Consider the following 72,089-nt stretch of genomic DNA (forward strand, 5'->3'; position numbering starts at 1 on the left):
AAACCAGGTGTTCAAATATATCGGCCAAGGACAACATTTCTCACTTAAATCACCACATGGCAGTGAATATGATCAAAATACATTCTATAACATTCTCAAAGAATTCATAAAATATTTTTAAAAGATGCAGTTGCCCCTAAACATAAACAAACCAATCAAAATTCAATGACTATATAAAAACAAAACAAAAAGATTTCAAAGAATATAAAGAAAGAAAAATGATAAGCTGTGTGTTGTTTTATTGAATTAAGAAACAAATAACCAAAGAATTTGAATTTCTTCTAGAAATTCAACTAGAAAGTAGAAATAGCAAGGATAAAAGCTACAATAAATTCATTAGAAAAAGGTGAGGCTAGCTTCTGCTTGTAGATCACTTCCTTTCTGGCTATAATGTACATACAAAAATAAGTCTATTTTTACCAAACTCTGGTAGAGATGTGGGGAGGGTGTGGCTTAAAATTCAGGCTGTGCTACATAGTGAAAATTCATAGTTGGTGCAGGAGCAGGGTCGGAGACAGCCCGGACTCTTTGCAAACAGTCCTAGCAACCGCAGAGGTGATCCCATAGCAAGGCTGTGTGCTACTATTCAAGTTAAGATATAATGGACACTAAAAAAAAAATCAATATTCCAAAATTATAAACCCAAGAAGATGAGGACAGGCTCTCCATACAAGAGACAGCAATTTGCAATTAAGTAGCTTCTCATGACAGTAATTCTATGTAGCAGACTCCGGATACTGGGTTTTATTTGCCTATACCCCACACATTAAAACTAAAAGTATGACACAGAAAAAAAACTTTGCTTCAAATGTAGAGATTTTACAGGTCTGGATTAATTACTATAATTATAGAAAATTATTGTAACATTCATTGTTTTTTAATTAAACTTTATTTAATGCTGGCATTAATGTTCCTCATGTGTAACACAAGGTAATAAAGCCAGCTGATAAATAAGCCCAAGAGCTGACTATTTGAAAAGCCAGTGAAATAAGTAGTTCAAACTTAATAATCTAACCATCAGAGATTCCAACATTAGAATTAGAGAGGATACAGCTAAGTATGTGACTAAGGTTTTACATTCTTTTAATTATTTTTATTTTTTGAAATGAAAATATAATTCCAACATCTCCCCCTTTCCCTTTCCTCTTTCTATCCCCTTCCATGTACCCCTCATCCCACTCGCTCACAAATTCATGGCCTCAGTTTTTTGTACACATAAATTTCTACATATTTTTGTATATTTGTATACTTTATATATGCATATAAACTTCACATATCTCTAAATTTATATATAACATATTCCTAAATATACAGTCATCATCTTTAAAATATAATGTGAGCTATAAACTTAGTAAATTAGAAGGTCTAGAACTTTAACCAGTGCCACAGTCACCTACAGCGTCTATTGAAAGAAGAGTTTCTGACACAATATGTCTAGGCACTTGTGCAGTCAAAGGCTCTGACTTCCAGAAAGACTCCAGGTGCAGCTGGTGCTGCTGGTCTGGAAACTGTGCTTCCACAACCACCAATTTAAGTAAAGTGGAGCTATTTCCAGGAAAATATGAAAACGTAAGTGATTCAAAAAGCAAAAACTCTAAAAATATATCCAAAAGATATTTTAAAATGTTTCCCAAGCTAGAGAATTTGCTGGTTGAATTATTTAAAATTACTAAGAAACATAGGGCCCCCTATGCCAAGGCAACAATTTCCAAGCATGAAAAAATAGAAACTACATACAATGCCAGCAAGATGACTCAGTGAGGGAAAGGGCCTACTGCCAAGCCTGAACAACTGAGTCTGATCCCCAGAACCCACAGAGCAGGAGAGAACCAACGCCTTCCACCTGTCCTCTGACCTCTGCACATGTGCTGTGTGACGTGCACGCGCGCACACACACACACATAAATAAATAAAGTAATTTTTAAGGGACTCTTACTTGGTTAGTTTGGAAGCTGGTAAACCCAAATGCACAACTTCTGGGGGTGGGGGCATGAGCCTGAAGTAATCTGGGAGGCCAACTTATAAATTAGCTAAAACCCAATGCCCTCTCAGCAAGGTGACTTCTCAGCCTGAACAGAGTGGCAATGTCATGGTCAGTCAGTACTACAGGCCTAACTCAGGTAGGAATATGGGCATGAAAGTCCCACAGAAAATGCTGATAAACTGGTGAATAAAAATAATCAGCCACTTAAATGTCACCCAGTGATGTGGTATACTTTAATAATTTAATATCTATAATATAAATCAAATTAATCAATTCAATTTGAAAAAATCTGGCAAAACAACTGTTTCCATCCAAAACATCATAAACAAGAAATACAAGAGAATCTATTGAACCTGATCATGAATACCAATCTTAAGCCAACACAATTTCCACAGAGAGAAGTGTGGGAGTTTTAAAGTAATCCTTCAAGGCCCTAAAGCTTTCATAAAACTTCCAAAATGGTTAGCAAGTCCTAGGGGCCTGTTCTGCTAAGAGTGGAACACTCAAGATGAGAACTCTAGCTGGGGGCAGCCTCTTGACTCTTCAGACCGAAAAGTCTCTGGCTCTATGCATGGGAACTCCTAACTGGGGTTGGAAAAGTCTGGAAGACTCAGCCTGTCTGCACTCAAATGCACTTCACTGCCTTCTCAGTGCAGAGCAATGCTGCGCAGCACATCTCACTTTTGAACAGCCACCTGCAGTATTCCTTCTGAAAAATGACTTATGAAAAAGTTTTGGTGGAGAATTTCTCTCTTAAAAGGTTTCCAAGTAACTCACTTGGACTTATAATTTTTGTGGCTGGTGACATCATGTTTTTGAGAAATGTAATGTACACATTATCTTGTCTTAGGCAGAGGGGCTACACCCCAAGATGTTTTAGGTGTAGTATGGAAGTGTTAAAGAACTATATTTACTAAGAATTGTTTCTAAGTAATGATGAAGATTATTAGTGTGTGGTGGTCCATGTTCACTTTGAAACTATTAGAAAAATCATGTTTCTAATTCCTCCCTAAAGCATAGAAGCACACAATTAAAATTTCTTCCCATATGCTCTGTCCATCCTCATGACACTTAGCAAGAAGTGCTGACAATTCAGTGTGTCTACCCAGGGTATTCTGCAGAATCTGTGAACTCGTTTTCTAATTTACACATATTGCCTCCTTCAATCACCCCTCCTGATGGTCTATTCCCTCTTCTAATTACTCTGAGAGAAAAAAAAATGCTTTAATATTAATTTTAAGTTTCTTCTCTAGCAAAATCAGAATGCAGCAAATAATTGGTAATCCCCTTTTGGCATCTAGCCAAAGGTTTCACAGTGTACTGCTGACCCTTTATATGTATTCCTGTTGTAGTCTATTCCCCTCCTATCAAGGTTATGTGGGAACAAATTAACCAGCCAGCAAACTCCTTGAAAGGAAAAAGAATACTAAAGGAAGACATACATTCTTATTGCCTAATACAACATGTAACTTTTCAATAAGTAGTACATTATTCCTCTACAATGTTTAGTTCACTCTTAAGCATTTTCTCTCAAGAAGTACATAAACCTCTAGAGAAGTTTATTTTCTTCATGTGTTAAATTTTTCTCTGCAATGACTGATATAGGAAAGTTTTGTGAGGGCTTTTGTCTGTTTTTGTTTCAGAATACTTATTCCAAAAAATCAATGATATTAATCATCTCCAAAATACAACAATGAAGAAATCAATCATTCTTGATATCTTAGAATAAAAACTATGACACACAAAAGGAAATTGCTAACAAGGTGTGTGGTGCCAGGCTCAAGGACAAGGAAGATGCACGTGTGCAGGAGTTTCATGCCTGTGCCGAGATTTCTGGCACTGCTGCACTAGAGAAGAGCAAGCGGACCTCAGAGACAGCCACCAACACTCAGACTGAGCCAGGAATGACCTACTTCCTCATGTGTAAGAAAAGGGGAAAAGATCTTTTATTGTCATTTACTACTTGATTAACAGGTCAGCCCCTGGGGTTGGAAAGATGGCTCAGTGGGTAAGGATCCATCCTGCTCAGATACAAGAATCGGAGCTCAAATCCTCAGCACCCATATAAAAAAGATGGGCATGGTCACACAAGCCCTCTACCAGGGCTACTTAATGGTAGAGATTTCTGGAGCATGCTGGCCACCAGCCTGCCTGTGGGTTTAGCAAGAGGCCCTGACTCAAAAGAGTTATGTGGAGAGTGATGGAGCAAGACACCCAATGTAATCTGAACATAGGCATTCATAACCTTACACATATGTGAATAACACACACACACACACACACACACACACACACACACACACACACACGGGGCACTTCCTTGAAGTCTGAAGCACTTCTGATATGGCTCCTCTGTGAAATTAAATTGAACATTTTTGTTGAAGAATTTCAGTTTTCAGTAAGCATGAGGCAGAGATTTTGGAACTTTGGGCATTTGCTCCAGGTTCCTGATGTCCATATTACATAAGTTGTCTTTTTTTATGACTTGGCTATGTTACTATGTTACTAATGTATCTGCCTGTTCTCATTATGTATTCACTGAGTCTGGGATTCAAACAGACCAGGATAAGTGAAGCCCCTCAAACACTGGCAGTTCTTTGCAAACAAAAATACCAAAAGAACAAATAACCACTGAGGCAAACAGAGCGGCCACATGAGGAAGACCACCAGAGCTGAACACCCAGAGTGGGAAGCCACTGTGTGCAGCCTTCCTCAACTGAAACAATTGGTCACCACCAATACACTCTTCCCAAGGATAAAGAGCTCAGCTAGCTCTCATTCCAAAATGTGCTCTAAAACAAACAGAGTGCATTTTGAAAACTTACTAAAAGTTAGGTTTTAACCAAATGATCACACAGCTTTTACCAGAGTTGAATTCCAGCTTGCTAGCACTTTGAATAAAATTTTAAGCGTGGACAGAATATGTCACAGAAAAAGCTATAAAGCTGCAATAAATCATTCTGAAGGCCCAATTCATAAAAATCTGCTTACACGAGCATTATGTCAGTAATTTAGCTGTGGTTCCTCTCCTTGACAGGAACATACTATTGAGTACATGAGTCTAAGAAGCAAAATAAAGACTTACTCTGGTACTAATCAAGTCTGCTCAGCATTAAATAGGACAGCAAGAAACCAACTACAGTGATGCTGATTAATATAAATTGTTTAAATCATGAGCCATGAGAACATTGCTTCCCAATGAATAGACTCTTATGTCTTAGAAAAGTCAGGCAAAAAAAATTGCTAGGTATCATGTATATTTTATGTATGCAAAAGTCTTAGATCACAAGATGTCTTTTAAGATGAACTCAAGGCTTTAGAGTGAAATGGTAGATGGGAATGGAGCAAAATTTCACCTGAGGAAAGGGATGAAAATAATCCTGAGGGGTACTAGTACTGGGCCACTGGGCCATGCTGCTCCTGCTGGCCGCTGGACCAAGCAACAGCCATTTGCTGTGCACTGCAGTGAAATTCTCAAGTTAACAGACGACAGGCTGCCAGCATTGCTTTGGTCAGTGACCTGCTCACAGGAAGATCACCAGTGTAGCAGAAAGGACATCCAGGGACAGTGAAAAATAAAGATGAGGAGCCTACCAGAGCAGGGTATGCACAGACCAGCAAGTTCTTAGCAGAAATATGGCTAGAGCTTGAATACAAGACATCCAGCCAGAGGGAAACAGTCCTCCTACCTGATCAGTGTGGACACAAGCAAAGCAGAATCTCCAGAAGTGGACTGTGAAGCCCAGCACGGTGCTCTGCTGTCAAACCAAGGACTTTAGGTGAGCAGGCCATCAGAGCCTGAAACATACAAGGCCTGACTGGGATAAGTCTGCTCCCACTTGCTAGGGATTGTAATCCTATAAGAGAGGAGGGGATAGGGAAGAATCTGGCTAGGAAATTCAGGCGGAAAGTTGTCCAAACTCTCAGAAGTCCTTCTCATTTGGAAGGCACACATACTTAACTTGTCTAACCACTTAGACCAGCAATCCTCTCTCCCCAACCCCAGCATGTGAAGACTGACCCAATGGCAGCCCAAGCGAAGAAGGAAAAACCCAAACACTGCAATGAGGAAAAACATTCTGACTGGTAAAGTACCTTCTTTTTCATGTTATTGCTCATTTTTATTCCTTCAACTTTTAGTTGTTTAGAGTTTTTATTTTTTAGTTTTTATTATTATTTAAATTTTGATACTTTAATTGTTAAACTACTATGTTTTAACTTCTGTCTCAATGGAAAAGACCTTTATGATTATCCCTTACTTAACTATACCCATAACAAGAAATGAGTAAAGTGGTAAAAACAGTAAATAAAAATTTCCTCGCAAAAGGAGACCAGATGGATTTGTTGCTCAATTCCATAAAACCTTTAAATAAAATCTAACACAAATACTTCTCAAACTGCTCCATAAAATAAAAATGAAATGAACATTGGGAAACTCATCTATAAGCCAGTATTACCTTGATATCAGAACTAGATAAAGACATAACAAAGAAAACTACAGACCAATTTCCCTGGTTAGTATACATGCAAAATTTCTCAACAAGATACTTACAAACCAAATTCAAGACCACATTAAGAAATTATATAACCAAATTATATAACCAAGGGGTGCAAAGCTAGCTTAAAATGGGCAGATCAATAAATGTAATGCAAGTAATATAAGTAAACATAAAGACAGAAATCACACATTATTGTCTCAATATATGCAGAAAAGGCATTTTACAAAGTTCTATATGCCTTCATGATAAAATTGCTGATGAAATTAGGAATAGATGGAATGAGTATACCTCAAAGTTGTAAAGCCTATATAGTAAACTTATAGCTAACATGCTAAATGGGAGGGAACTGAAAATATTTGCTCTAAAATCTGGAAGAAGACAAGAGTAGCAACTATTTTCATTCTTGTTCAATATAGTGCACAGAGTCTTAACTGGAGCAGAATTAATATTGTGGAAATGGATATATTCCAGAAGTAACTATAGAGATAGCGCAATCCACATAAAAATTCTAATGACATTCTTCAAAAAACTATAAAAATCCCAAAATGCATATAGAAACCCAAAAGACAATGAGTAGCCAAAGCAATCCTAAACATATACAGCATTCTTGAAGATGTTACAGTACCTGACCTCAAATTATACTACAGTCAATAACAAGGACAGAGTGGTATTGACACAAAACCAAACATGTAGACCAATAGGACAGAAATAAATGCACATACCTTTTAACACATAGTAGGCTTTAGGCATACTTTAAATAACAAGACAACTTACTCAACAAAGGCTCCTATCAAAACTGAATATCAACCTGAAGAACAAACTAGACCCATAGCTCTCACCCTGTAAAAACTACATTCAAAATGGCCATTAACTTTAATGTTAAAACTGAAATTGCTAGAGCAAAACTTAGAGGACAGTTCAAGATACAGATTTGATCAATAATTATCTTAAACAGCACTCCAACCGCACAAGAAAGTGGCCTGAGAATTGGCAGATAGCTGTCAAGGGAAATGCAAATTTAAACTACTTTGAGATTCCATCTCACCCTAGTCAGAAAGGCTATTCTCAAAAAAATCAAATGATAACAAATGTTAGCTGTGGTGTGCTTAAGGAGGAACCCTTATTCACATTTGTGACAGTACAAACTGGTACAACCACTATGGAAGTCAGTGTGGATGTTTCTCACAGAATTGAAAATAGAACTACCACATAACATGTTCTACTATTCCTGGGAAAATACCCAAAATACTCTCCATACTACCACTGAGGTAAAATCCCATCCATTATTCCAGCAAAGAAAGGGCTCAACCTAGACATCCATGAACAGATGAATGGATAAGAAAAATGTGGTATGTATAGATGGTAGAAGTTTACTCAGCCCTAAAGGAAAATGAATTTTTCAGGCAAACTGATGGATTTTGAAATTGTTATACTAAGTAAAGTAACATAGATTTGGAAAGACCTTGTGCTCTCCCATATGTGGATCCTAGCTTTTAATGTGTGTGTGTGTGTGTGTGTGTGTGTGTGTGTGTGTGTGTTGCATATATGTATATGTGTGTGTTTATAAAATGCATAGGTGGGTATAGGCCATGAAACTAGATAGAAAAGGGACTACAAGATGGGAGAAACAGGTGTAGATAAAGGGAGGGAGCTTCCATTTATTGCTCCCTTCTGTTACCTTGCAACATTCCATCACAGGTTGAAATCAGTTAATGTTCTGTGATTTGAGCATCTCCTTAAAACATAATATAAGTAGCCCAGCAGGAAGGATTATGCCTGTGTCAATCTACTGTGCATATACACCCATCACCTACACAGCACCCATTCTATTGTAAGGACTCAATAAAAAACATTTAAAATGATTTCAAATTTGTGGATAAAACCTAACTCATAAGAATCAAATAAGGTAGTTTTGTTATTAGCTGTTTTGTAAGCTGCAAAGTATTATAAACAGTAATGTCATTGTTAACCAATCAAATGTTACATACAAGTGAATAAATCACAAAACATAAAATATAGTATGACTACCTCTATACTATGCCAGTGAACATTCTATACAAGTAACACACTCAAGGAGTCATTTAGACTCTTCACGCCACAAAAAAAGAAACAACCTCCCTCATCCTAGTACAAGGACAAAATAAAATAATGTATGTGTGGTATAATGACCTCCTCCTTCTCCTTCTCCTTCTCCTCCTCCTCCTCCTCCTCTGAGGTCCTAATTCCTTCACCACCTGCATTTATCTTACATGAGAAAAAGGACATAGCATATGTGATCAAGCTAACATTCACGAACCATGACAATTACATTGGATTGTTCAGGTGGGCTCTGTATCATCCCAAAAGGGACAATGGGATTATAGAAGCAGAAATTGAAGTGTGCACTCTGAGGTTGTAGGAAAGGGCCACAAGCCAAAGAATGTATGTAGCCACTAAAGCAAGAAGAAAGCTAAGAATAGATTCTCCCTCTACAATGAGAAAGTTCTACCAGAAGGAATCACCTGACTTCTGACACCTTGACTTTAGCCCACTGAAACTAACATCAGGCTTATGATATAAAAAAAATTTTTTTTTGCTTCTAAGTCACTGTCTATGGTAATAGAAGCAATGGAGAAACTAATATAAGGTATCAACATGGCTTATCTGTGAAGCAGTGTACAAGAATAATATATTAAAGCTTTTTATCTATAATAATAATTCTATTTAAAGTAACAGTGTGCCAACTATTGAACTGTACATTTTTAAATAAAATACAATTTCACTTCCCCTCTTCCTTTCCTCCCTCCAGCCTCTCCCAGTTACCCTCCTTTGAACCTCCACTCTCAAGTTAATACTCTCTTTTCCTTTGATTATTGCTATTATATGTGTGTATGCACAAAGATATATAAATATAACAATCTGCATCCATTTTGTTGTATACAAAGGCTGACAACTCTCCATTGGAAAACCAATTAGGGGGCTCATCCCTGGGAGAGGCTAATTCTTTTTCTGCAAGCAGTCATTAGTTGACTGTAGTTCTTTGTCTAGGGGTGGAAGCTTATGAAATTTTCTCCCTTCCACATTAATATGTCCATTGATATTGCCATTTTTCAGGTCTTGTTTGTGCAGCCATTTCTAGGACAGATTGTTTCCCAATGTTCTGACTTTTATCATCTTTCTTCCCCTCAAACTCCAAAAACAATACCAATTATAGATGAAGCCCTTGGTTGCCCTCAGCAGTTGAGGGTGGTTTCCTGTTGCTGAAGACACTGCACATTTATGAAATAGAACTCGAATTCAAGTTGGAGCTAACTGAAAGCCTCTTTTGCTATGGTCTAGCTTCCATGGTTCCAGAAAATACTGTGCAAGCTTCCAAGGAAGAAGCAACTAAACAGTCCTACTCAGCTATAATACCTATGAACCAAACAAGTACAGCATGGCAAGACACATATAAAGGTGCACTAAGTGGCACTCACATGTTGGTGACAACCAACAGCTATCTAATTGAATCAATGGCCACTTGACAGGAGGGAAATCCTGTGTGGTACTGAAAACCTAGCCAACTTCCCAGGACTGATGAGATCATGAATCTTAGAAAAGAATCTATTACCACCACTTTGATGGACCAGCATAATTCTTTACTAGCTTCTAAATATTATCTTTCTACCCACAGATAAGCTGCCATCCCTCACCAAAGAAGCCTGTCTTACAGCAAATGATACCATCACAGAAAACTACAACTGGACACAATGCTGAGATCAACAGATTATGGGGAGCCCACAACCAATGGATATATCTACATCACAGTGCCTGCATCTATGACTCAGTGAACTACAATTTTTAAAACCCCCTTTCATAGGACGTTGACATTGTTAGATTATTCCAAGGACAAAGATATTTTGGAATGAAAATAAAGGCTACTATATGCTGTAGCTTTTTTTTTACATTGTCTCATAATAAAGTTTATGACATCCCTATGTGTTTAGTGTCATTGTCCCTATATTTTTGTATAAGAAAACTGTTGTTTGGAGGAATCAGTTCCTTGCCCAAGGTGAAACACATGTCTAAGTGGCAGCACCATGGCTGGAGACCAGGCTGTGGGGTAGCAGTTTGGCTATGAAAATGAAAGCTCCTGTAGATCAAGCTAAAAGCAATAAGGAAAAATGGCTTGTCCTACCTCTCTACAATTGGCTGCCTAGGGACTGACTTTGCATGTGTTCTATCTCTCCAGTACCTCCACAGAACAAAATGAAATTGGACTTCTGCCTAGAACTGCAGTTTCACTCCAAAGTGTCAAAGATTACAGATTTCTCCACCCGCATCAACTTGCCAGGCATTTAATTAGATGAAGAGTTCCATACTCTATTCCAAATCTAAACTTTAAAGGAGGAACAAAATCTTACCAGAAAATGAATTCATTCTGCTTGAACTTTGCTGAGAACTGACTGGGTTTAGCAAATATTGATATGTTTTACCCATTTTTTAAAAAAAAATCTTTTTCCTTTCTTGTATATGTTCAAAGGTAGAATGAACTTTTAACTGGTTGTGACAGCTCTATACTCATTTCCAAAGACTTTTGGGAAAAAAATATATATACACATATATATATATATATATATATATATATATATATATATATATATATAACATTGGGGTGAAAAACACTAGTTGATGACATATTATTTGATGTTTAAAATTCAAAGCTCCAAATCTGAATTGAGTAACATAAGTAGATGTAACCCCTGGACCCTAAACCAGGAGATGGGGGGCTAAGACCTGAGAATGGAGGAAATAGTTTGAGTCAGCTGGCCTGGCTTATGCAGAAACAAAGAGATGCCATCTCCAGAGCCCAGATGCCCCTGTGCAGAATCTGACTTGAAAGTCCTCCCTGAGGACTAGCTTTCATAGCACCAGAGAAAAGGAGCAACCAACCACCCTACCCAGCTATGGTGCCTGTGAACCACAACAATGACCAAAATGGAACAGTAACACTAAGGGTGCAGTAGGGGACACAAATCTTCACGGTAACCAAGATCTCCCAAGTCAGACATAAGGCCTGCTCAACAAGAGGGAAACCATGCCTGGTATGGAACCATAACCTGGGGCTAGCACAGGGATGGATCTTGAAAGAGAAACAACCACCACTTTACTAAACTGGCCTTATCCCTAACTACATTCTAGATATCTGCCCTTATACCCACAGATAAGTATAGTCCTCACCCTTCATCAAGGAAACCTCTCAGCAATAGAGAGAGGCTGAAAACTACAACCACGAAAATTTAGAGTTGTGGAGCCCAGTCTCATCGGGTGTATCTATCTACAAAACAACTCCCAAACCTAAGGCTCAGAGGACATTACAGAAGAGGTTGTGGGAAGATTGTAAGAGCCAGAGGATCATGGAGTTGCTGCCATACTATGTCTGCTAGTAATGTCAGGATCTACAAATAAAAAGTTTCACCAATATGACTGCCTATATATGAGCTGAACAAAGACAAGAACAATATACCTGCCAAAGTTAATGGGGAAAAGACTAAAATCCTATTCAAAAAAAAACTTACAGGCAACTAAGAAATGTTGAGAGCTAGAGAAATAGTTTTACCCAAGGAAGCATGTACCAACTGGTTATCCAATACCAAATGGTCCGTCCTGAAAACATACACACAAGTAACATTACAGACTGAGTAGGTTATATTTAGGAATAAATGTGTATATACATATATGTATGTAACAACAATTAATGAAAAAGAATCTATATATTTAAGGTACACAGGAGAGTTTGGGGGAAGGGGAAGGAAATAAGATGTAATTATACTATAATCTCAAAAAAATAAACAGAGAGAACATGTCTCAAACACTGTGGAAAGGTAATGATCAATACCCAAGGCTGTCCTCTGACCTGCACATGAGCACACTGGAATGCAATACCCACAGTACCTACATTCACACACAGTAACATGTGCACACACACACACACACACACATCTGTAGACATATCACACACACACAATAACACACACACACACACACACACACACACACACACACACACACACACATACACATACATCCTTTTAAAAAGAAAAAGACTAAAGTGCAAGAGTCCCCTGGAAGCATTTTATATCACTTAGTCTGCAGTGATTCTCAGTAATAAGCTGGAACTCCATGACTTCCACCTGACCAAAGGAGTTTCATCAGTTCTGCAACAAAATGTTTCTGTCTGCTGATCAAATATCTTAATAAAATATGCACTTGCAATGTTTTATCTTTGGGGTTTGGTTGAGCATTTTTATATAAAAATACATTTCAAACAGAACATTATCTACATGAGTTGTGCAGCTTCTTATAAGTGCATTTGCCAGTGTAAACATGCAGAGAAAGAAAAACTGCACTCAATTCCTTGTTTATTGTTTTCATATTTCCACAGATCATTTTTACGTGAATGTTTATACTGTAGCAGTGTTTAGTGGTCTATGGCTACTTGAAAGTTTTTTGTGAGTAAGTTAATCAAGCCAAGATTTTACCATCTTTTCAACTAATTTTGTGAATAGTAGTTTAACCTACGAGTCACACCAAGTATTTTGAACTGTGGAATAGAATTCAGGTTTGTGTTACAAATGGTGCAATACCAGCCACAAGAAGAATGCCTGAAGCCTAACTGCCCATACACAGTTCATATCTGCAGATCAATCTGCTTGCTTTACACTCTGCCACAAATGTCCTCAGTGATATATCCACGTGGAGACCTGCAAAATGAGTTCCGTGCAGTGATGAGGCCCAGTGGAACTCTTCAAAAGATCAAAGCATATACCACATAAGAGAATCTGAATTCAGATGCCTGCCATGGCCATCAGGTGTAGCCAGAGAAATAAGGCGTCACTGGAGGCAAACAAGCAGAGAAGGACCAAATTTCAGGTAATTAAGAAGAGGACATTGTCCTTCTCCAGATGAGTTGGCCTGTTGTATGAATGGAGAGTGAAAATGTGATACATATACACAATGGAATTTCATTCATTGACAAAGAAAAAGGAAGTCTGTAGGAAAATGGGGAGAACTTGAAAATACTACCTTAAATGAGGTAACCCAGGCTCAGAAAGACAAATACCGTTTTCTTTCATATGCAGATCCTCATTACTCACTATTAAATATGTGTGTCCAGGCAGGAGAAAATAGGGAAAGGTCAGAAAACCAGGAATGGCCCCTGTGACTGGAAAGGGGGCTCTAAGAGAGGGTTGGGAGAGACAGAACAGAGTGAAAGGCGGCAGCATGGGGAACAGAGGGGACAGGGAGATGAGAGGAAGATGCGGGTGAAAATCACAGAAACCTATGACTGTGTGGGCTAATTCTTAAAAGCATTACCCGATGCCGCTGTTGTCCCTTGTTTGTTTTTGTGGTTGTGTATCACTCTATTCACCCAGACTGGCCCGAAACTTTCAGCACTCCACCAGCCTCCACCTCCCAAGTGCTGGGAGTCTAGGTGTGAGCTGCCCCACCTGACTCAGAAGAGTACTCTCTCTCTCTCTCTCTCTCTCTCTCTCTCTCTCTCTCTCTCTCTCTCCCCACCTGACTCAGAAGAGTACTCTCTCTCTCTCTCTCTCTCTCTCTCTCTCTCTCTCTCTCTCTCTCTCTCTCTCACACACACACACACACACACACTTTTTACTGAAAATAACCTTAGTTATCCTTTAGGACTCAGTTCATCATTCTCCCCCCTCTCTCTCTCTCTCTCTCCCTCTCCCTCTGTGTGTGTGTGTGTGTGTGTGTGTGTGTGTGTGTGTGTGTGTGTGTGTGTCTTTCTCTGCCTCTCGGTCTCTCCCCCTCTCCCTCTGTCTCTCGCGCTCTTTCCCTCCCCCTGTCTTTCTCTCTCTCTCTCTCTCTCTCTCTCTCTCTCTCTCTCTCTCTCTCTCTCTCCCTCTGTCTCTCTCTCTCTCTCACTGAAACCATATGTCCTTAACTAAGCCATTCCAAAAACTATGCTGCATGTCCCTTCCAGATCTCCCCTGGTCCACCTCTATGACAACACTCAGCAGCATCTATCATAGTAAATGTTGTCCATTTCTCTCACCTGACTGTCTCTCCTAGACTGCAATCTCTTTGAGAGAGAACCCATGTCTTTTTTCATCTTTGTATATCTAGTGTGTTGTATGTGGAATTTAAAAGGTGCCTAAATATTTATTAAATTGTGTGACTTATCACACACTTTCATCCTGAAAACTACATAAGTATCATGGTAACTCAAACCATCCCATCACAGAAAGGAACCTGGTCCTTCACACCCACAGTTTCAACAATTCATATTTATGACACCGACTGTGAATGATGTTCACAGCTGTATTATGGTCTTTCATCTGAACTCTGTATGGACATTGTCCACTACTGCTGAACACCATTGCTGAGATTCTTCTACCACTACCACACACCTCTCCTTCTCGTCCTTCTACCATAGTTGGCAACACAGCCATTTGCTGCTAGAGATCTAAGACTCCTCCCTGGAACCTTCCCACCCAGCACCACCCTTGCTCAATCAAATGTCCAATCCTATCTACTTAACCTGCTGAGCCTTTCTAATTTCCTTTATCTCAACTGCTATGGTCTATTTGTCTCCCCAAAATTCATGTGTTGAAATCTTGTTTTTAAAGTGTTTTTATTTATTCTTTAATAAATCTGTACATGTGTATAATATATTTTGAACTTCTTCACTGGCATCAGTTTCTGTCACACCATCCCACTCTCACCGGACCCCTCCTCTCACTAACAAGTCCCTGCCTTACTGCCATGTCTGTCTTTACACGAATTTATTTATTATTTGTGGGGAACATGTACCACGGTTCAGCTGAGGAAGAGGGAGGACACTTTGTGGCCATCAGTTCTCTCCTTCGGCCATGGAGATCAAATGCCGGTCATTAGGCCTGATGGCAGTGCCCGTACCCACAGAGACATGTTGCCAACCTAAAGGCTGTGTGTGCATTCCCTGGGGTTTTTTATTGCCCTTTTGTGATTCTTGCTTTCCTCCAGGCTGGTGACTGAACCCAGGGCCTTGCACTTGTTAGTCAAGAGCTCTACCACTGACCTAAATTCTCAACCCCTATGTCTTTTTTTTATATTTTAATGACCCAAGTTTAATTAGTTGTTTAGATGACTGTGGATGTGGGGTTAATTACTGAAATGTGAGCAACTTACCAGTAGCTACAACACTGAAGAAAAGTGACTTCCCATCCCCAACTACCAATGGCTGCCAATAGTTCCTTAGGCTAGGGCTGAGCCCTCATGGGCTGCTCTGACATGGGTTCAGAGGAAATTAATTAACTAAAAGCAACGCTCTTGCAATAGAGGCCTAAGGGCGATTATCTTCTCTTCCTACCATGTAAGTATACATCTGGGAGCTGCCATCTGGGAGGAATGGTCCCTTACCGGAGTCAAAATCTGTCAGCACCTTGATCATGGGTTTCCCATCCAAAAGAGCTATGAGATATACACTTTTCATAAATAGGCCATTCGGTCTACTTTGTTATAGCATCTCAGACTAAGAAATCAACCATGAATATTCAAATCAGGTCCTCAACCCCTTGCACAGGTTAATCTGAAAATGTCTTAGCTGTTTTTCTGAACTCTAATCAAACAGTCCTGTAGGCCTGTCTAAGCATAGCGATATACTCCTATTTAAGTATCATCCTGGTACAGTGGTTGGATAGTAAATTAAACAGTCTTTGCTTCTGTATAGCTGAACTAAGCGCTAAGTTCTTTAGAGTTATGTGAAGGCCCTTAGTGATCTAACACCAGTCTTCCCTCGGGCGTGTCTCTCCATTCCTCACTTTCTCCCTCTTTTCTATTTCACATCTGCTCATTCATCTTTCACATCTTCTGTTCACACTCCTCTGCTCTCACATGCAAGTATTTTATTCTTTCTAGAAAATGATGCCTTTATGGGTGAATTTCCTCTGCCTAGGAGTCTGACTTATTCCTATCCTGTTTCACCATCTGGTCTACACATTCTTCAGACACAACTTCAATGTCATCTCCTCTGAAGATTTCCTAGAAGATAATCTTTCTTATTTCACAGTTTTGGAGAACTCTGGCCCTGTTTCTACTACAGAATTAATCATGCTGCAGTATACTGTAATTTTGAATATGTGCATGTCTGTCTTAACTGATTTGACAGTAAATTTTTCCAGAAGAGACTTAATTTTCCTGGTGTATGCACAAGATGGAGAACACTGCTTCATTGTAGAGTTAAAACTTGAAAGTCATGATGAAAAAACAAAGTATTTGCTCCATCTTTCTTATACCAAACTCAGACACAAATAGAAGAAAGCATAAACGTTGGGCCTCTTGATTCTTCTTTTTTAATTTTTGGTTAGCATACAAGAATTGGGTTTCATCATGACATTTTCACACATGTTTATCATTATACTTTCTTATCCACCGTTCCACTCCCTATTCCCATCATCCCCTTCCCCTATTGTCCATCACCTCCATCCCTCAAAAAGGCCCACTCTCTTTCATAACATACACGTTCCAGTGCCTCCATTGTTCCTCCCTCTCTCTGTAGTCCCCTTCTCGCTCCTCACAGTACTTTTTCTAGTTGCATGCTACACACACACACACACACACACACACACACACACACACACACACACTTCAATCTAGGTTGTACACAGGAAAGAAAACGGGACATGGGGACATTTGTCTGAGTCTGACTTATTTTAGTAACATAATAGTCTCTGGTTGCATCCATTTTCCTATATATGTCTTAATTTCACTCTTGACAGATGAGTAAAATCCAATTATGTTTATGTATCATTACTTTCTTATTTTACTTTTCTGTCTAGGGACATCTAGGTTCCTTATCTTGGCTATTATGAATAAGGAAACAATAAACAGATGTGCACGTATCTCTGTGGTATGCTCCGAATCCTTTGGGTATATGCCCAGGAGTAGTATAACTGGATCACATGGCAGTTCCTCACCTGAAAATTTCTGTCTGTCCATGGCATATCCAAATGTCTAAAACCTATGCAGTACTATTTCCAAGTCTATTTTCATCAATTGTAATAGTAACGGTGCATTTCTTTGCATTATGCAATATAAGGCAATAAATGAAAGACATGTCTTGCAAGATGATAAAGGCCAGTAGAACAGAGTCCTGTCTAATTTTGTCAACTTGACACAGAGCATGATCATCTGAGAAAAAAGGCTTGAGTGAAGAATTTCCTAGATAATCCTGGCCTGTGGATACATCTTGAAAGATCATCTTGACTGTTAATTAATGCATAAGGATCCAGCCCACTGTGAGCAGCACTATCCCTAGTCATGTGGTCATGGGCTATATAAGAAATCTATCCAGGCGGTGGTGGCACACACCTTTAATGCCAGCACTTGGGAGGCAGAGACAGGCGAATCTCTGTGAGTTCAAGGCCAGCCTGGGCTACAGAGTGAGTTCCAGGAAAGGTGCAAAGCTACACAGAGAAACACTGTCTCCAAAAAAAAAAAAAAATCTAGCTAAGCATGAGTCTGCAAACAAGCAGCTTTCCTCCATTTTTTCTCCCATACTCCTTCAGCCAAGAGTGAGTTCCTGTCAAGAGAACACTGCCTTGAGAACACTCAATAGCAAGCAGTCCTTCATTCAGGTTCCTGCCTTGAGTTCCTGCCCTGACTTCCCTCAATGATGAAGGGTGACCTAGAAGTATAAGATGGCACAATCTCTTTGTTGTATGGTATTTTATTTGTGTTCTGACAAATAAAGCTTGCCTGGAGATCAGAGGGCAGAGCAAGTCACTAGTTAACCATAGAGGCCAGGCAGTGGTGGTGCACACCTTTAATCCCAGCACTTGGGAGGAGGAAGCTGGAAGATCAGGAGTTCAAAGCCACCCTGGGCTACACAAGATTGAACAAGTCTAAAATGAAATAGAGCCAGTTGGTTGTGACTCACATCTTTAATCCCAGCACTTGGAAGTATCACGCCTTTGGTCCCAACACATGGGATGCTCACTCCTTTAATCCCAGCACTAGGGAGGTGGAGACAGGATCTTCGTCCATTCATTCTGAGGATTCATAGAGACAGGAGCCCTCCATCCAATCTGAGAATTTGTAGAGGTAAGAACTGTCTATGGCTGGCTGTTCTGCTTCTCTGATCTCTAGGCAACCTTTATTTTTCAGAACACAAACAAAATATCATATCTTTACTCCCCTAAGTTACTTTGGATCATTGTGTTTATCATAGCAACAGAAAGGAAACTAGAACTTGTGATGAAATATGTGTTGGCCTTCCTTAGCCCTTCCCTGACCAAGAAAGTAGAAGTACTAAAATAAAGATGCTATTTTTCCCAAGTTTCAGGTGCATCATCTTCAAAATGAGCAGAATGAACTCAGGCCCTTTCCATTCTGATACGCAATAACTCTGCCACGTTGCCTGGAATTGACAGAAATGCCACTAACACATAAGAATGAATACAGAAATTATAGTTGGGAGAAACTTGCCCAGGGACACCTTTGACTAAAGTGAACATAACTACACAGAGGCAAATGATAAAGCAAAAGCAATTTGAATGATGCTAAGGGATTCTAGCTGAAGCATAGGACTGCTCCAAGTGTACACAGGAGAAACACAGTAGAGTGGCTGAAGGTTTAAAGTGTCACAAAAAAAAATGTGACTTTTTTGAGTCTCTTTCAAATGGCATAGAAGTCAAAGCACTTAAAAGGCTTGTTTAACCAACCCAAATAACAACTAAGTGTGCCTTTCTTTGCACAATGCATCATAAAACAATGCATTACAAGCAGAAGAATAAGATGTTTTTCAAGATAAAGGTACTTAGAGTGAGGGGTTCCAAAGGAGCTCCATAATCCTTCTCTATTCCTTTGTAATTGGCTTAATAGATAAGTACAGAATATTTAGATCAAAACTCATCTCCATATTTGCCTAAATACCTTTTGTTCATATATATACACATACATATACATAAATATACTTGCATAAATGTGTACCTTGTGTGTGTGTGTGTGTGTGCGCGCGCGCGCGCGCGCGCGCGCGCGCGTGCATGCATGCGTGCATGCATGTGCGTGTGTGTGCGTGCGTGCGTGCATGTACACATGCATGCTGTGCCTGGGTTCTTTTTCCTCACTAATGCATAAGAAGGTAAATGAAAGAAAGAACATTAGAACTAGATCTGTCCGATGGAGCCAAATCGACTTGTCAATCTCACAAATTTGTTGCTCACCTGACCATTTCTGGGTTGAATGTTCCAGCCTTCAGCAGCACCTCGTCTGGTTGGTTTGAGTCTTTCATCTCCTCAACATCATGCTCTGTTCTCCTGACAGCTGCTCTGGTTTGCCACTCTGTTGGTTTCTAAGCTGCTCCGCCTGTGACTGCCTGATCTAAGCGAAGGGAGGATGGATAGATGAAGCCAGTGAAGCAGAGCAGAACAGCTGCCAGAGGAAGGCGTGTGGCTGCAGGGAGTGAGAAGTAGACCCTGGAGATGGAGAGGCTTCTGCTAGGGTCGAAACAGAGAATGTACGCAAAGGGAAAACAGAGGAATAAGGTCCACATGTTAGTTCACTCTCACAATCCTGCTCTGGCCAGCCTTTTGTAGGGTATTTCCATTCCAACTTAGAAGAAAATGAGGAACAAAATGCTTTTCAAGGTGACATGTTTAATGTCTTCATTAATATTAATCAATTTAAATTGGGAACAAAAAAAATCTTTTGTAAGTAGGTATTTTGTAATGGTTAAAAAGATTTTTTTGAAGTATTTGGCCTGTTTCCATGGGGTCCACATGCAAACAACCTTCTTGCCTTTAAAAATCATAATAATTTAGAGAAACATGAAAATAGCTTATTGGGGTGAAGTTATTCATATTGAATATGTTCAAAGCTGATAAAATAATAATCTTTTAATAGTGTGATCAAAACTGAAAGAAGCAATGGTGAATAATTTTGAAAAAAAAAACAGACCTCAATCTAAACATTTATCCATGTTTTTGTTTTTTTGTTTTGATGTATACAACACTAATTTTTACAAAGATCTTTGGAGATTTACCTTCCTCTAAACAAAGGGCATCTTTTTATAACAAATTTTGAAGCAACAGGAGATCATAAATGCATGTCTTTAATCAGTTCCCTCCTGTTCTGAATAACAATGCTTTGTTAGAATGCTATTTTTGATTGGTGCCTAGCTCAATCATAATCAGAGACTTTCTCTAGCTGCTGGGTGAGAGCAGATGCAGAGACCCACAGCCAAACATTAGGTGGAGCTTGGGAACTCTGCAGAAGACTGGGAGGAAGGATTGTAGGAGCCAGAGGAGTGGAGAACACCATGATAACACAGCCCATAGAATCTAAGCAGGGCTCATAGGGGCTCACTCACAGACACAGAAGCCTGATTGAACCTGCACTAGGTCCTCAGCATATATGTTGTAGTTGTGTAGCTTAGTGTTCTTGTGGGACCCCTAACAGTGGGAGTGGGGGGAGTCTCTGACTCTTTTGCCTGTCCTTGGGACCCTTTTCCTCTAACTGGCTTACCTCATCCAGCCTTGATATGCGGGTTTGTATCCAGTCTTACCGCATCTTGTTATGCCATGTTCATTTGATATCCCTGGGAGGCCTGCTCTTTTCTGAAGGGCAATGGAGGAGCAGTGGATCTGGGGGAGAGTGGAAGAGGGGGAGAAGACTGGGATGAATGGAGGGCAGGGAGGCTATGGTAGGGATATATTGTATGACAGAAGAATAAATAAATGTGCTATTTTCTAAATATATGACATGCAACGTTCCCAAATGATCCAAAATGTCTAGGATGCCCTGAGAGATAATTTTGCCTCCTTTCTTCCCTTAGGCATTACCTTTATACTGTGTTTCAGTTCTTAGGAACCCTAATTTTTTTTATTTGCCTGTTAGCATGTCCTACTACTCAATTAAAAATTAGAATCTTACCTAAAGTTCTCTCCCACTTGCTCATAAACTCGTATATCCTGCTAGGTGCATGGTGTATGCAGTAAAGAACTGTAAATGTTCCTGCCGGAATTCATAGCTCACCAGCAGTGTCACCATCACCCAGAAGGTCAGCCTGCCAAACTGCATTGTGCACAGCCTCCCAGATGCACTGCCAGTTTGAGCTATGATGGTTTCTACTTTATTGTTTTATACTTTTTTAGTGTATGTGGGAGGGGTTATGCATACACATGTGCAGATGCCCTCAGAGGACAGAAGGCATCAGATCTCCTGGAACTGCAGTTACACGTGATTATGAGCTACCCAACATAGGTTGTTGGTACTGTTTCACCAGGACAGTTGAAGAATGAGAGACACTCAAGGATGAAATGAGACTTTGCAGAAGCGTATTTATTGATTGGTACACAAAAGTTATTTTTAGAGTAAGTTAAGTTCCTCATACCAGAGCCTCTGATCTGATCTATGTGCTCCCTGAAGGAACACATGACCCATGCTCCTCTCAGTCCTTATTGTGCACTGTTTGCAGTACTCAATAACTCAAGAATTCCAGGTTCACCAGGAACATCTTGTAACTGAAGTCATGCAAAGACCATAAAGCTCCTTCAGAAAAACAGCTCCATAAATCTCAGAAAAGAATCATTGATCAGATACAAAAGATTTCCTCAAGGCTTAAGTGTGCCTAAAATCAAACCCAACACTCTGGTGTTCATGCCTGGTAGACTGGCCTTACTAATTTTCCCTAGGTGCTGAGAACCAAACTCCAGCCCCCTGTAAGAGCAGCAAGTGTTCTTAACCACTAAGTCATCTCTCTTGACCCTGGGTTATGTTTTTATAGTCAAGCCACTTTATATGTGCCCACATGTGTGTGCCAGAGAGAGAAGAAAGTAGGGAGGGGGATATATGCTGCATATTTGTATGGTATATATACAAGTGTGTGTCCAAGTTTGCATACCCGTACACCACGGACAAGAGAGCATCAAATGTGTTCTCTTATTATTAAACTGTTCTCTGGTATATAGAGCAATCTAGGGTTACCATGGACCATTGCCCCTGCCCAGTCTGCTTTCTCTTCTTTTGCTCTGTCTTTCCCTCCTTTTATTTCCCTTCCCCTATTCCTCTCTTATGAACCTAAGAAAAGGTCAGCCAAATAAAAAGTGAGTAGAGAAATTTTTCTTCCTATTTAGTCAGTGAATGCTAATTATTACAAAAGACCTCAGTAGATAATAAAATGCAATCAAAATATTTTCACAGATAGGTAATAAGGAATTTAAATTCCAGGTACTCTAGAAGGAACCAGAGAAGTGACTCCATGGTAGTCTGCCTGCCTGAAATGAACAAAGGTCCTGGGTTCATCCACAGCATTGTAAAATCAGTACAGGAAGGTCAGCCTTTAAAATCAGTATTATTACAGACAATGATCTAGCTCAAGAGAATAGCTCTTCCTTCCTGAGTTCAACCTCCAAAACCAATAAATAAATAAATTCCAGGTGATTTTTTAATGAAAATGATTAATATGCATCTTAGTTTCAAAAATACAAAAGGCACAATGTAGAGAAAACTTTCCAAATTCTTCTATTCACACATGACATCTATCCTAAATTTAACTATTAATTTTAACCTACAATATGCTCCAGTGAAGAAAATAAAGATAAATAAAGCATGACCTTGATAAATGACCTATGTATTTTCTTAACACCGCACTAGTTACCTTTAAAAAGAGTCAAACTCACTTTCATCTCCTAATTCATCACAAAAAATTCCATTGATTAATACCAAGAGCGAACTGGACTTTCCTGTCATGAGTTGACTGTGTGGCAAATGTATCTGCTTAGGTTTAAAATAACCACCAAGCAGAAAATTGTAGCAGCACTATCAAAGCAACAGAAGTAGGCTGATAAATTAGAAATGGAAGATGAGAAGAATTAATTGGTATTGAACATGAAAGGGAAATTTTCGTTCTTAAACTATGCTGTAATCTCTTCAATGCTTTAATTAAACTCTCTCAAGGTTTAAAATCTTAAAATTTATTTTAAATGTTACCACTTGCCAACACAGTTTACCCAAGCTGTCAGTTTCCTACTCTCAAGAATTTAATTTAGAAGTGATAGATTCAAGTCATCATCCCCCTGATGAGATTTTTAAAGCTGACTCTCAGGAAACTTCACTTTATAAAACAAATGGTCTTTCCCACTGCAGGTGTTAGTGAACTAGTGAAGCTACCTCCATAAACAGCTTTGGATTCCCAGAGAAAAGTCAACAGAAACATGGCCTGTGATCCAGGCTTTCCTCTCCCAAGATCAAAAGAGAAACTCCTGATCATAAACAACTAGAAACACTGAAGTTCAGGACACCATTCTCATGGCAACAAGGGAATATTAAAACCCAAAGTCGGTGCTGGCATAACTGGATATCAACGTGTAAAAGGCTGCAAATAAATCCATATCTGTCACCGTGCACAAAACTTAAGTCCAAGTGAATCAAGGACCTCAACATAAATCCAGCTACTCTGAACCTGCTAGAAGAGAAAGTAGGACGTAGTCTTGAATGCATTGGCATAGGAAATCACTTCCTAAATATAACACCAGTAGCACAGACACTGAGACAAACAATCAATCAATGGGACCTCTTGAAACTGAGAAGCTTTTGTAGAGCAAAGGATACGGTCAACAAGGCAAAGCGACAGTCTACAGAATGGGAAAAGATCTTCACTAACCCCACATCTGACAGAGGACTGATATCCAGAATATATAAGGAACTCAAGAAATTAGACATCAAAATGACCAACAGTCTAATTGAGAAATGGGCTTTAGAACTAAACAGAGAATTCTCAACAGAGGAAACTCAAATGGCTGAAAGACATTTAAGGAATTGCTCAACATCCCTAATCATCAGGGAAATGCAAATCAAAACAACTCTGAGATACCACCTTACGCCTGTCAGAATGGCTAAGATCAAAAACACTGAAAACACTTTATGCTGGAGAGTATGTGGAACTAGGGGAACTCTCCTCTACTGCTGGTGGGAATGCAAGCTTGTACAACCACTTTGGAAATCAATATGGCGCTTTCTTAGAAAATTGGGAATCAATCTCCCCCAAGATCCAGCTATACCACTCCTGGGCATATACCCAAGAAATGCTCAATCATACCACAAGAGCACTTGCTCAGCTATGTTCATATCAACACTGTTTGTAATAGCCAAAACCTGGAAACAACCTAGATGCCCTTCAACTGAAGAATGGATAAATAAATTGTGGCACATATACACAATGGAATACTACTCAGCAGAGAAAAACAATGACATCATGAGGTTTGCAGGCAAATGGATGGATCTAGAAAAAATCATCCTGAGTGAGGTAACCCAGACTCAGAAAGACAAAAATGGTATGTACTCACTCACAGGAAGATGCTAGATGTGGAACAAGGATGACTGGACTGCTACTCACATCACCAGTGAGGCTACCTGGAAAACGGGACCCCAAGAAAGACACGGAGAAATGGATGAGATCTACATGAACAGCCTGGACATGAGTGGGAGCAATGAAGGGCGAGGGTCGAGGGAAAGAGAACGGGAGATCCTAGCTGGATCAAGAAAAGAGAGGGAGAACAAGGAATAGGAGGCCATGGTAAATGAAGACCACATGAGAAAAGGAAGAAACAAAGAGCTAAAGAGGCCCACAGAAATCCACAAAGATACCCCCACAAAAGACTGCTGGCAATGGTCGAGAGACAGCCGGGACTGACCTACTCTGGTGATGGGATGGCCAAACACCCTAATAGTTGTGCCATAAACTCCACCCAAGGACTGAGGAATCTGGATGCAGACATCCACAACTAGGCCCCTGGTGGAGCGCTGGGAGTCTAATTAGTGAGAAAGAGGAGGGTGTATATGAGCGAGAATTGTTGAAACCAAGGTTGGATAAAGCACAAAGACAAATAACCACATGAATGGAAACACATGAACTATGAACCAAAGGCTGAGGGGCCCCCAACTGGATCAGGCCCTCTGAATGGGTGAGACAGTTGATTGGCTTGATCTGTTTGGGAGGCATCTAGGCAGTGGTACCAGGTCCTAGGCTCATTGCATGAGTTAGCTGTTTGAAACCTGGGACTTATGCAGGGACGCTTGGCTCAATCTGGGAGGAGGGGACTGGACCTGCCTGGACTGAGTCTACAAGGTTGATCTCAGTCCTTGGGGGAGGCTTTGCCCTGGAGGAGGTGAGAATGGGGGGTGGGCTGGGGGGAAGGGGAGGGGGGAGAACAACGGAATCCGTGGCTATTATGTAGAACTGAATAGTATTGTAAAATAAATAAAAAAAGTATGATAAGCAAAAAAAAAAAAAAAAAAACCCAAAGTCTAGCACAATGATACTATTACCATGAGCAAATATGTGGTGGAGAAATGGGAGAAAAGGAGAAGTGGAGTGGCTTATGTGCTGTGGAAAGAGGAGTAACTAGAGATGTGAAGGTGGTGAGGAACAGCCTTATGTGAGTTGGCCTGAACTATCACCTAGGCCATGTGATGTCCAGGCCTGTGCTGCCACTGAGGGCCATGTCATTCTATATTAATGAGAATAAAAATTACTAAGGCATATTAATATAGCAGATCTACAATAGATCATAAGGTAGCCTCCATGATCCCAGTATTCACATCCTATGTAATATCTTCCTCTTAAATGTGGACAGAACCTGTGACCTCCTGGCCAATAAAGAAGGAAAAGGTGATGGAGTGAAGGTGATTATATTATATACAGGGACATCTGTTTAGCAAGGCAACACTTTTAAGCAACAAAACAACTTGTTGTATAATGAGTTCCTATAGAAATAGCCATGTAGCAAGGAGCTCATAGTAGCCTCAATTTGATAGATATCAAGAAACTGAGATCCTCAGTACAACACTGCAAACAAAGCTTAGTACTGTCAACAACCATATGAGTGAGGTCTTACTAGGCAGAATATTCTGTCCTGCCAGCCATCTCCCAAATAACCACACAGAGACTTACTATTAATTATAAATAATTGGATGATAGCTTAGGCTTGTTTCTAACTAGCACTTATAACTTAAATTAACCCATTTCTATTAATAATTTACTTGCTGCCATATGGCTTATGCCTTATTACCTCATCTTGTACACATCCTGCTTTCTCTGTGCCTGGCTGGCAACTCTGCCTTTCTTCATCCCAGAGAGCTCTCTCCCTGTCTACAAGTCCTTCCTAACATCTTCCTGCCCAGCTATTGGCCATTTAGGTCTTTGTTAAACCGAGGACAACAACACATCTTTACAGTGTACAAAAAGATTGTTCCATAACATTTCCCCCTTTTGTCTAATTAAAAAGGAAGTTTTTAACATTAACATAATAAAAATATACACAACAAAAACAGTTATCAAGGAAGAATTACAGTTACAATATCCAATCCATTTGTATTTGGCAAATTTAGAGAAAATACTCTATTATCTATCTTATCTTTGTGAGTCTAAAGTTTTATACCTAATTTACTTTTTATCATAACTAGGGAAAACTATAAGTTTAATTATTTAGTGTTTAACTCCATCAAAGACCCCAGAAGGGTGTAATATTACCTAAGGACAGGGACATCTGGCTGCCTGGACAGTCACCCAGAATTCCTCTGCAATGTTGGGGCATCTACTTTGACCTATAGGTCTGATATATCTGCCAGACATTTCTAAGAAGCAGGAAATTTTGAGAGACTGCCCTACCTTGTCTTGGCAAAGTTTGGTAGTCACTTTCTTTTGTGTTCTGTTTGTCCAATTTGGACAGTATACTATCAGAAGTTGAGGTAAAGGCAGTTTTTTACTCAAATAGCTAGCTTTTGCCATAAAGGAAGTAAATGCCATACAGTGGTTCTTTGATGCCCATCTTCTTCTCTGGAGTAGATTGGTGCTGTCAGGAGCAGACATGTCTCAATGTCATGAAAAGCCTCAGGTTATTAAACATCTTAAACACCATATTCTGTAGGTCCTTCAAATGTTTGAAGACCATCCATCTATCTAAACGTATCTGTTTAACCTTGAAAACATACTTAATATGACTACAAGTTTGATTATTATAGATAACTAACTACTAACCTGCCTTTCTTAATTATACATTACATTTTTAAGTGTGCTGCATAAGCACAATACCCCAAACAAGAGTAGAAACATACATATAATGTGGGGGACCATCCCCCACTTTTACAACCAGGGTACTCTTGAGCAGGAAGAAGTGGGGAATATTTAGATTGAAAGAGATACCTAGATGGCGAGAGGAAAGACAGAAACACAGGATAGCCTCCAGAGACCCTGGGTCAAAATCCACCATCCCAGAACTTTATTTCAAAAGATTTTTATAACAATGCCAGGGGGTGAGGCAAAAGATCTCCCCCCTGCTAGATACAACCAAGTGTAGGCCCTACAAAACACCCGGTACTCAGTGTGGTCCAATCATCCACTTATACAGCCCTACTAGTAAAGCAAGCTCAGATCTCACTAGGAAACCTCTGTGGGATCCAACAATATAGTATAACAAAAACAATCTTAAATTTGTATCAATAAACCAAATTCCATACAATGTAAAATATTTTGAGATTAATAGTTGCTTTTTGGATTAATGTATGTTCAATATTCTACTCTTTTACCTCATCATTTCTATACTATATCCCCCTTTTTCCCTTTAGAAAGATATCCTTGAATATAATTCTTTTGTTTAGCTTTTTCCCCAACCATGACTAATAACAACTTGTAATCAACCCCCCTCAAAATGATGACAAACTTCCATAATGATCTCATATGATTCTCATCAATAATGATTCTCATCAAATGATCAGAAGCCATGCCCCCATCTCTTGGGTATGTGGGTGTTGTTTTTTTTTTTTTTTTTTCAAGACTGCTTCCAGTTGTCTGAGGGTGCTGGAATCTTTGGGGAACCCTGGAAAAATTAGGAAAAAGGTCAAGTCCTGTCTACAATAATCTGCAAGGCTGGACCATATCAGCCAACAGCCTTGAAGCTGTTCTGAATGAAGAACTCTGAAGAAACTGTAACAGAGGTACTCTGAGAGGCTAGTTCACCTGGACCACCCATTTTCATTGGTGTCTGGTCTCCTTGTTCTGAAAACATACAAACTTTCAAAGGTAACATACACATCCATATTAACACAAGTATGTACTGTGCATTGTATACAAACCAGCCAAACATGATTTTTTTATGTTTGAGCAGGTAAAATATACATCACCTGTAGCCAGGATCAAACTTGGTCCTTGTAAACCTTGAATGGATCAACAGCCCTTCATTTTCTGTGGAAACAAAAACATAACCTTTTCTCTGCTGTGGGATGGTCTGTATGTCAAATTACTCTGATTGCTCAATAAATAAAACACTGATTGACCAGTGGCTAGGCAGGAAGTATAGGCGGGACTAACAGAGAGGAGAATTAAGGGAACAGGAAGGGAAAGGAAGACTGCCAGCCACCACCATGACAAGCAGCATGTGAAGATGCTGGTAAGCCACAAGCCACGTGGCAAGGTATAGATTTATGGAAATGGATTAATTTAAGCTATAAGAACAGTTAGCAAGAAGCCTGCCACAGCCATACATTTTCTAAGCAATATAAGTCTCTGTGTTTACTTGGTTGGGTCTGAGCGGCTGTGGGACTGGCGGGTGACAGAGATTTTTCCTGACTGTGAGCAAGGCAGGAAAACTGTAGCTATACTTCTCCAATGCAACATTTTTTACTTCCATTTTGAAGTTAAGACATTAAATATATAGGTTGCTTTAACTTAGCAGTTTCTGTAATCCAATATCCCTCAGCAGCTACCATTTGTTCATCAGCAATAAAAAAAATCAAAAATAACACAATAACAGGATCCAGACTTCTGTGTATGCCCCATCTCTAGGTGGCTTATTCTTTTTTTAATTACTTTATTCTTTCTTTAAAGACTTTATTAATTTTAAGCTATTTATGTATTTGTTTGTTTGTTTTATGACTATACCCTTTTTTTCTTTCTTTTCCTATGCCTACATGCATTGTTAAACACACTGTAACCTGTTTAGAGGTTTTTTTCTATCCTGTGATTAGAACTACAGAAAATCAAATTTTCCTTTTGATAAGGATAAGGTAAGAAAATCTTATTATCTTACCTACTAATGTAAAATGTGAATTGCTGTGGGATGTTCTATATGCTGTGAATGTGTTACTCTGGTTAGTTGATAAATAAAAGGATGATTGGCCAGTAGTCAGGCAGGAAGTATAGGTGAAATAAGCAGACAAGGAGAATTCAGGGAAGGAAAAACAGAACTGAGGAGACGCCAGCCTGATGTCGAGGGAGCAGCATGTAATGGTACACAGGTAAAGCCACGGCAAATGTGGTGATATAGAGATTAACAGAAATGGGCTGAGTTTAAGACTAAGAGCTAGTCAGTAGCTAGCCTGAGCTAATGGCCAAGCAGTTTTCATTAATATTAAAACTCTGTGTGTTCATTTAGGTCTGAGTGGCTGTGGGGCTGCAGGAGCTGGATAGGACCAGGAAAACTTCAGCTACAGTGAGTCTTTTAGATTAAAGTAGAAAGACATTTTTTAATGGGGGGAAAAATGTTATACATTGATGAAACCCACAAACTGGCCCATTACCTGACAACTGGTACTCCTGATTCCAAACTTTGTACACTATCATTTAAAACAAGGAAAATGCTTTACTCCAACCTAGAATTATAATAGCATTTCCTTTAAAGTTTCCTTTCTCTGTAGACCCAGCTTTAAGGAAAGTTTTCTCATAAATAGACAATGACAAGAGCCAAGTCCCCAAAGATGATAATAAGACAATAAGAGCAGTCATTGACTTATATCTTTTAGGTAACAAAATTTCAAAATGCCCACCTTGTATATTCATAATATGATAACCACATATTAATTTGTGCAAAACTGAACATTGAACAAATGCTCTACCCAATATTAAATATCAATTAAAGAAAAATAAACATATATATTCCTACATAAGAACTATTTATGAATAAAATTAAACTTTATTGATACTACTAGAAATGCATGTTCACTGTAATTTATTTGTAATAATAAAAATTAATACTGCTTAGCCACTTATCAGTAATGAAACACCCATGCAACCAAAGCACAGTAATGCAGTCATGGGAAGAGAGAGATAAATGTCTGGTAGTATTTCTCATACTAAGATCCAATGACTGACTGCACAGAATCACCAGGGTTTTAATGTCCTCAACTCTCCAATCAAAAGACATAGCTAGCTGAATAGATTAAGAAACAAAATTCATCAATCTGTTTTCTACAGAAACTCAGTTTAGTTTTTAAGATTGGTACCACCCTAAAGTGAAAATGTGGAGAAAGTATTCCAAGCAAATGCAATCAGGAAGCAAGCAGGCATTGCTAGCCTAATAGCTGGCAAAATGGACTTCAAATAAAAACTAATCAGAAGGGACAAAGACGGGAAATTCCTTCTAGTCAATGTATCAATTAATCAGGAAAATATTATAATGTTAAGTACTTATGTAACAAACTCTGGGACACCCAATTTCATAAAAAATCATACTGATAGAATTAAGATATGAATCAAAACAAACCCAGGGCTGTAGATGATATCAATACCCCATTTTCCCTGATAGATATGCCAGAGAGAGAGAGAGAGAGAGAGAGAGAGAGAGAGAGAAAGGAATCTCAGAATGAAATGACATCTAACATCAAGTGGACCTAACAGATATCTGCATAATAGTCCATCCAAATGCCAACAAGTAACAAGTACACATTCTACTCAGCAGCACATGGAATCCTCTCTAAAATAGACAACATGCTAGGACACAAAGCAAATCTTAATAAGTGCAGAAAATATTAAATATTCCTATGTATCCTATTCAAGTATTACGCAATACAAAATCAACAGCAGAAAAAACTCTGATAAGTATATCAACTCATAGAGATTAAATACCTCATTACTGAATGATGACTGCATCAAAAAAGGAATCAGGAAAGAAATGAAAATATTCTAGAAATAAATGAAAATAAAAACCCAACATAATAAAACCTCTGGAATATATTAATAGTAGTTGTAAGAGGAAAGTTTATAGCTCTAAGTGCCAACAATAATTTTTTGAAGTTAATTCATGTAATGATAGAGCTTACAGATATAATCAGAGATTAGTAAGGCATCTAGAGAATTTGTCTCTTGACAAAAAATGAATATAATACTCAAAAATCAAATAATACTAATAAATTTTAGTAAATGTACCTTGGGTTCTAGTAGGCTTCAAAGTGCCCCTATCAGATCTTCTATGATTGTCACTTATTAACACATTACTATGCTCTTCCTCTATATATGGGAGACAGTTGTGTAGGTTGGTCTATTGGAGGGGCCCCTGGCAGTGGGATCAGGTTCTATCCCTGGTACATGAACTGGCTTTTGGGGGACCATTATGTATGGTGGGATGCCTTGCTCAGCTTTGATGCAGTGGGGAGTGTGATACCTCAATAAAAACCCCCCACTCTATCCCCTACAGACAAAGAGAAGTTTAAACCAGGATTCCTAAGTGTAGATAAGAACTTAGACCCCTTTTCCCCAGGTGGCTGTATCTGCTACAGGGACTTTGGAAAACACAGTCAGGATATTTGACCAAAAGACTAAAAAGGGAGGCAGGTTAAAATAAATTATATGGTCTGTGCCTTTAAGAACTAGCCTCACAAAGAAAGGGGAGCACTCCTTCCAACCTCCCTGCTGTGAGTGAGAGATTTGGAAAAGCCTCCCTGGAGGCTTGTAAACTTAGAAAACATCTTACTTTTAAAGTCTCCAGTGGTAGCTTTGGGGACTTGATCTAGGCACAACAAGACCCTCACTCTATTGTATCAAAAAGGGGGCCTTAGACAAAGATATCTCAATATAGATAGACCCAGGCCAGTTTCAAGTCCCCAGAAATGATGGCACCAGCCCCGGGAACAAAAGAACAGAGTCAGGATGTCTGATGGTAACCAATTAACCATGAGATGCCCCTCTCTGGAGATAACAAGACCAGACTCCAGACCCCGGAGAGGAGTTGTAAAACTCCTGACAGGGCAAACAGATAAGCTAGAATAAGATAAAATTCAGGCCCGGGGAAAAACTGGACCAATCAAGGATGGACCTGTACTAACCCCCTCCCCTCTAAGAAATTTTATAGGTTTTGCCTATAAAAACTAACTTCCCCAAGAAAGAGTAACTCTTCTCTGCCTCACTTGAGATGGCTTGAGATGAGTTCCCTGTTATGACTTGTAACAGATAAACCTTGCTTTTGCATTCTGGTATGCTCGTCCTTGGTGGTCTCTCTGGGGGTTACAATCTGGGCACAACAGGGAGGGGCTTGGTCCTGCCTCAACTGAATGTACCAGGCTTAGCTGACTCCCTTACCCTTTTGGAGAAGGGAATGGGAGGGTCAGGGGAGGGAGACTGGGGGTAGCTGGAGAAGGAATGAGAAGGGGATCTGCGGTTGAATAAAGAACAGCACTACTTTGCTCCCAGCTAAGCTCTTAAAGAATAGGATATTGCCCCAGGCATCCCTTGGAACAGGCACTGTAATACACTGAGGAGTCAAAGGCCACATTAAGCCTTCAGGACAGTGCAAATAGGAGAGGAAAAAGTCAACTTTCCTCAAAGAGAATCTGAGGACGGCCAGTCAGGCAGCCACTAGAAAGCAAGGAAATGCCTCATTTCTTCCTTGACCACACCACACCACAAAGACATCTCCCCATAATGGTTTAGGACTGCCCAGTGTGGAGAAGATAAAGCTACCAAGGTTCCTACCATTGCTTTAATTAGTTCTATTTACTGTGGAGATAAAACTCTTAGAAATACAAGGCATGTCTTGATTTTGTGTATTTTGTGAGCTGCGGTTTTTATGAGACTTGGTAAAGCCACAGAGGCACAAGAAAGAACAGTATGAAAGTAAGTTATTCTCTTAAGTTTCAAAAATAGCTGTAATCATCCAAAAAGACAACTTTTAGGTTTTAAAACCTAAAGTCGTAGGAAGCTTGGAGGAGTTAGTAACATACTACAAAGTACTTAAGAAGCCCCCAATTGAACCTGCCTGACCTCAAGTTCCCCAGGGGCAGAAGCATAGCTGCCCTGCAGGAAAACTCTTGAACTTCCTTCCTGAGCAGATGCATCCATCGCCCTCCCTCCAGGGAAGTCGCCTTCTTCAGCTGGCTGACATTCGCTCCCACCTGTGTGTTGCAATAGTGACATCCAGTGGTTCCTTCGTTAAAGTGCATTTTCAGAAGGGGAAAAAAAGTACTTACAAAAGGGATGTTTCCTGTCCCTAACATTCCAAGATTCCTCTCTACCAGCATGTCCATAATTGTATGGAAAGAGTGGAGTAGAAAGAAGAGCTTGTGCATCGCAAATAACTCGTCTCACCCTGTTTCTTCATGACGTATACTTCTATGGAGTTATTTAATGTCAGTACATAAACTCAACCTGGACGTGAAATCATACGCAGTAGGAAGTTATTGGATTCATCATTTAAGTAGAAACATTAAGATTTGCTAATAAGTCTTTTTTGTAATATTCTTTATTTGTATGTATTACATGCCTGCATGTATGTGCACCATGTGCGTGTGGGTGTCTGCATGTATATGTACCATGTGTATGCAGGTGCCTGCATGTATGTGCACTGTGGAGGGGGTGCCTGCATGCATTGTACCATGTGTATGCAGGTGTGTGTGTGTGCCTACAAATATGTGTACCATGTGTATGCAGGTGTGTGTGTGTGTGCCTGCATGCATGTGTACCATGTGTATGCAGGTGTGTGTGTGTGCCTGCAAACCGTGTGTGTGCCTGCATGTATGTGTACCGTGTATGTGTGTATGTCTCTCTGTGTGTGTGTGTGTGTGTGTGTGTGTGTGTGTGTGTGTGTGTGTGCCTGGATGTAGGTGTACTGTGTGTGCAAGTGCCCTTGGAGGCCAGACAGAAGAGAGTTTGGCTCTCCTGAAGCTGGAGATCTGTCAGTTGAGTGGTGTCAGAATGTGGGTGCTGGAAACCAAACCCCAGCTTCCTACAAGAGCAGAAAGTGCTCTTAATTACTGACCCATCTCTCCAGGCCCCAAAAAATCATTTGTTAATAACTTGTTGCTAAAAATTTAAGCATATGTGTGTGATCCATTATTTGGTGCTTTCTTTTTCAACTTAAGTCTCCACTATACATGTCTATGATTCCAAACCTTAGATTCCACTCACTAGTACCATGTTTGTTTTTTAAATGGATTAGGAAAACCACTTAGAAATTCATTGGCAACAAAGAGCAGTTTATTGGGGTCCACTGACACTAACCCCAAAGCACAGCTGGCATTCTGGGTAAACTTATCCCTTGTTTCTTGTAGCATGCATATTTTAAGTGTAAATATTTGCCTCGGGAAGAAATTTCACTGAGTGGTGCTTCTGTCTGTTCAACAAGCTAAAATTCAAACCGTAGGACACAAACTTTTTTTTTGGTCCTCACCCAAACCTTGGTTGTGCTTATGATGCTATGCAGGGCTGTATCAGTGCCAGAGCTCATTGCTAAAACTTTTCTATCAAAGTGGTAGTAAGTCAGAAGAATGTTATTCCAGGCAAGAGTGTCTCATCTCAACCACATGAACATGTAACACAATTATGTGTTGTGTCTTCCCAACATTAATGAAATCAAGGTATTAGAGTATATCCAATACGGAGCCACCTGATCTGGGTCGTGGGAGTACGTAAAAGGAAAAACTACAAAAACACTATGGTCATCTTGAATTGTTCATTGTAACCCAAGGTCAGCTGTGTCTGCTCCTTGCTGTTCAGAAATCACCTTTTCTTATGTAAAATCTAGCCCACACTCCCATTCTACATTTCTAAGGGCGTAGCTGGTCCTTATATCCTTCCCCCAATTTCTGCCGTAGATGCCCTTGTAAGGCTGACATTATTATCTAGTGCCATCTCATCCAGCCGCTGCAGAATCTCCCTCCCCTGCACCTACTCCTCTTCTAGTTACCCTAAGAAGGAGCTACATAAAGGCGAGGGCTCTCTCCAACAGGCCTTCCCCTCAGTCAAAAGCAAGCACTTAGTGCACTGTAGTTACATGTTCTCACTGTCTCATTCAGAGGTGTTATCATTCGCAACACCCTAGCTGCTCCCAGAGTCCCATGGCCATGCAAGCCATGTCACAATCAGGCAAAATGTTTAGTCACTCCAGAGCCTTACATCCTACGTAATCTATGAACAGCATGGCCACATAATCTATGGCATGCGTAGCAAGGCTACGCAAGCCTCTTTACGCATACGCAAGGAGATCCATTCCCTCCTCACTTCCTCACACTTCTCTCTGGCAGTCCTGCTCGCTCTTCCATCTTTCCTATTCCCCCCCCCTTAAAAAAAAAACCTCTTAAAAGTGGGTTTCCTTGTATCTCGTGGTCCGTTATTGCCCCCACCCCAGTAAATAACAAGAAGGCTCAACCACCTTCCTTTATTCTCCTTCCCATATCACCTTCAGAGAGCCATATTTTCTCACTTAAATGGCTCCTTAAAGTGATTTACTGAAACAAGGGACAATTCTTCAAGTGGAGAATTCTATCAACAAAATATCCCCCTGTTACATTCCTATGGTGTCGTTAAAACACACCTAGAACATATTTCAAGACATGTTGCTATGAGAAACAAGTACAATTTGCATTTCTCAAATAAAAGAAACTCATTTACACATAGTGGGCTGCCTGTCAGGAGTTAAATTTAACCTCTTCAGTGGCAGGAGATGCTAAGTGTAGTAAGAGAGAGTCACGGCAGAGCAGGACTTTTGAGTTTGAAGCATCTCCGTCTCCACCTGGTCACAGAGGCTGCAGCATATGTTGGAATCGACAGCATGAGAGCCAAGGGCGGGAAGTCATGGCATGCGTACAAACCTGATCTCTGAACTTGAGTAGAAATTCTGGTTAATTTTTCATTTCAGCAATGAGTAAGACAAAAATTTAAATAATATATAGATAAGTGATAAAACATCACTTGTCAGAGCTGACAGAAACTCTTGCTAAATATGAATATTCTTAAACACAAAAATACTATCTCCATTTTGTGTGCCATTCTTGCCACAAAAATTACATACACAACACACTTTTCAATTTGCTTGGCATTATTAGCCTTTTATTTGCTACTTTGTTAAGTTTAGATGAAGAGCCAGGAAGTTACATCCTGACACCTTTTTTAGCAAAGTAACGTGATTCATTACAGCATTTCTCTATGCCCATGTCACTGTACTTCACTCATACTCACCCGTTACCCCCCCCCCGTTCCTTCCTCCCATGTCACTCCCCAGACAGCCCTGCCCTCTCATGTGTGTATTCATTATTTCATGTCATATATGTAAATCTAACCCTGCAATAGCTTTCCTGCCCCATTTCTCTCTTATTCTTCCCTCCCTATAGACTTTCCCCCTTCTACTTTCATGTCTAATATTCACATACATTTAAGTCTAGATATGTTTATAAGAGAACAAGAAGTATTTGTCTTCTGGAGCCTCTGGCATCTAACCTTGTGAGTAAACTCTTATGGTTACACAGATACACTCATTATTTCAGCATTGTCCATACGGGTGGAAAGGTGCAGAAGTCTGATAACTGTGGCAAAGACTTGATGGTCCTCAGTCCTAAAATATCTGCCCTTCACAGAAAAGTACTTCCAACACATTCTATTCTCTCCCCCTACCTCTCCCTCTTCCTCCATCTCCCTGCCCCCTGCCCCCAGTCCCCCCCTTCCTTCCTCCTTCCCTCCTTCCATCCATCCATCTCTAGTTGTTGCTGGAGAGCTTCTTTCCAGGTTCCACCAAGCCCCGCAGTCCCACAATCCACTTATAAAATAATCACTCAGACACTTATATTACTTATAAACTGTATGGCCGTGGCAGGCTTCTTGCTAACTGTTCTTATATCTTAAATCAACCCATTTTTATAAATCTATACCTTACCACATGGCTGGTGGCTTACTGACGTCTTTACGTGCTGCTTGTCCTGGCGATGGCTGCAGTGTGTCTCTGCCTCAGCCTTCCACTTCCCAGAATTCTCCTCTTTCCTTGTCCCACCTGCTTCCTGCCTGGCCACTGGCCAATTGGTGTTTTATTTATTGACCAATCAGAGCAATTTGACATACAGACCATCCCACAGCACCTAGCAACCCTTTTTTTCATATCAGGTTGATACCACAGGTGTCAATATGCCCTCCTGGTTGATCAAACACCCACACTGCCACTATAAGACCCTCCTCCATTACTTTATGACCTCCATTTCTCTCATAACGCACTCAGTTACATGTACTTTGATGAAAATTTGAGAAAATGGACGATACAATGATTTCACAGTGAGCTAGCCAGAGCAGTGCTGGAGAGTTCACCTGGTTGGTGATGACGAGGGAAAGCTGGCAGGCTGACAAAACCAGGTACCACCCAGGCCCAGAACCAGAACTATGAGATAGCCCACCCTAACACCTACCTCATCTATGAATGGATAGAGTATATGAAGGGAATGAACCTACAAATCCAAAGCTACAGATCTCCATGACACAAGGCAGGAATGGGATATTCAAGAGGAGTCCCAGTGAGGGCCCAGTATGGAGGGTGTAACAGAAGCCAGAGGCCCCAAACCAGACAAATGACTCATTGCAATGAACACTTACAAGTAAAGTTGTATGGACAAAAGGGTAAGATGTGTGACTCACTGGGCCATGCTACAGCTTCCATGCTGAGATTTTTGTTTTGATTTTGTTTTTGCTTTTAAATTTAGTTTTGCAGGGGAGACTGCAAGGGCAGAGGGCAGAAGCAAGAGGACAGGAAGATGAGTGGGATCAGGATGCATGATGGGAAATCCACAGAATCAATAAAAAGTTTTAAAAAAAGTTGAATCTCCAGGTGAAGCTATTAAATTATGGAAACTTGAGAGAAACATTTACCAAAGACTTTATAATTTAATCTTGTACAAAGTAAATATAGGGCTGGAGATTTGGCTCAGATTTTAAAAGCATTGTCAAGTCTTCTGAAAGGACCAAGCAGATGCCATAACAGGCTGCTCAGTCTTCTCTCAGAGATCAGGCCTCAATTTCAGTTTCCTAAGACTTGAGCAAGCAGTTTCTGGGAGAGCCATGAACAAAAGACATAGTCCTTGCAGTAGCTCCCTTTCTGCACGTACTCTGACTGTTCAAGTTTCAGCCAGTTGTTTACTATCTGGAACCCCTCACCAACTTAGAGCCACATGCATGGGTCAATGTGAACATGTGAGGCCAGCCAGCCTCCATGGCAGCTCAAGGACAAAGCCTGGGACTTGTCCAGGCCTGCCCCAAAATGATAACTGTAACCTCCCAGCCAGTAAATTCAAAGGTTACACACCCTCACCCAATCATAGGATGCGAAGACTTGTACCACCCTGCTTTCAGTTTTTCCCTTTAAAAACCCCTCACTCAGAGAGCTCAGGGCCGTCCTCCTCCACTCTCTGTGTTGAGTATTGGATGCTGACCAAGCCTGAGCTTGCTTGTTATCAATACACCCCTGTGTGTTTTGCATCGGATATCGGATATCAGCTCTGTGATGGTCTTGTTCAGGGGTCTCAAGACACTGCCACAACAGTTCCAGAGGATCTGGGTTGGATTCCCAGCATCTACATGGCAGCTCACAACAATCTTTAACTCCAGTCCCAGAGGACCCAATACCATCTTCTGTCCTCTTTAAGCACTGAATGCATGAGGTACATGGACATACATGCAAACGAAACATCATACATATAAAACAAAAATAACCAAACTGTTAAATATAAACAATGCAGTCTGGATAGTAGCACAAAATCTTTTTTGGACCTTGAGAGCTTGTTTGGAGGTTCTAGCAGGGGAGCACAGCTACTCGCACAGAAGACCAGTCCTTCTCTGTTTGGGGAAGGCCATCCTCTTCGACTGAGCATTTCGAGAGTGACACACATGAAGTGGTGAGGGAGGAAGGGGATACCAGCTTAGCCAGCCAGATCAGCCAAGTCAACCCTGGCGATCAATGGGGTGACAGATGTCAGAGCCAGATAGCACTCACATCTACAAAATCTTTTTTAAGGAAGGTTTTGATTTTTATTTTTTTTTATGTGTGTGTGTGTGTGTGTGTGTGTGTGTGTGTGTGTGTGTGTGTGTGCGCGCACGCGCGCGCGCGCGTCCTTATCTGTGTACACTATGTGTACCAATATCTGTGAAGGCCAGAAAACGTCATCATAATCCCTGGAGGTGTGAGCCATCTGATGGGCATGCTGGGAACAAAACAATGGCCCCTGTGCAAGCGCAGCAAGTGCTCTTAACCTCCCCTTCTCTCCAGCCTCCCTTGGGATAGAAGACCTCAGAAAAGGAGATATGATGGTAATTGAACAACATCACTTATGATCATGCTGAGCACCAGATCTGCTCTTAGTCTTTGTGTGAAATTGATAGAAAGTGACTTTTTTTCAGAAGTGTCCCCCAAAGTTGGCTGTCTCTGTCTTACTGTCCACTCCATTATTCTTTCTAGAGAAACTCCAAACTGAGAAGACGAGGACCTGGTTAATGTACTTGCAAATTTATTAATGAATATTAATATTTCTGGAAGACTTGTCTTCTTTAGTAAGTTTCCTCTCTTCTTTCTCTTTCTTTTTTAAAAAAAAAAATGCTTTGAACTGAAATAGAATTACACCACTCACCCTCTCCTTTTCCTCTCTCCAGCCTCTCCCAGCTCCCCTTCTTCAAACCTCTCATGCCCCCTCATTCTCACGTTGATAGCCTCTTCCTTTTCCTTTTTTCCTTCACTACTACTTCTACTTAACTATATATTGAAGATCTTTGTCATTCATCTTTCACAATGATTCTTTCTATGTAGTATTAGATTCTAATGCTTGACCATTATAAATTTAAAAATAGCTTTATATGTGTTATATCAGGCCTAAAACACTTACAAAATGCAATAAATACCCTAGATATCTGCTCTGGTCTGAGTGGTGAGAGCTCTCATGAGTGAGATTACTATTCTCATTATAAAGAGAGAGAGATAGAGAAAGAGAGAGAGAGAGAGAGAGAGAGAGAGAGAGAGAGAGAATTTGGAATTTGATATTCACTCGTTTAAAAGCAAACATACAAACACATGCATACATAAGTATTAGAAAAATACAGTAGACTGTTTAAGATCAGTGTCTTTCTCTCAAATACAAATGAGCCAAATTTCCTCTCTCCAATAAATACAATTTTATGAATATACTATGTTCCATGTCTCATCTCATTAACAGCAATAGCAACTTAATTCTGCCATCTTCCTAATGCCTATTTTCACTACAGAGATTTAAAAATGGCATGAAAAGACATGTGTATAGAGCACTCTTGCAATCCCATCACTCAGAGGCAGAGGCAGGTGGATCTCTGAGTTCTAAGCCACCGTGGGATATAGAGCTACTTCCAGGACAGCCAGGGCTACACAGAGAAATCTTGTCCTCAAAGATCAAAAAATAAAAAAAATAAAGAAAAAGAGAAAGAAAGAGAGAGAGAGAAAGAGAGAAAGAAGAAAAGAAATAGCATTATATTTAGAAAGTTAGCATCTAACATGTAACTCCATAGTGAGAATTTCTATCAAGTCCTATCATTTTTCTGTCCAACATTAACCAAGTCTTCTTTCCTGAATATGTCATGTTTCATTTAGAGATAATAGTTAACTGCCTATCATTGTTTAGCTTTCAAGCCATTTAAGTATACATTAGGAAACACAAATATTAAAGTTGCAGACACATTTTCTAATGAATTTGTAGTAACATTTCATTAACTTAGATAGTTTTAAAGCAAAAGAAGTGCAGCACAGAAATTCCTCCTGCATTTGAACAAAGCATCCTTTGAAAGTGCAGTCTGCACAGAAAGATCACAGCGTGAAGAGGAATGTAAGTAAAGCCACCTGGAGTGGACGTGGCATTGCACTGTGGTTCCTCCAGCTAGAGTGGCTGCAATTTGAATGGTTGTTTTCAGTCAATACGCAGACCTTCCCTTTGATAGAACATTCAGAGCAGCATAGTTTATTTTCTTAATTAACAACCATTTGAGGCTCTGGTGATTTAAATAAGAATGCCCCATAGGTTCATCTGTCAGAGGCATTGTCAAGAGCTATTGCAGGCCAGGATACAATTACAGTTTATAGCAATTGATAATTCAGATGTCACCCCACCAAAGGAATCAATCTCTGAGGGGCTAACCTTTCGGGCAAGGCTTGTAGGCCACTGACTCTGAATATTGTTGCTTCCATCTATAATTTCTTGTGCAATAACACTTATAATATCTCCCCATTACCATGTATTTCTATGTAATGTGTACATGTAATCTCATGATTACATCTCAGTCTTATGGACACATAATTGTGGATGGTCCAGGAGATGGTTCCCCATTTAACTATAATTTCAATGATAGAAATATATTAAAATATGCTTCATAACTAGATCTATTGTTCCATGTGACTGTTAGAAGTCTGTGTTCTTTCTATCTTTAGTTACTGACAGGGCAAATTAGCCAAATGAAGTGTCCTTGTGGAACTTTCACAGAGCAGAATTGCAGGTACCTGGCCTTGTTGGATCAAAACCCTTCAGAAGAATTATAGCGAAGTACAAGTGATAGTGCAGGTGTCTGGCCTTGGTATATAATAGTCCTTCGAGAGATCAATACCACCTATGCTGCCCTACACTTTCTCCACCAGTGCCTCCCCACTCTGATTCAAAAATCAATTAACACTCTGTATTTATTTCTACACCAGTTTTTAATGTAAGATTTCAGGTTCAGTAGACTATGTTTAGGTCCTGAGATTGAGGTGATTAACTGATAAAAGGGCTGTTAACTGATTAACCATGTCTGGATATTATTAATCACATACAATAGTACACATATTCTTTGCCTTTTCCTTAAACCTCTCATTGGTTGAGTCTCTCCCCTTGTCCCCTTGTAAATAGTTTCCTCCCTCTAAGAGATGAGCCAGAACTTTTTACAAACTGCAGCTGTTGTCAGTCACCAACTAAGCTGACCAAGTCTTTGCCAAGTGTGACTCTTATCAGAATACTTAAGCCTGAGAGTTTACTTTGTAGTTTTTATTAACAGGCTATTAATGAATGGATATAGATGGATAGATAGATTGATAGATAGATAGATAGATAGATAGATAGATAGATAGATAGATAGATAGATAGATATAGATATATGCTTGGGAATTGGTAATGGGTAGAAGAATAAAGATGAAAAAGAAATAAGGACATGAATAAAGAGTGCATAGAATAAAAAGCATTAGCCCATGTGTGTGAAATTATTATAGAAATCTTTTTCCCTCTCTTCGGGAAGCATTTCTCTTAAGGAACCTTGGGTTGAGGCTGGGGGCAGGTACCTCACCCCTACACTTATCAATTTGAATGCTGTTTCCAAGGAGCGACAATATTTGAAAGGATTAGGAGGTATGGACTTTTTGGAGAAAAGGTGTCACTGGGGGTGGGCTCTGAGGTTTTAAAAGCCAAAGCCAGGTCCAGTGGATCTCTCTTCTTGCTGCCTGTGGACCTGGATGTAGACCTCTCAGCTACCATGTCTCTCTGCATGCTGCCATGCTCCCTGCCATGAGGATAATGGACTAAACCTCTGAAACTGTAACAAGCCCCAACTAAATGTTTCACTTTTAAGAGTTGTTGTGGTCATGTGGTCATGGTGTCTCTTCACAACAACAGAACACTGATTAAGACAGAGACCTTAATCAGACATCAGATCTGAATTGATTATCATGCTAAATGCTGTGAGAAAATGCCTGGCAAGAAGTAGTTTAAGGGATAAGGTAAGGGTTTATTCTGGCTCACAGTTTGAGGGTATATCGTGCTGGGAAAGGCTTGACAGTAGGAACAGGAGAAGGTGTATGACATCACATCTACAAAGAGAGATGAATGCTAATGATCAGCTCACTTAGTTTTTCTAGCCCAGGATCCTACATCATGAAATTTTTTTTATTATTTTTTATTTTTATTTTTTAAATTACACTGATGATATTCATTAATTACACTCATGATATTAATCACATTTGTGGTATTCATAGATTACATTCACAGTATTCATTCAATTATATATATGTATATATAATTATATATATAAATGTATATACATATATATATTTAATTTTAAATGCCGAATGTCATTTATTGAAGGAGGGAGGAGGTCTTAAATACAGGCTTACAGCACAATGGGAGAACCCCGGAGGGCAGAAGTTCACTACTGATATTTTACAATCTTGCATCTAAGCTGTTAACGCCCATTATTCAGGATACACAGACAAGGAACTTCCCTTAAGCATTCAGGAGGGTGGAACCTGGCAGGGAATTAGCATAGGGAAGATATCAAGGTCAAGGTCAGCAAGCAAGGCAACAGTTACCCAAGATGGGGGCCAGGGACCTACAGGTCCCCCTTTTATTAAAAAATGAACTTCTGACTTGGGTTGCATGGGACATCAGCAGGTCACCTTACCCATCATGAAGATGCCTGCCCAGGCCACACAGGTGCTCTGTCTTAGGTTGTTGAGTGCCCCCCAGACATTACCCGTCTCTGAATACTCATTATCATACAGGCTCAATCACATGTGAGCAGCAGAGTTAACTGCTGCCAAAGATCTCAAAGTGGCACTGGGCTTGCAATCTGTGTGTTCGACACGGAAAAGACCAACAGAGGTCCTATTTCACCCATAGCCAGTAGGCTAAGGGCAACTGAGCCATTCCCTTCCTTAACGAGCCATACTGTACGTTGGAGTCCTTGTAAGATAGTATCCCAAAAGCAACTGGAACTTGAGTTCATAAATTTGTAATTTTCAAAGCCAATCGAGATGTATATAACTACTGAATTAAATTTATCATGCCCAATAGAATGGAAGATTAACTAACTGTGGTAGCTACTTTTGTTGCCAGGGTCTCCATTGTGCTAGCTGTAGTAAGCAATTATGAAATGGTAATCCCAGAAACAGTAGCAGCGGTGGCTACCATTGCTATAACAGCAACAGTGGCAGTAGCAATGTCAAATTCTCTTCTGGAGTGTGTGGACATCCACTGGCATGGATACAACTCCAGTACCACGAACCTCCAAGGCCCATTTTTCTTGATCCCAGCACAACTTTATCTGGCAGCTCTTCTGAAGAATCCAACCACATGGTTACAGTTCCTAGGCTTACATTAATGCTTGCCAAAGCTGGCAATATTGGGCTCTCAATCTCCATTGGCATCAGAAGGGTAGATTTTTTCATGAAGACCCATTAGGTCTCTGTCATGTTGGGCTTCAGCAGCAGCCACAGGGCACGTTCAGTGCTCAGGAATCCAAAGAGGTACTTCATTGTCCTGAGGAAAAACATAAACAGAACCCCGGGGCCACGCCAACACATGCAAGGTGGTCTTTATTTCTCAGTAAAATCTTTCAGAAAATACCCTGAGATGTTCCAAAGGGCTGTTTCCTATTGTGGGAACTCTGCCATTGGGTCCAATAGCCAATTGTGTGGTTCAATGGGCATGGTCTTCTCTGTAGATACGTGACCCTATAAGAACCTGAGGGGGAAGGATCTTGATCTCTCTTGAGTGGTGTGGAGCCCAAGACAGAAAAGCATGAATAGCACAGTCCAGAGGAGGCCCAGCTCCTTAGAACTGTTGCAGAGTTGTGAATAGAAGACCTCAGAGTAGCGAGACTTTAGGAAACTTTTTTATCTGAGGTTATTTAGAGATAAGTTTCTATCTATCTGACAGGTAAATAAGGAAACACTCATGCTTTCTGATGCTAACTTTCTCTTTTTCTTCATCTTAAAAGAAATCTCTTTCTCTGAAAATCTCTCTGTCTCCACATAGATACATTCCACATTTTTACATTCTCCATACATTCTCCACACAGCCACATACCTCTTTTGCACAGTTATATCTCTTTTCTATACAGCTTCATTTTCTTTAACATCTCTTTTTTACATAGTTCCACATCCCTTTTCTATACACAATTCTTCTCTCTACTCTGCTACATTCCTTCACATTATTACATCGTTTAGTCACTCTTCATTCATTTTCTCATTCATTCACTCTCTCACATACTCACTGCTAGCTCTTTATGAAGCAGCTCTCTCCACAGCTCTACACAGCAGCCGTCTCACACACACACACACACACATACACACACACACACACACACACACACACACACACACACACTCACATACCTCTTCTTCCTCTCTCTGCCCAACTTTGGACAATTATATGTTACATTTTCAGGCTCCCATCCATTCTCATAATACACAATAAGTCATACAGTTTCTTTCAGGCTAGGTAGGTCACACTAACCAGCCAGTGCATAAATGCTTGGCCGTGCATATAGCTCTAAGTTGGTGAGGGTTTCCAGACAGAATATAAACAGTTGGCTGAACCTGGAGCCTGTAACATAAACTGAATCTGGGACTACATGCAAAAAGTCAATTATTGTAGAGGGTTATGTCTACCAAAGTTGCCTCATGTTTGACCTTGATTCAGCAACAAACAACACTTTGGAATTCATCTCCAGGAGCAACCAGTTTACTTCAAATATGTTCTAAAGTCTAAAATTAGCTGTCTTTGTGACTGAAAATACTATTATTTTCCTGTAACAGTTATGAAAAATATCTAGTATCATTTCTAATCATCAGAATTATACAGCTTAAACAGAAATCATCTTCCTGACCATCCATAGCTATATACATGTGACCAAAAATGGAATATTTTAATAAACACATAAGCAGTGGGGAAAATACCCACAGCTGTCATTGTGGAAAAAATGAAGTGGCACATGAGAAAAATTACAGACAGAAGCAACTGGTCATTTACAGTGAGTAACTCCACAGCCTTGCCAAGTGGGGCTCCCCATCTGGTGGACTGACCTGTTAAACACTGGTTGTCACCTGCTGTGTACTCCCACAGCCTCCTGCAGGTCTCAGTCTCTCTTGGGTGGTGCAGTGCTAGAGCGAGCAAAGGAGAAGTGTGCCTTGCAGTTTGGTCTCCATCTCTCCCTTGGGAACGAATCACAGCTGGATCAACAGTGGCATCTCAGCTTTGCTCTGTGTCATGAGTGCACTGTATTTGATTTCACCTGCTAATAAACCTAAATTGACCCAGAATTCTGACCCACTTTGGTTTCCTAGTGGAGACTAACCATCACAACTGCGGTCCTTGTCAACCAAACACACCATTTTAATCATAGCATTCCATCCTTGCTCCATAAAGTCCCATTTTCATCCCATAATGCAAAATGTATTGTTCATTTCAAAAACTCCTTATAGTCTTTAACAGTCTCGGCTGTGTTCAAAAGTCCAAGTCTTTTGTGAAGCTCTAGACAAACTGAGCCTTTGTAGAATTAAAAAAAAAAAATCTAGTTACATATTTCATATACATATACAATGGCACAGTAAATATTCTCATTCCAATTGGGAGAAACAGGAAACAGCAAGGAAAGATTCGATCAAACGAGAATAAAACCCAGCAAGGCAAACACTAAATCTGGCAGCTGCATATCCTGCACCCAGTGCTCTTGAAAGCATCATGTGGGCTTCAAAAGCCATGGGTAACCCCTCCTCTCCAGTTCTGAGGCCTACAGTCAGAGCTTCTTTCTTGAGCTAACTCCACTCTCTGCCTGTATCTTTCCTCAGCAGATGTCCCACAGTCATAGCCTCTCCAATATTCTGTGGTCTCCATTGAAACTTAGGCTTCACTTTCACAGATTGCCTGGGCTCTGCGGCAATAAAGAGCAGGATAGGTGGCTCCAGAAGCTGATCTACCTGCTGACCTCAGGCTTGGGGCTATCAAGCTTCAGGTTAATTTTATAAAATGATGATATGACCACTCCTTGGTAAGGTGAAGGACAAGGTTTTTTGTAGACGAATTTCTAAGCAATCTTATTAAATAAGAAACACAGAGCCAAATACAGAGGAACAAGCTGTAGAGATCAGAGCAATAGCCGCCAACTAATCTTAGCTTACCACCTCGCCCTAGCTTCCCAAGAGAACCTCTTCCTGTCTAAACTGTGCCTTTATTGCCTTCCTGTTCTGCCTTCTCTTTGGCTCTAAGCCCAGCCACATCATTTCCTCATCACTGCCTGTCTATATAGACCTCCAGGTCTCTATGGTTGGCACTGGGATTAAAGGTGTGTGTTACCATGCTTGGCTGTGTCTTTGAACACACAGAGACTCTGCCTGCCATATGATCAGATTAAGGATATGTGCTACCATCGCCTGACTTCTGTTTATGGCTGACTATGACCTCTGATCTCCAGGCAAACTGTATTTATTAACATACAAATAAAATATCACCACAGTTTTTATTGTAGATGAAAGAGAGAGAAAAGCCAGAGGTACCTGGTAAAGTTTAGAGCAGAGAGAGAAAGAAGTAGATGAATATGGCCTGCAGCCTGGACCTGGCCATGAGAGAAGCTGGAGCAGAGAGTGCGAGAGCGAGGGGAGGGGAAGAGAGAAGAAAAGAGGGAGGAAGGAGAAGAAAGAAGGAGACAGAATGAGCATAACTGAAATAGCGGGGTTATAAGGAAAATGAGAGCTGGCAGGAAGGAAGCCCGTGAGCAGGAAGGAGTTTAGTTTAGGGTAAGGGAGGAGATAAGATCAGAAGGGATAGGTTGCTAGCATGGACTTTGAAATGTGTAACAGGGAATTTATGATAGAGGGCGCCTGGAGGCCAGCACACACTTTAGTATGCTAATAGGCACTACAGACAGTCATTTTCCCCCTTCTGCCAATGATAAGGGAAATGACTCCTTTTGGTAGAGGGGAACCAGCTTCACAAGTTACTAAAGAATGCCAGCTTTTGTCTAACCACCAAAAATTCACCTATAGTACAGGATGAGCCCATTTCTGGATATTTGGATGGCATTTTGGAGTTTGGGGAACTGGAATTCCTTTTGGACCTAATGTGAATGAGAAAGGCCCCTGGCCACTGAAGGAAAGGCTCTTTCCCCCATGTACTTCATTGTCTCTGCCCAATCTCCTGTGGCTTGCTGCTTTCAGCTTGTCAGTATCTGGACCATCAGCTCTCAACAACTTCCTTCCAGGAGGTCCTCTTGTTCTGTGGTTCTGCAAAGTTAAATTCAGTATTCTGAACATGTGGATATTCCCTAATCTCAGACTTCCAGGGTATCCCAATTTTACACAATAATTTCCTTACCAAGCTGGGATCCAGCCTCTGCCCTCATAAAAAGTCATAAAAAGTGCCACTCCGCACCCCCCCATTTGCTAAAGGAATCGTGGTCTTATCAAGTTCTACTGGATTGGAGGGTTCTAAGGACTGTGGATATAGAATTGCCAGTCTCTTTTCACCAGGACCACCCAGTTTACCTTATGGATAAGGCAGTATTCTGCCTGTCGCTGTCTCCCAACTGGGGAGCAGCCAATCCACTCAACTCACTTCTTTACAGACCTTTTTTTCCCTTCACTTTTTAGGTTTCCCATGACAATCCTTGTAAATCATGAATACACCATTTCTCTCTTTTTCTTTTTGGAATAGTGTCCATTGTTTTCTTATTCTGATTCTTCTCCTTCAACACATCACATAGAGGCAGCTTCTAGTCTGCCATTTAACCCACAAGTATTGCTTTTTATTTTTCAAACCCCCCTAATACCATGATTTTAGCAATTACTTCACCCTACTGGAGTCTACCATCCATCAATACTACTACATTCTCAGTGTCTATCATTCTCCTTACACCCTCGCATCCTTTCACAGCACCCCCCATCCATCACTACAGTCGTCATTTGCGTGTTTTCAACTTCTTTGCCTTTCTTTCTCTTCTCATTTTCTCTTACAAAGCTCTCACACTGAGGTAGTTCACCTTTCCTTGCAGCTGAATGGAAAAGCACACTGGATAAAAACACATAGACATGAATGGTAAAGTAAGCTCTCTCTTTGGTTTTTGGGAGGTTTTTTGTATTTTGGTTTTTGAGGTATTTGTTGTTGTTGTTGTTGTTGTTGTTGTTGTTACAAGACAGGGTTTCTCTGTGTAGCTTTGTGCCTTTCCTGGAAATCACTTGGTAGCCCAGGCTGGCCTCGAATTTACAGAGAGTGCTGGGATTAAAGGTGTGCGCCGCCGCCGCCGCCGCCGCCGCCGCCGCCGCCGCCGCCCCCCCCCCCCACTCACATCCCTCTGCCTTTTCCTTGTTTACATGCACAAATTGTCCATAATTTAAAGGCAATGGTTCAATGTGTTGACTAGGAGCCATCAACATTTTCCTGCTCAAGGATGCCACTCCTAAAAAATACCCTTCTTTGTTGCCATTAATGTTTCTTCCTCTGACGACTCCTTTTCTCATGAGTGTAAAAACAAAGTCATTGCTTTGTTTTTGCTTCTATCTTTAAAAAATGAAAACTCTCTCATTCCTTGCTTCCCCTCTAGTCTACACACCATTGCATGCTATCCCTTTACAACAAGACGCCTAATTTAGAGTTATCTGTAGTCAGTTAATTCCGAGTCTGCACCCATTCCCTTCCGACTCAATTCTCAGCAACCCCAGTCAAATGTTTTTATCAAGAGAAAATATTTCCTTTCAAATGCAGTTGCTGCATTCAGTGTGTGTCCAGTCCCCATTTTGCTGCATCACCAGCATCTGAAACCTCACTTCTCTTTGAAGCACCACTTTGTGTCTTTTGACTGCAGGATATCACATGGAGCTGGTTCTCCCTACTGATTACTTCTGAATATTGTCTGCTATGCCCTTCTCACATCTCTGTTTTCTAAACAACGGTGTGCTGTAAGACTCATTTCATCAATCACTAACTAACAAATCCCCTTACAGGCGTGCCCTCAACCTGACCTTATGAAGGTGTTTGTTTTTATTGAGGCTCCTTCCTCTTTGATGACTCTAGCTTGTGCCAAGTTGACATAAAACTAGCCAACCAAAGTCCTTAACTATCCTGAAGAGTTTTCCTTACTTTACCTCTAAGTTTTAATTTCTCCCCTACATATTTTCAATCCACTATATTAATATATAACTTACAGTCAATAAAATTCATCAATTTTTAGTACATAATTTTTGAGTTTTCACAACAATTAAGAATAAAAAGTCTTTTCTTTCCTTTTTGTAATCAATCCACTCCCTGCCCCTATGTTTTCTACAATTTTAAATAAATGAAATCATATATAATATTTTGATAATGGGACCTTTCACTCACATAATATCATAGTATATCTTATTACTGAGTAGAACTCTGCGGTGATATATTGTGAACCCTAATAAACTTGCCTGAGGATCAGAGGACAGAGTCAGCCACTAGATTAGACATAGAGGTCAGGCAGTGACAGCACGCACCTTTAATCCCAGCACTTGAGATCTCATGCCTTTGCTTGGGAAGCACACACGCCTTTAATCCCAAGAAGTAATATGGCAGGACAGAGAAAGGTATACAAGGCATGAGAAAACAGGAACTCACTCTCTTTAGGCTGAGGATTTCAGAAAGGTAAGAACTAGTGGCTGGCTGCTCTGCTTCTCTCATCTTTTAGCTTTCACCCTGATATCTGGCTCTGGGCTTTTTATTAACAGACCATTTAAAATTCTAACAACAGAACTCTATTCATAGATGTACAACAATTTATTAATTCTTAGTTGAGGAATTCTTCTGAGGTTTTAGTTTTGTTGCTGTTTTAATATTTGCATTAATTCTTTGAGAATTTAATACAGTGTGTTTTGATCACATTTACTCTTATCCCAACTCCTTCCAGATTCATCATCCCCACTCTCACCTCCCTACCCATCCAACTTAAGGGTTTCCCTCTGCTTGTGGGAAGGCAGAAACATGGTACCTGGGGCTTACTCTGTTAAGGGTGGCTAGAGGCTGGCGGCATCTCCACAGTCTCTGGGCGGGTGGCCCATGTTTTCGCAACCTGTCTCCTGAGGCTGCGCCCTCAGACAGTGGGTCTCCATGGCGCTTGTTGGGCGCTTTGTGTCTGCAGCGACCACCGCTGATGACCAAGCTGCTCACCCCATTGCAGAAAGAGACAGTGGAACTACTAGAGAAGGTGGAGACAGAGAGAAGCCTGTATTCAGACCACGAGCTTCGTGCTCTGGATGGAGCTAAGCGACTGGTAAAGAAGAAAGCTGCCCTTTATGATGATGACCAAGATGAGCAGGGCCCAAGACTTAGAAGATACGTGGGAGCAGGCATTCCTACAATTCAAACCTGGAGCTCGAGTAACAGAAGCAGATGATTAAAAAATAATAATAATAATGACCGAGCCTCCTTGCATCGTAAGCTAGACAGTTAGCTCGTCCTCTTAGTCAGACAGAAGGTTGGGAATCAGGATTTTTGGATGCTCGCTCGAGTAGAGTGGCAGCTGAGCAAATCCTGGCCACCGTCTCAGAAAACAACATGGAAGCCAGATTCCTAGGGAATGCACCTTGTGGCCACTACAAGTTCAAACTCCTCAAGGCAATTCAGACAGAGAGTGACATTGGGGTCAATCTCTTCTTCAAAGCTCTGCTACTCACAGGAGACTTCCCACAGGCTGGAAAGAAGACCTGTCATGTGTGGGCCAGTAAGCAAGAGCTGGGCGACTATCTGAAGCCCAAGTACCTGGCTCAGGTCAGGAGGCTTCTTCTGGACTCCTGATGGATGCAGCTGCTTGTGGATGATACGTACATAAGTCAAGTGCTAGCACCTCAGGAACAGTGCGGATGCTCATTTACAGGGACAGTCAAGCACCAAACTAAATTCTGAGAGTTAAATGTGTTTGTCATTGTATTGGATTTTGATTTGTCTTTGGGGGACAATTAGCTTTGCTATATAGCAAGTTGAAGCATTATGTTACAGTAACATAACAGAACTACGTGAACCTGGCCATGATTCTTTCACTGGGTGGTTAGAGAGAAGTCAGACTTCATTTCAAATGACTAGCGCTAAACAGTTAAGAAGCGATTAATCTCCATTTAAATATAAAACTTCCAAAACGGAGGGAGAAAGAAGATATGTCCTTCCTATCTAGGAAAGGGAAAAGTAAAATGGAAAACAGCTAAGAAGTTATATAACTAGCTTTTCATGAGCCTAGAAACTTTCTCAGAACATGGGAATTGAGGTCAATTCATTTCCTCTGTTCATTACTGTTCAATAGCTCCTTGGCTACTCATGGGATTATGTGTCTGGATCTCCCGCTTCTATGATGAAATTTTATCTGGCTTGAGCTTACATGGGTCTTGTGCATGCTGTCACAATTTTCGTAAGTTCCTTTGTGCAACTGCACTGCTGTGTCTAGAAAACATGATTTCCTTGACATTACCTACCACCTCAGGCTCTTACAACCTTTATGTTCCCTCTTCTGTCAAGATCCTCGACCCATAGGGAAAGGTTGTAATATTGATGTCCCATGGTTACTCCCAGAACATCCATACTGGTGTTGCACAAATGGGTATGTCTTGTCAGACCGGTTCTTGTTATAGCTAGCAGGGTATGTGACTGGGTAAGCTTGATGATTACTTTTTTCCTCTGGTAGCATGAACAGTATCTTCCAGCACTAAGAAAGCTGTCTAGTGGAGATGAAGCTTCCAGGTGAGGACTCAACTGTATATTGTCTTCAGCAATAGAGTCTCACTGTCAAGTTCTAGAAGGTAACCAACCAAGAGTAATAGCAATAGCCTGTATGTGACCCCATTGGCCAACAACTCAAAAAGGATTAAACCATTTCTGATAGTGAGGAATATTTGCTAGCATATGATATCTACATGAGGTATCAAAAATAAATATAGCCAACAAGATGGCTCAGCAGATAAATACACTTGCCTCCAAGCCTGACAATTTGCATTTAAATTTTGGGACATAAATGTTAGGGAGAATCAACTACCATGTTATCTTGTAGGCTCCTCCCACATGCTGTGGCATTCACATACATACACATATAATAAATTAATTAATTAAAAATTTAAAAAATTGTTCCATACCACTCTTTGGTGGATTTGTCCATCATGGTTTTGATTTTTATTCCCTTAATAACTAATGTTGACCATCTTTTCATATCCTTATTTGTTATTCATACAGTTTATTTAATAAACTATCTACAGTTGTCCAAACCTGTTTTTGCTACCAGATATTTATCATTTATTTTGAACTGCAAGTTTTTTATATCAGACATGTCTATTGTCAAATGTGTTTTGCCAATATATTCTCCTTTTTGTGACTTTCCTTTTTTGTAATACTGTATTTTGAAGGACCAATATGATCTAAATTAACTTCTTTATAATACTTTCCTCTATTATTGATTACTAGGTAAAGCCTAAGAAGTATCAGGGTTACAGAAGTATTGCCTATCTTTGATTCTATAACATAATTAATTAGAGATGAGAAAATTCTGACTTCAAAGTAATACAAAGATTCCCAGTTGTTGTGGGTAAAAGAATCGCCTGGCTCATGCTGCAAACCCCTCCTCCCTTTCTGTTTCCAGAGACTGTAGTTGTGTCCACAGAGGCTGCTATCCAGGAATGGGCACTTTGCAAGCACCACAGGCAGTTCTAAGTCTATAATTAAAGAATCAAAATGCAGACAGCACTTCCAAGTTCCAGTTGTCCTCACTGATCTTCCTGCTTCTCCAACTTCATCGTAGGCGTCATCTTAATAATGTCCAAAAGATGGCATGCATAACAGCTAGCCAAAACATCTGGACACAACCAACCACTAAAGAAAGTACCTGAAAAAAACTGTGTCTGTTCTGAACATGCACAGATTTTTTTCTTTTTTTATTATTCTTTTTTAAATTTTTATTCATTTTACATATCAACCACAGAACCCCCTCTCATCCCTCCTCCCACTCTTCCCCCCACCTGCTCCCCCTACCTCAGTCCACCCCTCATCCCCCTCTCCAAAAGGGTAAGTTCTTCCATGGGGGGACAGCTAAGTCTGGTATATGCAGTTGAGGCAGGACCAAGACCCTCCCCGATGCATCAAGGTTGAGCAAAGAGATTTTTTTCTTATCATGATCCTCTAAACAATACAGCATTTATATGTATTCAGCTCAGTAAGTAATCTAGAGGTGATCAAACAAATAAGAATGTGGAATAGATTAATGCAAACACTATATCATTTTATGTGAGGAGCTTGACTGAGCATATGTACACTTTAGCAGAACCAGTCCCCACAGATGCCAAGAGATAACTATATATTCATATGAACTAAATTGTATGTATACGGCCCAGCATATGTATTTTTAGTTCAAAATGAAGAGTGACACAATTTTCCTCAAATAAAAACTTGGGAAAATAAACAGGGAAGCCCAACCCTCACCATAACCACTTTAATGAGGCATGTGCTCTCAGAACCTTTTCCATTATGCACCAGCAGCATGGGAAAGCATGGCTTGTCAGGTGTTTTGGTACTTTCCTCAGGAGCTTGCTGTTTAGTTGCTTGCATTCTTGCATGCTTCTTGGTCTGCAAGCTACCAAGTTTTCCCTTTGTGAATGTCAGCCATAGGAGCTTGCATTTTGTTCCAAAAGCACACAAGATGCTTCTCTCTTGGGCTGCCCCTTTCCTCAGAGAAGCTGTTGAGTTCCAGACTGGAAAGAAGTGAGTGATCAGTCATTGAGGACCACCTTCTAGGGGACTGGAGAAAAACGCCCAAAGATGGACAAAAGCAGCAGCAGCTGGGAAGACTAAAACAGATCTTCTCAAATGACCCTCTTCCCAGTACTACTGTGAGCAAGCATGGTTCTGTACTATGAAAAGCAAGAAACATGGTACTCTGATTTTCTGTTTTCCTTGTACCTCTGGTCAATTCTCATTAGTGGCTACAGTCACTCTTAGTGGTTTTGTGAGGGCCTGAGGAAAGGCTGCACATCCTCACAGGACAAGAACTGAGAACCAAGGTCTCACATCTTGCCTGAGGCCAGAGCAGGCTGACAAGGGTAATTAGTGAAATTCTCCTCGGGAGGAGAACAGAAGTTGTGACTGTGAGGTCCTGTGAGGTCCTGTGATCCCTCCTGTTACAGAGCCTCACTCTACTCCCAGCAGTGGAGAATCAAACTACCAGTGAAATATGAACTTGTGTGGATTCCCTTTTTGAGGCACGGGCATTCTGGTTTTCCATAGCCATACAAAATTTTAACCCTTTCCATGCAATTATTTGAAAATAAATCCTGAATTTTGTGAACCATGGCCTGAACTCTATCCTTTACTCTCTAGTACAGACATACCAGAGAATCCTAAAAGACATTCTCATTATGCTCTCTAATTATAGAGCAGCAGGCCCCCCCCCAAAAAAAAAAACTACATTTGATTTTTCATGATTGGAGGATTTAAAAATCTAAGCCAAAAATAATGCAAAATTAAAGTCTAAAAACATGTTGTACCAGGAAAATTAATCCTAACAAAAGATGTCAACCTATAATTTAATGAGTTCAAAATTACTCTAATCTTTTTTTTTAATCTCCAAATATCCTTCACTATTAAGGCTATGAAAGTACATGTATGAATCAGAAGTGATTCATGCAGGCACCAGGAAATGTTGGCCTCCTACCAGTTTCCTTAACTCGGTAGCTTTATTCTCATCATAGAAATAGAGAAGTCTAGGTATAACTTTCTGAACTTTATTGTTGAGTGTGAACTGGTCTAGCCTCTCCAACTGGTCATTCAAATAATGACTGTGGAAATACATTCTATATTTATGTACAGAGCTGTAAAAATTATGATATAAAAATAATTTGTTGGATAATAAAACAGACTATTCATGACCCACATACATTAAAAATAGTCTCAAACACATAATGGTTCTATTTTCTCGGTGTCTCTGGCAACATGTTAGACTGCAATTAATACTACAAGACACTAACTCTGAAGTTACCAAGTCCTGAGTTCTGGGGTCTAATACATTAAATTAGGGGCAGTTATAAAATTCTGGAGGTTGACTACCTTCTAGCAGAAAAGCCATAGATTTCTACATCATGCTCTAATATAGAACTTTTCTAACTTTATTATTAATTATTATGACAGAATATCTAAAAATGCAGCTTAAGGAAGGGTTTATTTTGGCTCACACTTTTAGTGTAGTGTATCATAACAAGGAAGTTATTGTAGCAGCATCCTGAGGTATCTAGTCATATTGAGTCAGCAGTAAAAAAGGAAAGACCATTGAATGTCTGTGTTCAATTTGCTTTCTCCTTTGTATTGAGCCTAGGACACCAGCCTATGGAATGGTGCCACCCACTTTGATTGTGGCTCTGTTCACATCCATTAATCTAATCTAGAAAATCCCTCACAGGTATACCTAAATGCCAAGGAGTAGCACCTACAATAGGCTGAGCCTTTGCACATCAGTAATCAAGAAATGCCCCCCATGACTTCCCTGTAGGCCAATTTAATGGAGTCATCTTCTCAATTGAAGTTTCCTCTTCCCAGATGACCCTAACTTGGGTCAAGATGACAAAAACTAAGGAACACAACAACATTAAATGTCACAACTGTGTATATGAAGCTCCTAGTACTTGACTGAATGAGAACAGGTAGAACAGTGGCTCTCAACTTGTGGGTCACAACCCTTTTTGGGGGTCAAACAATTCTTTCACAGCAGTCTCTCCTAAGACCATTAGAAAACACAGATATTAACACTACATATCATAACAGCAGCAAAATTACAGTTAGGAAGTGGTAACAAACATAATTAAATAATTGGGGTCACCACAACATGAGCAACTGTAGTAAAGAGCTGCAGCATGAAGAACACTGAGAACCACTGGGATAGAAGTATGTAGAGTCCTTTGGGTCTATGGCCAAGAATAACATAACTGGATCTTGAGGAAAATCTATTCCCAGTTTCCCAACCACCACATTGATTTCCATAGTGGCTGTACAAATGTGTAACCCCAGCAGCAATGAATAAAATTTCTCATTTCCCTATGTCCTTGCCAGCATGAGCTGTCATTTGGTTTATTGATCCTGGCCATTCCAATGTGTAAAAGGAAATATCAAAGTGGTTTCAATTTACACTTTGCTGCTAATTAAGGATGTGGAACATTTCAAATGTTTCTCAACCATTTGTGTTTCATCTTTTGAGAACTCCCTACTTAATTCTTACCCCACTTTTAGTTGGGTTATTTATTTTCTTGATACCCAGTATTTTCAGTTCTTTATATATTTTAGATACTAAACCTATTTCAGATGTGTAATTGGTAAAGATATGTTCCCATATGTAGCCTGATGCTTTTCCCAAATGATGCTGGCCTTTGCCATACGAAAGCTTTTCAGCTTCATGAGGTCCAATTTATTAAGTGTTGGTCTTAGTGCCTGCGTTATCAGTTGTAGTAGTTTGAATGAAAATGGCCCCATAGGCTCATGGGCACTTGCACTATTAGGAGGTGTGTTCTTGTTGGCGTAGGTGTGGACTTGGAGGATGTGTGCCACTGGAGTGGGCTTTGAGGTTTCAAGTACTCAAGCCAGACCAAATGTCTCTCTCTTCCTGCTGTCCATTGATCCAGATGTAGAACTCTCACCTACCTCTCCAGCATCATGTCTGCCTGCATACTGCCATGCTTCCCACCATGATAGCAATAGACTAAGCCACTGAAATGTAAGACAGCACCAATTAAATATGCACAGGTTGCTGCACACTGCCCTGCCTGCCCTACTTGGCAACAACACGCTCCTTTGTCCACCACAGCCATAATCTCATACCTGTCACTACTGTTGTCTTTAGTTCTGCCTCTTTCAGCCACGTTTCACCATCCTTCCCAACTCCTCATCACACATTTATTAAAGTGGCTTTTTAAACTACTGTGTGTCACACTATATCCTCCGCAACGGCTTACATGCAAATACTTATTGTAAGCATTGTTCTGGTTCAAGGTTTCTGGTAAATGCTGGACTATCACTAAAACTCATCTCAGATACCCTGTTGTTGCCCAGAGTCAGGGTGATCTTGCCATTGGGCAGCACAGCTGAGGAGGAGCTAATCCACTCCTTGCAAGTTCCAGGCTGCTGCACGCCTCCTTGCCCTCGGTGTGGCCTCCCCTGCGAACTTTCCAGGCACAATCACCATGCTTGCAGCCTGCAGGCAGTGCCTTGGCCAGTGCTCTCCTTCCCCCAGCAGGTCTGGCGGCAAAAGGTGCAGTACCGGAGGCTAGGCCAAATGCCCTGAGCCTCCCCGGCCAAGGATGGGCCTTACTCAGCAACTAGATGCTCCTTGGTCCAGTGCGGGCGTGCTCCCATACCCATCACAGCAGCTGCGTCTGAAGTTTCACTTACCTTCACTGTGCTCAAGGTTTCTCTCCTCCATCTTTTTTCCAATTTCATGAGAGCACTTTTGAAAAGCATCTTCCCATAAGACCTGACATTTTTAGCTGTTCTGGAGATACTGTGAGCCTGCAGACTCAACCTCCCAGCCGAGTCTCCCTCTCAGGCTCCTCCGAGCGATTCTGCAGCCCTTGGGTGTTGGCAGTGGCTGCCATTTGAGTCCACCAAGAAAAAAAATTTTTCAGTAAAATATAGACAAAGAAATAAGCAAACAAAAAAAGATGGCTAGCTCTTGGGACTGTACAGTCCAGACAAGTTCCCTTGAGAGATGTGCATTCTGCTGGCCCATGCACCACGTTTTTCATGAGCCAACATAGAAAATCTAAAGTGCCTTGGTAGATGCTTTTGTCCAAGTAAAATTGATCTACCTGGAATTCTGATATATCACTAAGCAAGAAGTGATTAAAGATCTCATCTTTGTATGTTTTCCTAGTCCCTAGTGTGTATCCAAAATAAATAATACAATATTTTTCCATTTTTAAAATCTTTAATATATCAAAGCATTAAAATAATGTACTGATGAAGCGATATGAATGAAGGAAAAGAAGTAAAACTCCCTTGAAATATGAATATTTGGGATGGATTAGAACAAGGAAATTTAAGACATGTAAAAAATAGGAGTGTTAGGAGGGACAGGGTCTAAAGAGATGGGGGAAGAAAAAGAAATTAGACACAAAGATGTAAAATTCAGAAATGTGAAGTAGTACAACTGGACAGAATCAAAAGTGCAGAATAACAGGCAAAGGAGTTTTAGGAAGTCTGTAAAGGAAGGAAACTTTGTTCTTTGTTCACATTTAAAAGGGCAGAGTAGGTATGGAGAAATGGCCCAGCAGTTAAGGAGCACTTTCTGCTCTTGCCAAAGACCAGAGTTCACTTTCCAACACCTATACCAGCGGTTCTCAACCACCTGTAAATCCAGATCCAGGGGGTCAGGAGCCCTCTGGTGGCCTCCCAAGGTATATACAGGCACATGCGCATAGAAACACACCAACACACACACACACACACACACACACACACACACACACACACATCTGTTAAAGGCCAAACAGCTGGCACAGAGTCACTTAGCCTCTGATATTTCTGGACCTCTGCTTCTGTTTGGCTCCAACAAACTTAAGATCATGCAATCATTTCCTGCTGAGCCACAGCCTATCTTCTTCCACAGTGACGAGGAAAAACTCTAATTCTTTCTTCCTATGGCTGTCAGTCCATCCCACTCATATGAAAGCCTTCCCAATATGTCACATCAACCCCTTACAGTAAGTCTTTGTTTCAGAGAGAATCATTTTTCTTCTCAAGAAAACATCAATATTTGGTATTATAAAGTAAAAAATAAAACAAAATTTAAATGCCCTTTATTTTAATAATCACTTAAGTTACTGCAGCCAGCCTTCTCATGTAGTTTGTTAAAATCTGTACCATTTGAAACACTGGGGTTTAGGTTTCACCATGTAAATTTTTGTGGGGCGGGGGGCACAAATTTTTAGACTAGCAGGAAGGCCACAGAACTCATGCCTCTTACTCCCTTCCCCTGGTATTTTCCTACTGGACAGATGTTGCTTACCTCTGCTGCTGCAGAGTAGAAGAAGCATGTGATAGTCAACCTGGCCTTTAAAGATGCAGAAAGCTCTTCAAGAGAATAGCAATTGAAAATAATTTGTTTTCTTTGGAACAGGTTCTCACTCTGTAGCTCAGGTTAGCCTTGAATTTGTAATCTTCCTGCCTCAGACTTCTGAGTGCTGAGATTACAGGCATAAGGCACTATGCTCAGATAAAACAAGCTGTTTTAGGATAAAAATGTCAGGGTTATAGAGTGCTCAATGAATAATACCTTATCTTGAACCCAGAGAAAGAGAGGGATAAACTTAACGTCGGCAGAAAACAAAAGCAGCTTTAATGCTGGAGGAAACTGGACAGGAGCACCTAGCTCAAGACTTGAGTCACAGCAGGAGTCCACGAGTGGACTTCATCTCTAAGAGAGCAATTGGCTCATTCATATGCACAGCTGGACAACTGTAACCCCTCACTCTGTAGTAGAGAGGCCTTTGAGGTTTGATGAAGACATGAGAGAGTGTTCTCATGAGTGAGATTGTTGCCCTTATAAAAAAAAGTACTGCTGGATCAAAGACCTCAACATAGAACTAGATGCACTGACCCTGATAGAAGAGAAAGTGAAGAACAGTCTTGAACTCACTGGCACAGAAGACAACTTCCTGAACAGAACACCAATGGGACTCTGTCAATAGGACAAAAATGGCAGCCTACAGAATGAGAAAATATCTTCAATAACAGCACATCTCACAAAGGACTAATTTTAAAATGATATAAAGAACTCAACAAACCAAATAATCCAACTTAAAAAATGGGTACAGATCTAAACAGAGAATCCTCACAGAGGATTCTCAAATGGCTAAGAAATATTTAAAGATACATTCAGTATCCTTAGCTATCAGGGAAATGTAAATCAAAACTACTTTGACATTCCATCTTATACCTGTCAGAAGGGCTAAGATCAATAACACAAGTGACAGCTCATGCTGCAAGGATGTGGAGCAACAGAAACACTTCTCCATTGCTGGTGGGAGTGCAAACTTGTTCAGCCACTTTGGAAATCAATATAGCAGTATCTTAGAAAATTGAGAATCAATCTACCTGAGATCCAGCTATACCACTCCTGGGCATATACCCAAAGGATGCTCCATCCTATCACAAGGACACTTACTCAAACATGTTCATAGCAGTGTTATTCACAATAGCCAGAAACTAGAAACAACCTAGATATCCCTCAACTGATGAATAGATTAAAAAAAAGTGGTACATTTACATAATGGATTATTACTCAGCTGTTAAAAACAATGTCATTGTGAAATTTTCAGGGAAATGGATGGAACTAAAAAAAAGTCATCCAGAGTCAGTTAACCCAGACCCAGAAAGGCAACCATGGTATGTACTCACTTATAAGTGGATATTAGATGTAAAGTAAAAGATAACCATGTTATAATCCACAGACCCAGAGAAGCTAAGTAATACAGAGGGCTTGACGGAGGGATGCACAAATCTCCCTGGGAAGGGAAAATAGAATAGACATCACAGGTGGGTGAGGGCGGGCGGGGGAGGGGGGGACAGGAACAGGAGGGACCAGGTCAGGGGACGATGGAGAGAGAGAGCAGTGGGAGAGAAAACTAGAACTAGAAAGGGGGGTGGGCATCAGGAATAAACTAGAAACCTAGAGCAATGGAAACTCCCAGGAATCTACAAGGGTAACTCTAGCTAAGACTCCTTTTCTTTTTCTTTTTCTTTTTATTTAGGGAGATATGAAGCCTGAGCTGGCCATCTCCTATAACCAAGCAAGACTTCTAGTGGAGGGACTGGGACACCAACCCAGCCCCAGAATCTTTGACTTACAATTTGCCCTTCCTACAAGATATGCTAGAGTAAAGATGGGGCAGAAATTGTAGGAGTGGCCAACCAACGACTCATCTCACTTGAGACCCATGCCATGAGAGGGAGCCCACCCCTCACACTTCCTGGAGTACCAGGGCCCAGAGGCCTGATCTCCCAGAGACCTAGGATAGAGCCAAACACAGCTGGCAAAAAATAAATAAATAAATGAATAAAAAGTCAATGAAATGATTTCTAAGGATGTTCTGCTACACTTGTATCTTGATTCCCAGCCCAAGTGTCACCAGAGAGACTTCATCTAGCAACTGATGGAAGCAGATACAGAAACCACAGCCAAACCTTAAACAGAGCTAGGGGAACCCTGCAAAGAGAGGGAGGAAGGATTACAGAAACCAGAGGAGTTAAGGACAGCACAAGAACATGGCCCACAGAATCAGCTAACCTGGGTTCATATGCACTCACAGAGACTGAACCAACAACCATGAGCTTGCGTGGGACTGACCTAGGACCTCTGCATATATGTGACGGTTGTGTAGCTTGCTCTTCTGGGAATCCTAACAGTGGGAGCAGGGGCTGTCTCTGACTCTTTTGCTGGCTTTTGGGACCCTTTTCCTCATACAGGGTTGCCACTTTCAGTCTTAATATGAGGGGAGGTACTTAGTCTTGTTTGGTTTATCAATGTTTGGTTCATATCCATGGGAAGCCTGCCCTTACCTGAACAGAAATTGAGGAGGAGTGAATGGGGGTGCAGAGGCCTATCTGTCCCTTACATGCAGTAAGTCTGTTTCTTATAACATTGGGTACTCTAATGTTATGTGTATGTATGTGAAAATAACCTCTTAGTGTTCTCTTAATCAACATGAAGTCACCTTCTTGAATGTTTCTAATTGTCTCTTCCCTCCCTGAATCTCCCCTTTGCCCCTCCCATCAATCCACCCCTCCTCCATAGTCACTCAGAAAGGGTCAGGCCTCCCATGGGCATCAGCAAAGCATGGCTTATCAAGTTACCATAAGACTAAGCACCTCCCCCTGTATTCACTCTCAGCAAAGCAATCCAGCATGAGAAAGACATTCCCAAGAGCCAGCCAAATTACCAGAGACAGTCCTGTTCCTATTGCTGGGAGTCCCACAAATAGATCCAGCTACACAACTGTCACATACATGCAGAGGACCTAGGTCAGTCTCATGCAGGCTCCCTGGTTGTTGGTACAGACTCTGTGAGTGCCCATGAGAAGGCTCATGTAGGTTTTCCTGCCATGTCCCTGACCCCCTGGCTCCTAAATTCTCCTCAGCAGGACTCCCTGAGCTCAGTCCAGTGTTTGGTCATGGGTCTCTGAATCTGCCTCCATCAGTCACTGGATGAAGGCAGAAAAAAATGAGATCCAAAGGCGTTGAATTTTTAGTGTCCTCAAAATTCAGGGAGGACCTATTGAGGAGGTGCAGGCTGCTCAATGATTTGTTAAATACAGAGCAGGGGCCAGGGCTATGAGCCTGACAGACATGTGGGTTGTCTGGTACAAGACAGAGCTTGTGGGTAGGACCAAGTATCAAGAAACCATGGTCAAGAGATGAGGCCTCACTCATGGGGAATGGCTGAGGGTGGTTGTTGATGAAGGGGGCCAGCTGTAGCCTTGAAAATGGTGACTTGGTGTTTCCACCTCCAAGGGTGCCAGTGGGGTGCTGGATGATCAGCAGTCACTCCCATGAGTCCAGGGAAGTGTTTATGCTTATATTAATTACAAACTGCCTCACTCATGGTGACTGTGCCTAGCAACGTAAGTTCAATGTCTCGTCTGGGGTATCTTTTAAAAAACCTCAAACCGGCCGGGCGTGGTGGCGCACGCCTTTAATCCCAGCACTCGGAGGCAGAGACAGGCAGATCTCTGTGAGTTCGAGGCCAGCCTGGGCTACCAAGTGAGCTCCAGGAAAGGCGCAAAGCTACACAGAGAAACCCTGTCTCGAAAAAACCAAAAAAAAAAAAAAAAAAGAACCTCAAACCTCTGGACTGGAGAGATGGCTCCGTGGTTAAGAACACCGACTACTCTTCCAGAGGTCCTGAGTTCAATTCCCAGCAACCACATGGTGGCTCACAACCACTTATAATGAGATCTGGTGCCCTCTTCTGGCCTGCAGAGAATACTGTATACATAATAAATTAATAAATCTTAAAAAAAAAAAAAAAAAAAACCTCAAACCTCTATGCTTAGAGCCCAATTTAAAGGCTTCTAAACTCATCCTCCTCTGCAATCAGACATGGCCCAAATACCCTTAGATAACCAGTCAAAATGGCTGTATAATGGTTTAGTTTAGTCCCCAGTGTTTTACAGGACCTTTCCAACTTCTGCCAGCGGACGGGTAGATGGAAGGAGGTACCCTATGTTCAAGCATTCTCTTACTTCAGCTCCAAACTCTCTCTGTGTGTACTTCCTGTTCACCCACTCACGTCCTTGTAGATATACAATCTGATCTAGAGGAACCATCACTACTCTGGACCCTGCTAACAAATCTCCACTATTCTGACCTCTACATACAACTGCTCCTTCAGCTCCTCTAGCCCTTCCTCCTCTCCAGCAATGGGCCTTTCCAACCATCCAACTCTTGAACTCACTTTCACCCCTCCAATTACTTGTTCTCACACTGCTATGGGACCCCATCCATCCCACCCTGCCTAACCCAACCCAGCAACCATTGTCCCTTTATGAGAGGGTGCCAGGGTGGATGGATGGGTTAAGGTACATGTCCCTTCTCATTAGCTGAACTCTCTCAAGTAAAGAAGAAACTGGGGTCCTATATGTCCATCTAACTCTACCTCTTTCATTAAAGAATTCTAATATATCACCAATCAATCATATAGTCTTATCTTTCATGATGTATATATGATCCTAGCTAATAACATACTTCCTGAGGGACAGAGGTAAGTTTGGGAACAGGTCAGAGCACATGCAGATGAAATACATCAAACTAACGCAGCACACCCAGCCAGGGCTGAGGCGTCCCCAACTGGGATCCCCAATGGGACTATAATACCCCAGGAGGCATTCTATCTAGAGATCAGTTTACAACCTACCTCCTGGATGGTCTCTGTAAGGCTGCCCTTAAACTGGTTAACTATGAGAAACTCCAAGAAATCATTCAGGACAGACAGGAAAATCCATCTCAGTTCCTATAACGCCTCACAAAGGCCCTCTTGCAGTATACTAATCTAGACCCTGAAAACCCAGAGGACAGACAACTCCTCATGACCTATTGCTTTTCCCAGACCTTCCCTGACATTAGGGCCAAGCTTAAGTGTCTGAAAAGAGGGCCCCAACCCCACAGGCAGAAGTCTTAGCACTGGCCTTTAAGGTGTACCATGGGAGAGATGAGAAAGCCTATAAACAGAAATACCAAATGCTGGCCAAGGTCGTCCGACCAGCCTCAGTGACTGCTTGCGCTCCCTTGCCCCGCCTGAGAACCACTGGGTCCCTGCTTCAAATGTGGTCAGGAAGGTCACTGGGCCACCTGAGCCATGTCCAAAGTGCCACCAAGAGGGACATTGGTCTGTTGACTGCCCCCATGCACCTCATGGCACAGGGACATTAAAAGCAGACCACCCTCCAGCCAACCTTTTAGATCTGGCCATGGATGACTGAGGGGACCTGGGCTCTCTTGACTTGACAACTGTCATCCCTGACAGGAGCTCCAGGTAGTCAACACGTATCAGGGTGGCCCATTTCCTTCTTCTTGGACACTGGGTCCACTTACTCGATCCTAAGGGAGTTTTGGGAACCCACCTCTCCTCTTCTCCCTATTGTCAGGGTAGGGGAACAGCCTTACCTACCTCATCAGACCCCACCACTCAATTGCCTTTTCAGGGGTATTCCACTCACCCATTCATTTCTGAATGTGCCAACTTGCCCTGTACCCTTACTGAGAAGAGGTCTTTTAGCCAAAGTGGGAGTTTCCATTCCTTTTGCTCCCCCCAACCCCCTGACCCAGACTCACCAGCAGTCCTTCTCTTCTTCCTCCTCCTAGCCACCCACTCTACTTGTTCCAACACATCATTTCCTCTGACAGCTGCCCAGGTGGACCCCCAAGTCTGTGACATCAAAAACCCCTCTGTTGCTAGATACCATTCTTCCATTATCATCAAATTACTGGACCCTACCCAGTACATTACCCAAGCCTAATATTCACTCTCACTCCAGAGCCTTAGGGGACTTAAACCTATCATCTCTGACCTTCTACGAAAAAAACTACTTCATCCAACATCGTCTCCTTTTAACACCCCTATACTTGCAGTTAAAAAACCTAAGAGCAACTACCACCTGGTTCAAGACTTCCAGCTAATTAAATCTGCAGTGTTCCCCTGCTATCCTGTGGTGCCTAATCCTTACACACTCCTCTCCACTATCCCCTCAGGCACCTCTCATTTCTCAGTCCTGGATCTCAAGGATGCTTTCTTCCCTTTCCCTCTCAGCACTCAGTCTTAAAATATCTTTGCTTTCACCTGGACTGACCTTGACACTCAAGTCTCCACACAGCTCAACTGGACTGTCCTACCCCGGGGTTCTGGGACAGCCTACACCTATTTGGGCAGACCCTGGCTTCTGATCTACTCTCTTTGTCTCTCCCCAAATCTAAACTCAAACAGTACATAAATGACCTTCTCCTTTGTAGTGCATCCCTACAAATTAGCCAAACTAACACCTCTGCTCTTCTAAATTTCTTGTCCAACCAGGGCTATAGATTTTCACCTTCCAAGGTCTAACTGTCCACTCCTCAGGTCACCTACCTGGGACTAACTAACCATTACCCTAACTCACAAAGCCATTACTTTGGATAGAAAATACCTAACCCAGTCTCTTTCAGTCCCCTCTACTAAAGAGGAAATTTTATCATTCCTAGGAATAGCTGGCTTCTTACATTCCTGGATCCTCTTTTCTCTCCTTGCCACCCCTTATACGAGGCCCTTGACCCCCATATTAACCCCTCTCCACTCCCATTACTAAGCCCTTTCAGAAGCTCCAACAGGCTCTCCTCCAGGCCTCACCCTTTGTCTCTCAGACCTAACTCATCCCTTCTCCCTCTATGTAACAGAAGAAGAGGGATATGCCCTTGGGGGCCCTAGGCCACCAACTGGGACCTGCCTTTGTACCCATGGCATACCTGTCAAAAAAACTAGACCTCACCATTCAGGGATGGGCACTCTGCATATGCGCTTCAGCAGCTGCTAAGCTCCTCATTCATGAATCCAAAAAAATAACCTCTGGGTCACCCACCACTATCTTCTCCTCACACAACCTGTCCCATCTCTTATAAAGGCATACAAACTCTACCTCCTTCCTGGGTTCTTTCTCTCCGGGCTGTAATAGTAGAAGATTCTGCACTTACTTTCTAATCTTGCCCACCCCTCAATGTCTCGAATCTTCTTCCTCGACCTAACACTGACCACTCCCCATCTCATTCTTGCATTGAAACCCTAGAAGAACTACTGCCCCATCCCTTGTACATACAAGATGGCGCCTTGCCTCAGGCCATCAATACTTGGTACATAGATGACAGCTCCTTTTTACATGAGGGGACCTGAAAAGCAGGTTGTTTTTTGCTTTCCTTCCTGCGCCGCCGTTTCTTCTCTTCCACTGGGAAACTCAGGTAGGTTGTTAATTGTTTAAAGCAAATTTTGGCCCAATTGGTCATTTAAATATATAACAGGGCCATATTGGTTTTATAAACTCTGATAATTTAAAAATTGGGAATCTTATGTCTTTCAAGTTACAGGTTAATAAAACTGAATATTATTCTAGTCCCTTAAACCACTGGCTTTCTAGTCAGCTCCTAGCATATCTAAAGTGAATTGGGTACCACTGCCAAACTAGTATAGAGTAATTTTGCTCATTGTTGTATTGTTGGGAAATGTGTTTCTTTTGGCTTTCAGATCAGGAAGCAAGTGAGTCTCACCTGTCTAACAGGATCTACAAGACAAAGGATCTAGACATTAGATGGCAGTGTTTTGAGCGGCTAGCAAAAGAAAGGAGGTAAATATAGCTTGTTTACCCCATGTCAACACATCCAGTTCCTTGTAACAATGGTAATCTTTCAGTTTTGATTTAGTATGAGTGTTGTTTGTGGCATGTGGCTCTACTGCCTGAGGGCTGTACATGGACCAGAAGATAGAATCAGCAGCGATTCCCTCACAGAGATGTGCTGCTTTCTCTGTTATAGGCATAGCTATGAATAATCCTTGAGGTTCGTAGTAGTCTAAGTACCTCATGTGTGGTCACGTGGTGTCGTTTTGGAAGACACGTCATAGATCTGGTTATTAGCCTCTGTGCAAAAGATCCTAGGTGTTGGTGAAAATTCTAGAGAGGCTGAACTGCATGTTTTACTGGTCTTTGTGGATAGCAGGTGGGAATTGCATGATTGGGAAGTGGTCTTACGAGGATGCATGTGGGTCTTTCTGATGCTCTTGAAAGGACCAAGTAAACACCATAACAGGCTACTCGGTCTTCTCTCAGACATCAGGCCTCAATTTCAGTTGCCTGAGACTTGGGCAAGCAGTTTCTGGGAAGGCCATGAACAAAAGACATAGTCCTTGCAGTAGCTCCTTTTCTGCACATACACTGTTCAAGGTTCAGCCACTTGTTTACTGTCTGGGACCCTTCCCCAGCTTAGAGCTACGTGCATGAGTCAAGGACAGAGACTGGGCCACTGAGTCAGCCCCGACAGTTAGTACGTGCGTCCCAGACAGTAAACAAGTGGCTGAACCTTGAACAGTGTATGTGCAGAAAAGGAGCTACTGCAAGGACTATGTCTTTTGTTCATGGCCTTCCCAGAAACTGCTTGCCCAAGTCTCAGGCAACTGAAATTGAGGCCTGATGTCTGAGAGAAGACCGAGTAGCCTGTTATGGTGTTTACTTGGTCCTTTCAAGAGCATCAGAAAGACCCACATGCATCCTCGTAAGACCACTTCCCAATCATGCAATTCCCACCTGCTATCCACAAAGACCAGTAAAACATGCAGTTCAGCCTCTCTAGAATTTTCACCAACACCTAGGATCTTTTGCACAGAGGCTAATAACCAGATCTATGACGTGTCTTCCAAAACGACACCACGTGACCACACATGAGGTACTTAGACTACTACGAACCTCAAGGATTATTCATAGCCTATGCCTATAACAGAGAAAGCAGCACATCTCTGTGAGGGAATCGCTGCTGATTCTATCTTCTGGTCCATGTACAGCCCTCAGGCAGTAGAGCCACATGCCACAAACAACACTCATACTAAATCAAAACTGAAAGATTACCATTATTACAAGGAACTGGATGTGTTGACATGGGGTAAACAAGCTATATTTACCTCCTATTTTTTGCTAGCCGCTCAAAACACTGCCATCTAATGTCTAGATCCTTTGTCTTGTAGATCCTGTTAGACAGGTGAGACTCACTTGCTTCCTGATCTGAAAGCCAAAAGAAACACATTTCCCAACAATACAACAATCAGCAAAATTACTCTATACTAGTTTGGCAGTGGTACCCAATTCACTTTAGATATGCTAGGAGCTGACTAGAAAGCCAGTGGTTTAGGGACTAGAATAATATTCAGTTTTATTAACCTGTAACTTGAAAGACATAAGATTCCCAATTTTTAAATTATCAGAGTTTATAAAACCAATATGGCCCTGTTATATATTTAAATGACCAATTGGGCCAAAATTTGTTTTAAACAATTAACAACCTGCCTGAGTTTCCCAGTGGAAGAGAAGAAACGGCGGCGCAGGAAGGAAAGCAAAAAACAACAAGGACAAAAGCAAAAAAATAACCATAAGGACAAGGACAAGCTGGTGCTCTGGTAACCTAATGAGCTTTTAGGCAGCAGGAAACCCTCCAGACTCCTGTGAGATTCGTCCCTGCTGTGATTCCCTTTGGATGTAGTCTACATGGGACCCTACTGTCCAAGTGTAAGTGAATCATCAGTTTGATCTGTACAAGCGACACTACCTGCTGCTTTCCATATGTCCCTTTCTTGCTATCCAGAGCAGAACAAGTCACAACACCTGTATTTCCTCAGAGATAAAGACTTGGCCAACTAGGCCACCTGCAAGAGGGCCTGGTATTTAGTTGTTGGTAACTATAAAGGGAGATTTACTCTACTGTTTGCTTTAAGGGAACATCTAAGTTTATATAAAGTTGGCCTGGATTTCAAACTCAAGCAATGACACATAGCAGCTAAGAGAGTAGACTTGGTTAGGCAAAGCTGGAATCTGGCTGGTTCTGCAACTTACTAACCCACAGGACACTGAGAAAACATCCAAGCGCTAAGTACTATGGCATTATCAAAGTGCTGTAGTCAGATTAACTCATTCAGTACTCAAAAATGCCCTATAAATGAAGTGACAATATAGAAAGAGTAAGTAACACACTCAGATGAATAATAAGATAAGAGAAATGGTAAGAACTGGTAAGATAAATAATTGGAATGAAACTAGTTAGCTCTGATATTGGAAGCTACACTGTTAATCATCTCATTGATGGTTTTAAAATCTTTAAAATAACCCACTATAAGAAATACGACCCATGGCAAGAAGTGTAATTTTAATACAACCCATTACACAAATACACATTAACTTAGCTATTATATACATACTGTTGTGTGTATATTTGAAACTAAAATTTTATGAAGTACACCTGCTCTTATTTCATGCAGTGCACTGGTTATATCCCACTGTACTATTTTAAACCACTAATGACTCCCCACAAAACTGATGAAAAAAAATCCAGTGAGTCACAACATAAAATTTAAAAAACACGTAATTATATTTCTTTTGCCCGCTATAGGACTTTTGGCAAGATTAACTAAAACAATATATTCAGAGCACTCAGCATGACCACCACACATTCCATGTACTTAGTACATGTTGATTTTGAAAACTAGCCATAGCTATGAGGAAATGGGAAACCCTGGCAGGGCAGTAAATAAACCTATTACCAGTTAAGGTTTGTCCTTGACAGTAGGGTGGGAATTTCCCCAGTAGTTTGAACCTGTATTTCAGTGAAATCCAATTCAGAAAGAGAACTGGGTTATAGTTGATCTGGTTTCTAATTCTGCACTAAAAAAGACCAAATTACAAGCTACTATGTCTGTGTGCCAAATCCTTAGTGATTCTAGCTTATTGATTGGTCTATGTTGACATCCAACACTGACACACACAAAATTGATCAAAAAGAGTCTTGCTACAGAGAAATAGTCATTACTCTCTCAAATTGCAAAACCTTCTGGTTTAAAACAATTTAATCTTATTACCTTATAATCAAGTCTAGAAGTCTGAACAAGGTCAAATCAGACTAAATCAAGGTGTCAACAAGGGATCCTCAAAGACGTCCTAAGGGAGCATCGTTGACTTGCCCCTCTTTTCTGGAGGATACCTACAAGCCAAGTCTCAACCTCTTTTTCCCTTTTCCATGACAAAAGCCAGCAATGGTCACACTGAACGACTCCACCTCTGGCTCCGGCACTGTTCTCATGTTTCTTGTTGCCCTTCTGTTTGTACCCTCTGTCTTTGAAGGATGTTTGTGACAACATAAAGTTCACCTGAGAAACACCAGATCATCCATCTAAAAGATTCTTGGCATAACCACATCTCCTAAACCCCTTTCCCAATAAGACAAGAGGTTTGGGGGACTCAGAAGTAAACTTTTTTGGCTAATCTGGGAGAAGAATTAAGTGATTGTTTTGCAACACAGATGATGAACCACACACACACACACACACACACACACACACAGGGGAATGTGTAAGAGCAACGATGACAGAAATATCAAACATTTACTGTGTGGCAGGCGGTCAGTTCAGTGCTGCACTTGCCCTTACTCATCTCCCTGGCAAGAAATCAAGATTTAAAAAGACGTGATAAGATGCTCTAAGTTACACGAACAGGAGGTGACGAACCCAGGCCTTCCTGACAATGAAAGCCAAGCTCTCAACCTGCATGGGTCATTGCACACAGCTAAGTTCTAAATAT

At 41.0% G+C, this 72,089-nt stretch overlaps 1 pseudogene; it reads left to right on the forward strand.

Moving 5' to 3' along the window:
* The first annotated feature begins 5,310 nt into the window (after positions 1 to 5,310).
* Positions 5,311 to 52,147, forward strand: LOC114694623 (annotated as a pseudogene).
* Positions 52,148 to 72,089: the final 19,942 nt, after the last annotated feature.

Source organism: Peromyscus leucopus, chromosome 2, assembly GCF_004664715.2.
Source record: "Peromyscus leucopus breed LL Stock chromosome 2, UCI_PerLeu_2.1, whole genome shotgun sequence".
Taxonomy (NCBI): Eukaryota; Metazoa; Chordata; class Mammalia; order Rodentia; family Cricetidae; genus Peromyscus; species Peromyscus leucopus.